The 69,559-nt window shown below is 41.5% G+C and overlaps 2 protein-coding genes across 2 annotated transcripts; both read right to left on the bottom strand.

Moving 5' to 3' along the window:
* Window positions 1-36,871: 36,871 nt before the first annotated feature.
* Window positions 36,872-38,483, bottom strand: LOC147903768 (uncharacterized). Its single transcript, XM_087372713.1, has one exon. It carries the CDS (start codon window positions 38,284-38,286, stop codon window positions 37,219-37,221), a length of 1,068 nt encoding a protein of 355 aa, XP_087228839.1. The 5' UTR covers window positions 38,287-38,483; the 3' UTR covers window positions 36,872-37,218.
* A 13,154-nt stretch (window positions 38,484-51,637) lies between these two features.
* Window positions 51,638-52,063, bottom strand: LOC147903767 (uncharacterized). The gene has a single exon (XM_087372280.1). The coding sequence runs from the start codon at window positions 52,061-52,063 to the stop codon at window positions 51,638-51,640; it is 426 nt and encodes a 141-aa protein (XP_087228406.1).
* Window positions 52,064-69,559: the final 17,496 nt, after the last annotated feature.

The raw sequence follows: 69,559 nt of genomic DNA, 5'->3' as shown, positions 1-69,559 counted from the left end.
AAAATCTTTACCTATGTATACGTCACAAGTATGTGTCTGTGTGTGCGCGTGCGCGTGCAAGCTAATAAATAGACAGTGATCTATAGCACCAACAAAAGATATATTTCCATCCTCGAATGGACACAATACAAAAGATAGATCCAGAGTCCCACCAAACCGTGGTCCTCTGCTCTTACCAAAAGTTGTCCTACTTTCTTCCTTGGCACCTCTAGCTCCCTGAGCCCGCGTGCTCCTTCCTGAGCTTCTGTAGACTGTCACCTGTGCTGACAAACACTCCTCCGAGCTATTCTTTCAGACAGCTACTGGTGAGGCAGTGAATGCCCAGAAGATTTGACCTCGTTGCTGCCCTGATGTGCAGCCAATGGCAACGCCCAAGCTTCTCTTGATCCCTGTACCTTGCTGTCCTGGATGACAGCCAAGGGTGCAACCTTTCCCAAAGCTCCTTGTCTGCAGGTTCTTGCCACTTTCCTCGGTCTTGTGTAAGCCCTTCTGGGTGGCTGTGTACTGCTCCAATTTGCTCCCTGGAAGCTGCCACACTGGATGCCCAAATGGCTCTCCCGACTCCTAGTCTCCTTGCTACCCTGGAGGACAGCCAAGGGTCTTGATCCTCATGAGCTCTTTATCTTCTGCTGCCGATGGCCACCTCCTTTGTCCATGTCCTGGTCCTTGAGGCAGGCTCCCTGCAGCTTCAATCTGCTCCTCAGCTGGACTCCTGGTGAGCGACTTATGAGGCCCCAAAGGCCCCTTTATATAGGGGCTGGGTGCCCCCCAATTTCCAACCACTTGGGGGCTTCTTTCTGGCTGAACAGCAGCCCTCCAGCGACCTGCAAGTTCACCTGGTTGGCTGCCTCTGCCTGGCCTATAAGAAGGCCTTCATGGCCCTGCATGGCCACGTGGCTTGCTGCCACTGGCCCAGGCCTACCTCAGACAGATACCCCTGTATATGAGGCCTTTCCTGGCCCAGATCTGGCATGCCATATCCTGCAGCTTGTTTGCCTTCTTTCCAGGGCATATTCCAGCCCTAAATCTGGTCCATCGTCTGCTCCATAGAGGCGCCTATCTGCCCTGGCCAATGTTCTGACTGTTTCCCTGGCCTTTCCAGCCTCCAAAATCTCTGTACACCCTCTGTAAATAGCCCATACAATACCCGCCTGCCCCGCCCTCTATCTGGACTACTCTCAGTCCTGGATCTGGTCCTTTACCTGCTGCAAATAGTCGCATGCGTCCTGCAATCATTTTGCCTCTGAACTGTGCTGATCCAGTCCTCCAAAGAGCCTTGGAGATGCCAGGTATGTCCTTCATTGTGCGGCCCACATGGCAGCCTGTTTGCTGTGTGGCGGCCTCTTCTCTATGGTTTTCTCTGAGAGCTTGCTGGCCACATTACAGCCTAGGTTGTGCCCATGTGTCAGCCCCCTCTTCACGCTTTTCCTTCTGAGTTCTCTGCCCACATGGCAACCAAAGTGTTGCCCATGTTACAACCCTAACTGTAAGCCCACCTCCCCTATGCACTCCTTGTATGGGGGCTTACAAATGGGAAGGTGACTTCTTTGGCACCCCCTCTCACCAACACTTCTCGTCCCAATCCCGACTCGTCACTGAAGACGCTCCATTGGCTTCCATCTCGAAATCCTCTGGAACAATTTTGTGGCGACCTCGATTCCTGGCTTTTCATCTAGTCAGTCACGTACCCGCCTTCAAACTCCAGAAATCTAGGTACCAACATCCTTCGGAGTCCAACTGCCCCTCTCATGATGAGTGACCAGCGTCAAGCACCATGCCCTCAGAGTCAGTTTTAACTCCTCCATCTAGCAAGATCTGCAACCAAATAACAATTCTCATACACCTATCTGAACCTGAGCCACCCTCTTTCTTGCAAGGGCGCAATCCTTCAGATGCCAAAGTAGATTCCGTTGAGCTTTGAGTTAAGGTCATCCTTGAGCAAGGTCCTTGCCTTCAGGCTCCACTTCCTGTGAACTTCCGATCACGGCTCTAATACCATGTTAGAAATGAACCTATACAGAGGGTATCATGTAGAGCGGAAGATTGGTAGAGCGTCCTAGGAATGCACACGGAAGTGTTTAGCTACAGAATCAAAACTTCTTTACCTATGTAAACTTTACAACCATGTGTGTGTGTGCGCGCGTGTGCGCCAGTAAAATAGTGATCCAAGAGAGATACAGCACCAACAAAAGATACATTTCTGTCCTCGAATGGGCACAATACAAAAGACAGATACAGAGTCCCACCTAACTGTTGTTCTCCGATCTTACCAAAAGTTGTCCTACTATTTTCCTTGGCACCTCGAGATTCCTCAGCCCGCGTGCTCCTTCTCGAGCTTCTATAGACGTAGTCACCTGTGCCAACAAACACGCCTCCGAGCTATCCTTCCAGACAGCTACCTATGAGGTAGTAAATGCCTAGAAGACTTGACCTTCTTGCTGCCCTGATGTGCAGCCAATGGTGAGGCCCAAGCTTCTCTTGATCCCTGTACCTGTTGTCTTGGATGATAGCCAAGGGTGCGACCTTTCACAGAGCTCTTTGTCTACAGGTCCTTGCCACCTTCCTCGGCCTTGCATAAACCCTTCTGGGTGGCTTTGTACTTCTCCAATCTGCTCCCTGGAAGCTGCGAAACTGGATGGCCAAATGGCTCTCTTGACTCCCAGTCTCCTTGCTGCCTTGGAGGACAGCCAAGGGTTTTGATCCCCATGAGTTCTTTGTCTGCTGCTGATGGCCACCTCCTTTGTCCATGTCCTGGTCTTTGAGGCAGGCTCCCTCCAGTTCCAATTGACCCCTCAAATGGACTCTTGGTGAGTGACCTATAAGGCCTCAAAGGCCCCCTTATATAGGGGCTGGGTGCTCCCCAAAATGGCCGACCAGCATGCCTTCCCCACCCACCTTGGGCCTTCTTTCTGGCCGACCAGCAGCCCTAATTGGCCGACCCATGCTGTCCAAATAACCGACCAGCACGGCCCACCAGCCAACCTGCAAGTCGGCCTGGTTGGCTGCCTTTGACTGGCCTATAAGCAAGCCTTTATGGCCCTGCCTGGCCATGTGGCTTGCTGCCACTGGCACAGGCCTACCTCAGTCAAATACCCTTGTATATTAGGCCTTTCCTGGCCCAGATCTGGCGCGCCATATCCTGCATCTTGTTTGCCTTCTTCCAGGGCATATTCCAGCCCTAAATCTGGCCCACCTTCTGCTCCATAGAGGCGCCTATCTGCCCTGGCCAATCCGCAACTGTTCTGACTGTTTCACGGGCCTTTCCAGGCTCCAACAGCTCTCTACACCTTCTGTAGATAGCCTGTACAATACCCGCCTGTTCTGCCCTCCAACAAATCCCTCCATTTGGACTAGTCTCAGTACTAGACGTGGTCCTTTACCTTCTGCAAACATTTGCATGTGTCCTGCAATCATTTCGCATCTGATCCGTTCTAATCCAGTCCGCCAGAGAGCCTCTGACGTGCTAAGTATGCCCTTTATTGTGCTGCCCACATGACTAGTCTCAGTACTAGACGTGGTCCTTTACCTTCTGCAAACATTTGCATGTGTCCTGCAATCATTTCGCCTCTGATCCGTTCTAATCCAGTCCGCCAGAGAGCCTCTGACGTGCTAAGTATGCCCTTTATTGTGCTGCCCACATGGCAGCCTGTTCGCTGCCCCATGTGGCAGCCCCTTCTCTATGGTTTTCTCTGAGAGCTTGCTGCCACATTGCAGCGTAGGTGCTGCCCATGTGGCAGGCCCCTCTTCATGCTTTTCCTTCTGGGTTTGCTGCACACATGGCAACCAAAGTGTTGCCCATGTGACAGCCCTAATCCTAATTCCACTTCCTCCACTCACTCCTCGTATGGGGGCTTACAGATTGGGAGGTGTCTTCTCCAACAGGCCCTCTCACCGTCGCATCTCGTCCTGATCCTGACTCATCCATGAAGACGCTCCATTGGCTTCCATCTCAAAACCCTCTAGAACAATCTAGTGTTAATCTCGATTCTTGGCTTTTCATCTTGTGGCTCCTTCTCTTCCAGGTCCAGTTTCGCATAATCACACGACCTTGGTACACAGATCCATCAAAGGAAGCACCTGATGGGACCACCACCTTCAGTCACATACGTGCCTTCGAACTCAAGCAATCCAGGTACCAGCATCCTCCAACTGTCCCCCTCATGATGGGTGACCAGCCTGAGGTCCTTCCAGGCACCATGCTCTCAAGTTTTGTTTCAAGCCCTCCTCCATCTGGCAAGGTCAGCAACCAAATAACAATTCACATTTACATATCTGAACCTGAGCCACCCTCCTCGCAAGGGCACAATCCTTCAGACGTCGAAGTAGGTTCCCTCGAGCTTTGAATCAAGCTTGTCCTTGAGCAAGATCCTTGCCTTCAGGCTCCAATTCCTGTGAACTTCTGATCATGACTCTGATACCATGTTAGAAATGAACCTATACAAAGGGTATCCCGCAACGGAAGACTAATAGAGCATCCCAAGAATGCACGCGGGAAGTGTTTAACTACAGAATCCACAACTTCTTTACCTGTGTATATGTCACAAGCATGTGTGTGGTTCTCTGATTTTACCAAAAGTTGTCCTACTTCTTCCTTGGCACCTCTAGATCCCTGAGGCCGCGTGCTCCTTTCTAAGCTTCTGTAGACTTAGTCTCCTCCGAGCTATTCTTCTAGACAGCTACCCGTGAGGTAGTGAATGCCCAGAAGAATTGACCTCCTTGCTGCCCTGATGTGCAGCCAATGATGAGGCCCATGCTTCTCTTGATCTTTGGATCTTGCTGTCCTAGATGACAGCCAAGGGTGCAACCTTTCCTAGAGCTCTTTGTCTGCAGGTCCTTGTCACCTTCCTCAGTCTTATGTAAGCCCTTCTGGGTGGCTTGCTGGAAGCTGCCACACTGGATGCCCAAATGGTTCTCCTGACTCCCAGTCTCCTTGCTGCCCCGGAGGACAGCCAAGGGTCTTAATCCTCATGAGCTCTTTGTCTGTTGCTGCCGATGGCCACCTCCTTTGTCCATGTCCTGTAAGGCTCCATGCAGCTCCAATCTGCTAGTCAGCTGGACTCCTGGTGAGTAACTTGTAAGGCCCCAAAGGCCCCCTTATATAGGGGCTGGATGCCCCCCAAAATGGCCGACCAGCATGCCTTCCCCAACCACTTGGGGGCTTCTTTCTCAGCCCTAATGGGCCGCCCCATGCTATCCAAATAACTGACCAGCAGGGTTCCACCAGCCGACCTGCAAGTTGGCTGGACTGGCTGTCTCTGCCTAGCCTATAAGTAGGCCTCCATGGTCCTCTTGCTTGCTGCCACTGGCCCAGGCCTACCTCAGACAGATACCCCTGTAAATGAGGCCTTTCATGGCCCAGATCTGGGACACCACATTCCGCAGCTTGTTCGCCTTCTTCCAGGGCATATTCCAGCCCTAAATCTGGTCCACCTGGTGCCTATCTGGCCTGGCCAAGCTGCCCCTGTTCTGACTGTTTCGGGGGCCTTTCCAGCCTCCAAAAGCTCCGTACACCTTGTGTAGATAGCCCGTACAATACCCGCCTGCCCCACCCTCTATCTGGACTACTCTCAGTCCCGGATCTGGTCATTTACCTGCTGCAAACAGTCGCATGTGTCCTGCAACCATCTCACCTGATCCAGTCCTCCACCAGAGGGCCTCTGACGTGCCATGTATGTTCTTGATTGTGCTGCCCACATGGCAGCCTGTTTTCTGCCCATGTGGCAGCCCCTTCTCTATGGTTTCCTCTGAGATCTTGTTGCCCACATGGCAGCCTAGGTGCTCCCCATGTGGCAGCCCCCTCTTCATGCTTTTCCTTCTGGGTTTGCTACCCAGATGGCAACCAAAGTGTTGCCCGTGTGAAAACCCTAACACTCAGTCCACCTCCCCCATGCACTCCACGTATGGGGGCTTACAGATGGGAGGTTACTTTTTTACACCCTCTCTCACCGAGACATCTCATTCTGATCCCGACTCGTCAAGGAAGATACTTCATTGGCTTTCATCTCGAAACCCTCTGGAACAATCTCGTTTCCTGGCTTTCATCTAGTGGCTCTTCCTCCGCCAGGTCCAGTTCCACATAAGCACACCACCCTGGCACACAGGTCCATCACCTGATGGCACACCACTTAAGCACATACCCACCTTCAAATTCGAGCAATCCAGATGGCATGCTCCCTTGCAGCTCCAGTCTGCTCCTCGTATGGACTCCTAGTGACTCATGAGGCCTTAAAGGCCCCCTTATATGGGGGCTGGGTGCCCCCCAAAGTGGCCGACCAGCATGCCTTATATGGGGGCTTCTTTCTGGCCAACCAGCAGCCCTAAGGAGCCGACGTATGCTGTCCAAAAACCGTGCAGCAGGGCCGCACCAGCTGACCTGCAAGTCGGCCTGGTTGGCTGCCTCTGCCTGGCCTATAAGCAGGCCTTCATGGCCCTGCCTGGCCATGTGGCTTGCTGCCACTGACCCTGGCGTACCACAGTTAGATACCCCTGTATATGAGGCCTTTCCTGGCCCAGATCTGGTGCGCCATATCCTGCAGCTTGTTCGCCTTCTTTGAGGGCATATGCACCCCTAAATCTGGTCCAGCTTCTGCTCCATGGAGGCGTCTATCTGCCCTGGCCAATTCACCCCTGTTCTGACTGTTTCCTGGGCCTTTCCAGCGTCCAACAGCTCTGTACACCTTGTGTAGATAGCCCGCACAATACCTGCCTAGTCCGCCCTCTATCTGGACTACTCTTAGTCTTTACCTGCTGCAAACAGGATAAGGGAGGAAGAGTTTATTGCAAATTGAAGGTCTAGACTTGACCTAGTTATTAAGATGTTTGAGGAAGAGCTAACTATACTCCACCAGCATGAAGAGTGCAACTTTTCTTTGGTTGGTTTGAAGAAATATTTTGAAGAAATGCCACCTACACTAGCGGGTATGTGCACGGGTAGAGGGTATGTGCATTTTGAAGAATTACCACTTACACTAGAGGGTATGTGCATGGGTAGAGGGATCTTAAAAGATTTATCCTTATTTTTGTTCACACAAATTAGAATACCCATTTCCACTTTGTTATCAACCCTATGGAGGGACTTATCAGATTGGATGGAAGGGAGGCTTCCCATAGCAAATAATGGAAAGGAAAACTACAAATCCATCATGCATGAGGGCCCAAGCCTTAAGAGAAGGGTGGAGAAGGATAGCCTATTAAAGATACTAGTGAAAAAACTGACACCATCCTACCCATTTAGTAATTGGGATCAGAAAGTGACAACCATAGTAGATGGCACAGTGGGAGTGAGCTTTATCATTAAGCAATGCTAGAAGAAATGGGGCTAAGGAATCCTAGCTAAACTAGAGGTTGGAACATGCACAAGGTCAATGGGCATCCTCTTGGATGTTAAATAAAGACCTTCCATATGACCTTTAAACGTTCATTTGTGGTGATTGATTTTCAACTACAACCTCTCCTGTCAAGTGATTTGAACACCCATTCATGAGAGCTACCGAGCTTATCCATTATTGGTTCTACAATTGTGACTATCTAAGAAAAGAAGATCAAATCTGGAAAACAGATTTGCACTCTTGGAAAACCATCTGAGCAAAAGGCCTTTATATTGAGGAATCTATGACCACCTATAAGTGAACTTTGGTAAATGTGTGCTAGCCATGCAAAGATCCACCGAGTGAAGATGATGAACCCAAGTATGGTATTGAGCCAAAAGAATCAAAGAATTGGCTGCATGTTTTGGTAAATATAAATATACTAGTCGACCACCGGCCCCAAATTATTGAACATAGATGAAGTTATAAAACTCCCTTTTACATGAAAGGGGTAAGAATTGAAGAGAATGCTGAATCCAACTTGCATTGGATCCAATATAGCAAAACTACACCTACCCAATAGGAGTTCCCTCCTAATTATGACAGGCAAAGGAGTCAATTAATTGCCTCAGGGTTGATGGTGGAGTTAGATGAGGATAAGATTAAAAACCAGGATGTAAGATATCCCCTAGGACAAAACCATTAATAAGCTAGGAGGTTGACACATGAAATGATAGAAGGTAGAACTCATATTTCAAATAATGTTGCTAATGTGGTGGATATAGATAATTATGAGGAATGAGCAATGACCTAATTTTGATTATAGATTGACCTACCACGTGTTCAAAGTGGAAAGTTAGTACCTACCCTCATTGATGCAAGAGCTAATTACAACCTTCTCATGTAAAAAACGTGGAAAGATCTAAAATAGGTACCCTTGAATCCTACGTTTGCACAATGTCAATGGTTGATGAAGAGGTTTGAGTGTGGAAGGTACAATGTACATTAACACTTCAATGGGTAATCAATCTTTGTCATGCAAGTATTATGTAATCCTTGTAATTGCAAGGACCTAACAAATACTACTAGGGAGGCCTTGGATTGAATCAACCCATTGCAAGATTGGTTGGATCGATACAATAGCCACATTGTAGGTTCAATGAATGACAATTCATTTATGATGATTCAACTCTCAAAGGTATGCTCTCAACACAGCATGAGGTGCCCCCCTTACCAGTGGTGCCACCGACCTTCCAATCAAATGAGCCTATTCACATCAATGGATGCATCATGCCTCAATAGTTGCAAATGGATAGCTCAACACCGTCAAGACATCCAAGGAAGCATGGGATATGTTCGCAGCTCTCTACAAGTCCAAGAACACATCCAGGATTCTCACACTGAGAAACCAAATCAACCAGAGTTTTCGCAACAGTAGCCAAACTAGTCATGCTTATATACTCCAGATCAAATACTACAACAATCAAGTCGTAGCAGCAGGAGAGACTATGAATCCAATAGAAATGGTTCAAGTCATCGTGAATGGACTAGGAGAGGGATACAAGAATCTAGTCCAGAGTATTACCATCCAACGGCAAATTCCGACAGTGGAAGAACTTCAGTCAGTCCTACTTGGTGAAGAAGTCAGGACTTAGGCCATTCAAGCACGCAAAGGTCATTCTAATGATCAGGCATTCACAACTTCAGGCAGAAGCAGAGGCAAAGGCAGAGGCAGATCATTCCAGAAAAGTGGTCAGAATCAACATCAACATCATCCTCAGCAACATCAGAATCAGCAAAGAGGAAATCATTCCAATCGAGGAAGATTCCAAGGACGAGGGAATGCATCCACCAACGTGTCAAATATTCGGTGCAACTACTGTCATAAGTTTGGACACTATGAAAGAGATTGTTGCAAGAAGCAGTACGACAAAGGCAGTCAATCCGACAGTAATCGAGGGAATTTTTGTGGAAGAGGACATTATCATATTGAACATTCTAGTCACAATCATTTTGCAAATGAACATGGGAATATGTTTCTTGCAAATGAGGAAATGCAGCATGGTACCCAAATAACCATGCCTTCAACAATCGCTTTCCTGTATGACATATGCTCGAGAATGATGATGATCCACAACATCCACATCATACAAGTGGGTTTGCAAGGACTTACTCCTAGACCAACAACAATCAAGCATATTTTTATATGCTAGAGAAACTTTGCCACCAACACCATTTTCTACCAAGATAACCTCGAGACTCAAAAAGGATGAGGCCATCCAAGGGGCCACTATTATTTTTATATGCTAGAGAAATCTTGCTACCAACAACCCCTCCCACCAAGGTAGCATGGATACTTGGAGGCAATTCAAGGGGCCAATCAAACACGTGGATATGGAAATATTTACTCTAGTACCAAGGATTTCACAACATTTGTATTTGGGTTCCTCAAAATGTCAACATTTCTATAGACACCATTTTTCCTGATGAACGTCCAACACCTACCACACCACCTTAAAGCAAGCTTTGGAGACCAAAACATTTGACCCTAATAGGTCCTCTAGCTCAAGAACTAGAAGACACTCCATGAAAAAAGCCTATAAACGTAGATATACAAGGACTTGCCTTTCAATACCCATCTACTAGGGTCTAGATGGGTTGGTGGACATGGACATCCAATGGAATCATCAACAAATCCCTTGTAGGACTTAAAGCACCCAGATTCACTGAAGGCATCTCACTATCTTGCTCTATTTACATGATTCTGGTGGTCCGACCACCACTCTGCAATCTACCCAAAAATTTTAGTGTGGCTATACCAAGAAAAATATGCAGCATCAAATTGGGCAGCTCGCTTCTTCAGTGAAATAAACATGCTTTCATATCAAAAACTATAGATTGGCAGTCCCATGTTGTGACAAGCATCCTATTGTGTTGCATAGTGGTAGATTTCCCCTCTTGAGTATGGCATAAATGGCAACAATAGTAATTGTATACTAGACCACATAGGAAGATGTATTCTACCCTAAAGACGCCAAGCGAGAGAGAACTAACATGGGTCCCTTGTACATGTAGGCTAATATCCTTAGATGCAAACAAGACCCTACAACACACTAACCATAAGGGCAAGGCCATCCAATAGGGAGCCGAATGGGAAATTCCAAATGCCCAAATCGATCAGTTAATTTCATTTAGATCCAAACAAGATCCCTACGGCACACTATGAGTAAGGGCAAGCCCATCCAATAGGAAAAGGAGGTGGGAAATACAAATGCCCAACCCGAGCAACTATAGAATTGGTTGAGGCCCACACATGTGCCACTAACACCTATGAATACGCGCAACAAGATTTGATAGTCTATAAAGTCAAATCCAATCTATAAGGGAAACAATACACATATCAAATCTATCAAATGCAACAAAAAATGAATGGACAACAACTAGAGATTGCACGACTGATGGCTATGGTTGAGTTTGTTTCTATAGCTCCTAAGCCAGATGAATGACTACAATGTAAGCTCAACCTTGTGATATATGCTAAAGGATTGGATGACCTTTTGATGGCCCCTTTCTCCCCTGTCCAATCTTACTCTTACACCTCAACACCATTTCCATTTCCATGCTCTAGCATGACTTATTACTTTAGCGATCTTTAGGTGCCCCCCCTTTCCTAACCTCCTCAACAAAACTAGTACCTACTCTCACCCCACCATCACCATGACCTTCGTCCACATGAGTCACTCTCCCTCATTGATCTCACCATTAATCTTGACCTACCCATGCACCCGTTAATTTCATAGCAACATTCGATGACTCCTGTAAATTAATTGAATTAGAAAGACCCTAAGATCTAATTGGTTATCATGCCAAACTAGACATCATCATCATAAGTCTTGAGTGGCTACAATATTAGGGGTGGGACAAGGCAAAAAATACAGGGGTGTACTTGCATAGCATTTCCAACATGCAATACTACCCTTCAAGTACCACTTCCATTTGGGATCTAGTATACACATGCATAAAAAGATTAAGCAATATAGGGATCGTCTCCTTCAAAATACAGCATGAGAAATATGGTAGAAGATGACTAGTCTAGTTATGGTTCTCTCCAATAGGTCCAAAACCCACTCGAGCCAAACAATGAGCTAGAAAATTATTATAAGACTTCGCTATTGACATACCTTAGTACCCACTTCAGAAGACTAACTAGCCTAGCACTAGCACCCAACTTCTAGTCTTTTCCAACTTTATTGAACTCCCTCTCCCTCACTCCTCCTTTGAACTTTCGATTTTTCAACCACCCACAAGGCCATTAAGCATTCCAAATCCTTGTAACCCTCATGCTATTTTAAGCCTAGGATGACCACACTATAAGGGATGCCACTGAAGTAGAAAATGAGGAGCTTGTAGCAAGACAACATCTACAAAATATATACCATGTTGATGCTTGAGATCTTGGCAAGCCTTTCAGCATGTTAGATTTTTTGTTGTAGCTCGAGTAGTCCCACTTGCCTTTTGCATGCCCTTTCTAGACCTTTTGCCATCCACCATTGCCAATGTATTAATCCCATGTCACAATTGTGAATAGTCCCACTTGCCTTTTGCATTTAATTTATAGTCTTTTTTCCATCCACCACTTGTGTAATAACTCCACGCCATGCCTTTATTGTAGCTCATTTGGTTTTCTACCATGTGTCCACCCTTTCTATGTGTACCTCAGTCTATGCCTATCTAGCTCTTTGTAGTCTAGTACTAACATTTTTGCTTCAATGCCATGTTAGTTTTATCTCCACCTGCTGCTCATAGGCTATATTGTGTTTGAAGTTTTGCTAATTGGTCCATGCTCTTCACCGCCTTTCAATTCTACTTGCTAATCTACCATGTGCCACTGTGACAATAAATCTTGCATACCTAGGTCTTTTTTTGCTATCATGTGCCTACCCAGGTCTCCTCTGTTACCATGTGGAAGGTATCTCCATCGACTCTTTTTGCCATGCACAATCATAGGGAATCTTTAATATCATGTCAATATTTTTAACATGTGGCATTCAATGGAGGTATTAGAGGTCCTCTCCATCCAAGGCTTATATGCCTTGACATAGGGTTACCACTTTGCATGTGGGATTAAGCCCTAGAAGTAATTGCCACTTGTCATTCTTGCATGAGATTCTAATCAGTCCTCTCCCTTTTTTACATCTTCATGTACTCACTCATGATTGCACACACATTCTACCACTAAGGGACTATATCAAAATTAGGAAGGGGGCATATTAGCTGCATATAAAGGCACTTGGAGAGTATGTTTTCCTTATGAAATTTTGTGAAATAGAACTCTCCTTTAGTATAGGGTGGTGAGCAAATATGAGGAGGGAGAAAAGAAGAGCGAAGATGAGGAGAGAGAGAGAGGAAGTAGCTAGAGAATAAACAAAAAATGACTAGCTATACACTTGATTAGTTGAAAATAATGAATATATACAAACAACTTTAGGGTTTTCAACCCTTTTTCCTTTTTAGCACTCTTTTGTGTTAGTGCTATTCATAGTATGAAACATCATGTTGAGATGAATCCTCATCACCTTCCTTTAAGATTGACATTATGGAATTGTCCTTTCCTTAACTTGATGATTTTGGGGACATGAAGAAGTGTTGAACACCACATTCCATCACATCCCCTTAACAAAAATGTCATTTCTTTGAGTTTCTTGAAAAGCTCTTTCCCAAGTGGTTTGGTAAGTTGCTTGCAACATTATGTTTGATATCACAATGTTGCAATGTAATATCATCAAGTAATACTCTTTCTTTGATTAATTAATCCTTAAAATCAGTGTGCTTTAATGATATCCTAGATTCTCAGCTAAGACTTGAGTCGATTGATTATTAAAGTATATTTTTGTTGGCTTTGTCTCATCAAAATAATATGTTTTTGACAATAGTTTTCTGAGTAATATAGCCTGACATGCACCGATTGTGACTTCTTTATAGTATGCTTCTATTGAAGACAAAGGAACAGTTGGTTGTTTGTTTAACAACCATGATGTAGCACCTTGTTGTCCAGGAAAAAATGCCTATCTTTGTGTGGATCTCTAGGTCTAATGATCTTCAACAGAATTATTGTCACACTATCTATGAAACCTTAGATAGTTGCTTGTGTATTCTATTCCAAATTTCTTGTACCTCGATGTACCTCAAGTCTCTCTTGGCTACATCTCAATGAGACTATTTGAATTTTCCATGAGTTCAATATGTGCTAGTGAATTTATTGCATAGCTAATATCTGACCTTGTGATAGTCATATGTATCAGATTCAATGAGCTATCGATAAAACTTGTCATTTGATAAATGCTTTTTTGGATCTTTCATAAGTTTCAATTTGTGCTCCATGGGAGTGGCCACAATCTTCCAATTTGCGATATGAAACTTCTTTGAGAGACTATTCACATTTTTCTACTGGCTCATAAAGGTGCTATTTGAGTCCCTCCACAACGCAATGCCAAGACAATAATGCACGAGGAAAAAGATTTTTCATATCAAACTTTGCAAAATAAGTCTTGTTTCAACTTGATGATGAAGCTTTCATTGCTTACTATACAATTAGATCATCACATACAAAAGTTAAATTTCTCATGAACTTGTATTAGAGAGTACAATTTGCATTGGACTTGAGGTATTCTAAACCAAGAAAATATTGCTAATTCTATTGCACCAACTTTTTGGTGCTTACTTTAATCCATAGAGACGTTTCTTGAGTTAGCAACCTTGACTCTCTTTGCCTTGTTCAACATACCGTGGTAGTTGTTGCACGTATACTTTTTCATCTAAGTATCCATTGAGAAGGCATTTTTGACATCGAGCCGATACATGTTCCATTTGTCGTGTGTGGTTAGAGATATCAAAATTCTTATGGAGTCCATCTTGGATACTAGTGCATGAGTCTCATCATCATCATGTCCATACTATTTTGTAAAACATTTTGAAAGCAAGTCTTGCTTTGTATATCTCAATGCTACTATCTGGAATATATTTGACTTTGTAAACCCACTTGTTTGCAATTGCCTTCTTTTGTAGTGGCCAGTCAAAGAAATTCCAAGTGTTATTCTTGGGGCCTCCTTTCTTGGTGGTGGTAAGTCACATAAATCCCAAGTTTTATTCTTTATAAAAAATCCATTTCTTCATTCATATTAGTATGTGATTCTCCTTTGTTAATGGCATCTTCAAAGTGCACTGGCTCTTGATGATAGTCATAAGAGCATAATTGGTGCTTTCAACTTGAATTGCTTTGCCTTTTTGAGAATACAACCTAGATGGTGGTGTCCATTCTCTTGTAATCCATTTTGAATCTTTGCTTTTCGAGATGATATTCTGGCAATGCTATCATACAATTTGTATGCTTCGCTCTCATCATTATAGCGAACCATGGTGTATTTTTGTGTGTTTATATCCACCTTTCTGTGATGTTCATCTCATGTATGTGAGCATATGCTATGCATCCAAATATGCAAACATGCCAATGCATGATTAATATCTAGTGAATACTTCATAAGGTGTCATACCTTGATGAACAGGCTTGTTCAAAAGCCAATTAAGTAAGTAATTGGTAGTGTGGATGCTTTTTTCCAATAAGGATTTGAAGATGCTTCTTATTGATCATCACTCTAGCATTATCTACCAAAGTCCTATTCTTTCTTTTAGCTACTACATTCTATTGAGGACTATCGACATATATGAATTTCCTTAAGATTCAATTTTATTCCTACAAAAGGTCATGAATGCGAAAGACATGGATTTACCTCCTTGATGTGATATGCAAACTTTGAACTTTCTACCTATTCGATTCTCTATTGTAACTTTGAACTCTTGAAATCGGTAAAAACTTTGGATTTCTTTTAAGAAATAGACCTGACAATATCTGTTGTACTCATTCTTGATAATAGTTTGATAGTATACTAAAACCATAATTGCTACAAGTTTGTGCATAGCCCTAGACATCTGTATGAATCAAATCTAGAGTATCTCTTTCCCTAGAGGTGCTTCTTCCAAAGTTGACCCTTTATTGTTTACTGAAGCGGCATGCTTCGCAAACATCTCCAAGAAATGAAAGTTTTAGAACACTAATTACCATATTTCGATTTATCAACGGCATTAACTTTTCAATCTGACATTATATCTTTGTGCCATATTGTGAAAAGTGGCATAGGTTGAAATTTTGTTGGCATGGCATTGCATTCTGAATGAAGCTATCTTATTAAATAAGCAACCTTTTTTCACCACTTTTCATGGATTTGTTTTAGGCTATACATTCATCTCCATCAAAGGTGACTTGATAATATATTATAAGCTAGTCTATATCCTCCTAGGAGCATGTGAGTCTAAAATGGCTAAAATATTTATTGAAGAAAAGGACTTATATGAAAAGTTTTGGTGGCTATGAATATATAAGGTTTTTGTTAACACCATGGTTTTGGAGAAAAGGTGATTGGTAACATATAAATTCCAGTGTTTGTTAAAGAAGATAGGCGATGTTGTCGGTTATAGTGACTAACACTCGAATTCATGTTAAAGTATAATGGTAAAGGAGGAAAATAAAATAAAAATACACAAGAGGATTGTCACTATCAATACTACATTAGCATGTGCATCAATGGAAAACTAATTAGAGGGGTTTAGTGGGTGAGGTATGTGTTGTTGTTGAGATATCAATAATCAAGGCTACCACCAAGATTGCAATAATGTATGGCTTCCTCTATCACAATAGAGGGATAGGGTAGAGAGAGAGAGAGAGAGAGAGAGAGAGAGAGAGAGAGAGAGAGAGAGAGAGAGAGAGAGAGAGAAGGGGGGGGCACGTGTTGAGATATGGTGCCATGAGCACATATTAGAGGCTAAGGTATGGTATATGAATGTATTAAAGTAGCCGCCCTAGGATGTGGACTACATGATATGAGGATGTGGATCAAGGATATTAACAAGGAGAGATGTGGATCAGAGGATCCCACAAGTGTTGACTATTCTAAGGGCTCTCTCTATATAAGAGGCCTATCATGTATTGTTGAATATAGAGAAATACACATACACTCAAGATTCTGTTTATGAGTCCAAGCTAATCTATCTTGGAACCTAATTGACTTGAGGTACATTCATGAGCACTCTCTTCATCATGTTTCCACATAGGTTCCATCCACCTTAGAGCACTCCATAGATCTTGAGGCATGCATGTTTTAACATTGTATTAGAGTAGGTTTAGCAAAGCCTAGGGCTGTTTAGTAGTGTTGCTATTTCAATGAGTTGATGAGAGAGATTTTTTTATCCATAGCTTTTTGTTCAATTCATTTCTTGGTGTGATATATTTTGGCAAAGTTTCCACTGTGTGTGAGAGATCTCTTCCATTCGAGTGTTTTGAGAAAGTCAAGGCTTCTTCATCAGCTTCAGACCTATCTAAAAGCAACTACATAGCAAGCGGATGTAAAGGCCAAGGAGGTAGCAGTTGCAAAAGGGGAGCCACCCTTAGCTGAACCCGGTGAATATTCAAGAGGCCAATGTATGCAGAAGAGGTCAAGCGCAATCCGAAAGTTAACGTATATGGCTATCATGGCACGAGGCATGGGATCTCTATTGAAGGCCCTTTAAACTTTCCTCAGCTGATTCCTTCACAACATGATCATCAGAAAGAACATGTTATAACCTTGCCTCTGCTTCATTGTTGGCGGCCGATCCATCTAAATTGCTCCCAAGATGTAGCTTCCACAACCAAGTCCTTCAGCTAAAGGTCGTTCTGGCACCCAGTGAGTCGTCGAGTTGGTGAACGCCAGTAGCGCTCTCCCGACAGCTAAGCTGGATTGCCAACAACTAGTGCTAGACTTCTACGAGGCTCTCGCAGTAGGCGACGATGAGACCATTCAGAGCTTCCACCATTCAAAGCTTAGTGGCTCCCGACCTAGAATGGTGGTTTCATGGTCCTCCCTCTCAACAGCAGTTGATGCGCTCTCTCACAAGTGTTGTAGTGCACAACGACTTTTGTTTTCGAATAGTCCACCTTCATGTTGTGGACAAGAGCGTTTGTGTGGCTGGAAGACTTGGGGAGGAAGCAGATCACATTCTTGGGCAAGAAAAAGAAATGGATGAAGTGGGTCAAGCTAGTTGGAATAGCCCATCATGCACACACAACTAGCTCACCCATTTGAAGGACTTACATGCTTGCTGTCCTGGCAATATGCGATAGAAGCCTGTCGAAAAATAGCTCAAATTCTGCAACAATTCACGAGATACTTGCTCACTTTGAAGCCTGCATGCACCAAAGCCAGTGATAAACCGTCCGTGCCATTCCTTTGATCTGCCCGAATTGCAATCTCCCAGGACTCTTTGTCAAGCCCATCGTCAGAACTCCACATTGTCTTGCTAAGGTTCCAATTGACTGGCACGTGTCAAGATATGATGTGACCATGGTTAGGTTTATTTTACTTTGGGTTAACTCATTTGGGCAAGGAGATTGCCACGTGGCATAGGGCCACATCAGCACTATAACCCCTTGCCAGGTATAGTTTGTAAGCAGCATGCGACTCCCTGTGCCACATCACCAACTGCCCCTCTTCTTCATAAGAACAGTGACAAGCTGTAACTTCCAATCCAGGAAGAATTTGCACACGCTCCAAAGGAAAAGTGATAGTCTTTTTTAGCTCTACGCGCATGTCAGGTCAGAATCATTGTTAGCAATTAGACACTGCCATTGAAGCAAAACTAAGTGCATGGTAAGACCTTTGCAACAAATGGAAAAGAAACACATGAATGCACAAAGCATGCCAAAAGCACAAGTGCATGAGATGACTATATCACGAAACATGGCATCCATATATAAAGCATTACGGCACATGGAAGAACAAAGCATCATGCATCAAGCTACATCAAGCATTGAGAAACAAAAACCTTGCCACTTTTAGCCCACATGTTTGTAAATCAAACTTGACCACCTGAGAGTAGCTGTGAAAGCACTCAGGGGACGTATTGACATGTAAAAGCTACACTAGACTACCTTATGTAGCAAGGTATGCACTAAGGGGAGTTGATGGAATGTAAACTCACATCTGACCACCTTGCGGTAGCCAATGGATCATGGCACCAAGGGGAGGTATTGAGATATGGTGCCATGAGCACATATTAGAGGCTAAGTTATGGTATAGGAATGTATTAAAGTAGCCACCCTAGGATGTGGTGTACATGATATGAGGAGGTGGATTGAGGATATCCACAAGGAGAGATGTGGATTAGAGGATCCCACAAGTGTTGACTATTCTAAGGGCTCTCTCTATATAAGAGGCCTATCATGTATTGTTGAATATAGAGAAATACACATACACTCAAGATTCTGTTTATGAGTCCAAGCTAATCTATCTTGGAACCTAATTGACTTGAGGTACATGCCATGAGCACTCTCTTCATCATGTTTCCACATAGGTTCCATCCACCTTAGAGCACTCCATAGATCCTGAGGCACACATGTTTCACATTGCGCTTGTTATTTTTTTGTAACTAGCACCTCAAAGTACAATTTGAATTTTCTTTGTAATGTTGATATTGATGTGCAAAATAGAAGATATGATTTTTTGGAGATTTAGGAGCCATTACCTTTATCCAATGATGAGTAGATCTCAATGTTCTCCTACTTCAATAAAGTTTAAAAGGTTTTGCCTGTCATCATGGTTTTTCATTATGGTTGGGGGGGATAATTCAGAGTTGTAGAAAGTCGGACCATCATCTAATGGAACCACTATAGGAGGGCTTCTTACCCCTACCTCTTTTATTGGTTTATAAATCTCTTTGTTTATCCCCTTGCTAATTTCCTTTCACATGTCCCTTTTTGAGAATTAAGTGCCCTTCAATTAGGGGGAACAATCATTTTTCTACTTGAGTGCTCAACAATTTCATGCAATGGGCATGTGGACTTGGGTATGAACCCTATTAGGTAGTGCACATTTCCGTTTTGGTTATTTGATTCTTGGGGAAAATGTTCTCACCTTAGTTAATTGGTTTAAATAAATCAAAGCAAGAGTTACTCAAGATAAGGTAAGGAAGAAACACTATATGTGAGGATAGGTATACAAATAGTGAAGAATTTAGTAAGACAAGTTGTTATGGATAATTGTGGGAGTGTATATAAGGGACGGAATTTAAAAATTATGTAATATAAAGTAAAGCTTCAAGTCTGTCGTCAACAAGCACTGGTGGTCTAGTGGTAGAATAGTACCCTGCCACGGTACAGACCCGGGTTCGATTCCCGGCCAGTGCAGTTTTGTCTTTTGCTGACGTGCTTTACCAATAATGCGAAGCCTTTAAACTGGAGCATGCGCATTAAGCGCATTAATTCTTATACCACATCTTCAAAATAGTTTTTCAGTTGTCATGGAATACGTGCGCCTTGAAATGGCTCAAAGGTAACCCCTCTCCACCTCATGTTATCAAGATCCAAATTATGTCCAAGAGCATATTTGGGTGGAGATGGACTGCTTATGCTACTGCAATTAGCAATGAAGGTGGTGATTTTGTGCTGCGTGACGGGAGCGTAATGCGCTCGGTGCTGGCATCATGAAGAGATCAGGTACTTAAAGAAGACATGAGCTTGAAAGTGGGACATTCCGAAAATTTTGATGCTGATCCATTTGCACTATGTACGTGAGATGGGCAGAACTGAGAGTCCTGTAATAACCTCGTAAGCATAGAAGCTCTTCTCTTTTACATGATTCCATGCGATGCCTCTCTCAAATAGCGAAGTCCTTGCCATGTGCGATCAAATTCTCAGTATTCTAAATGCATCAAACAAATCTTGTTGCGACTATACGTTTCGCTTTCTTCCATACGGTAAGCACTTCAATAAAGATGGGCCATCGCAAAAGGCCTCTTGGATGAATGTAGCGAATGTTTTCTGCTTTTATACGCTCAACAAACAAACAATTCTCCCAATAAGTTTGTGAATGCCTGCATTTTCCCCAATTTGCTCATGCATCCTTCCGTCAGTCTGTATGCTGGCTTTCTAAGGTAAGCGTTTGCTGTAATGTATTCTGTACACGGGGCTAACTTCTTAGCACTAATCCAGTTGAATTCAGAATTCAAAATTGAAGCTATCAATATTCATGAGGTAATAATAGGGTTTTTACTTTCCGAAAAATTTGTGGAAGATATTACGCTATGAGAGCCAACGCTTAGCACTAAGACGGTGTTAATCCGAAAAAAGGTGAAAGGCAACTCACTTTTCAATCTTAGGGTCCTTTTTTTTCAAGATTGAATTGAGTGGGAGGAATCGATTATGATGGGATATAAATATTCAAGGCGGCGAAATAATAAGTAGGTTTGATTGTGCTAGACTAATATTCAAGCAATCAACATTTAGTTTAAGATAAGAAAAAGAATGCAAAAGTATAAGTAGGTTTGAGTTTCCGTAGACTATAATCAAGCAATCAACATTTAGTTCAAATAAGGAAAAGAAGGCAAAACTATGAGTAGATTCGAGTTTTGATAGACTATAATTAGAAAGATCACATTAGTACATTAAAATGTAATGCCCTCCAGAGGGTAGACTCAATGTAACACAAAGGATATTAATAAGGGTCAAATAGGAAACAAAGCAAGCATGATCATAGGTAGGTGTCAATACTACTTTCCCATATTTGTAAGCCTCGGTGTAATGAGGAGCATGGCAGGATCATATCTTGGCATTTAATCCTTACCATTTTGATTGTACTTAGTAGTGTGAGATTTCAAATCATCCTTGCATATTAGGACTACCTTTAAGGCAATGATAATGAAAACATTCACTACTACCATTAGCTCTTTTTTCGATGCTTATTAATTAGTTATTTTGGTGCAGAAGACTTCCGTCGATATTACAGCCAAAAAGCCGTTACATTCATATTTTCATCTATATTAGCAGCGATGTTAGCGTTATTATTTCAATACAATGCCTCTTAAAAAACAGCGATGTTAGCGTTATTATTTCAATACAATGCCTCTTAAAAAACACACAACGTTGAAAAAGCATCGATATTCATCCTTCCTAAACCTTGCAAAAATTAAATCAAATTCAAATGTTTTCACATTGCAAAACATATTGGATCAATGTTGTTCTCCGTTCTTTAATCACTTGAAGTGTCACTAGACTCATCATCGTGAGATTGATGCTCATTCTCTCGATCATCTATGGCCAAGTCTCGCACATTTTCAACACGTAGATCGAGGTCGCTAAAATCCATATCTGAGAAACCCTATGAGGAACTCAAACTATATTCACTTTTCGAAACTCTAGTAGAAGGGGTATTGGAAGTGCTAGCTTCCAACCCATGTGTTTCTTGATCTTTCATTTCATTCTCTACTTTAATATTTTGAAATACATGTTGGTTTCTAGATACAACTTGAATCACAAATCGCCAGTGATTGTCCACTTGATCGGGTTGAAAGACCACCTAAAACAAACATCTATGATATGTTCATACAATCTTTAATGAAGTTGAATGGAAAATGATATCCATAAAAGAAAAAGCTTACTTGCTTACAGTGCGTGGGTAGCAATAATGTGTCACTAAGGTCATCCCAAATTTTTATTGAGTCAATGGAAAAAAATCCACTTGGATCCTTCCTGACCGTAGCTTGAGCACCTCTGCAGATGACTTTGAACCATTTCACATCAAATATAAATACTTGGAATTTCCTAAAATTCACTTACAAAATATCTTGTATGGTTCCAACATAATCCATTTTGCTTGTGCTAAAATTTGTATCCCTCGCACTAGCTCTACTCTCTTGTGAAAAATTGGCCATGACTCATCAATCAAATGTGTTGTGTCTTACATCAATTTGCTCTACTTAGTAATGATTACCATATGCCCACATTGCATTGAACAACCGGTATTGCAAAGGTAATGGATTCTTGTTAGTTTATACAAAAGATGAATGTAAATAAAAGCAAAATCAATACATACCTTTAGATCACAACCTCATGCAAATTCCTCCTCCCATTCTGTCACAATCTCCCCTCTTCGACTAGCAGCTTCACCTTCTAACCAATCAATGGTGCATTTAGCTAGCATTTTTGAATTTGGGGTACTTCCTACCTCTATTGGACCTTCATCATGCTTTCCTATCTTGCTTTCTTTTAACTCTTTCTTCTTCATATTGTTTGAGCCATTTCTCCAAACTTGTAAAGACAAAAGGTGTTCACTTTTCTTTTTTTTTTGGGTAGAAAAGTAATGTGTCTTTATTGCTTTATAACATGTATTAAAAAGATATCACTAGAGCTATTTGTTGTGGCTACAACAGCCCTTACATCATGAAGAACCACAAAAGTATAAAATCTTAAGAGTGACTTCTCAAAGATGAAAGGAAAAGTGGGAAGTTTCCTCTTTGGAATCTGAGGCAGCCAGCAGCAGAAGTATCTATGGAGTGTCCATGAGCAGGCATAGTATCTATAGAGTGACCCTGAGCAGTAGCAAGGCCCTAAAAAGGGTCAATGAACATAGAAGACAGTGACATAGGGAGAACCTGAGTGATATCAGCAGAGGCAGGAGAGAGCTGAGCAAAAAATCCAGAACCGGGGAGTTGTGTGTTGGCTCCAGGAGAGTCATCATAAGGCCGGTTTGATGAATCCACAGCCACAGAGGGGGATTTGGTGGAGAGTAGAAGGGACCAGCAGCTGCACAAGAAGCTTGAAGAGCCACCAGGATGATGAGGAGCTGAACCTGGGGAAGAGGATAAGGGAGCCCTAGTTATTGTAGCTTTTCTTTGTAGGAAGGGGGGTAATTTGGCATGATCATCTGAAATAAAACAAGAAGATTTGTGTCTGGAGATATCTGAGCTTAACCTCTAGAGCTCAAGGTTGTATGCACTAATAAAGAAGTCAAGTCTCCTTTTTTCATGTTCCACCATGAAGCAAACATAGCATCAATACAAATATCTTTATGATTAAATTGAAAATTATTTCTAGAGACCAAGATGAACCAGAGAGCATGGGCCTCGATGAGAAACCAAGGCTCATGAGAGAGCATGGGCCTCGATGAGAAACCAAGGCTCATGCCTTATTTTACAAGCATCCCCTAGCAGAATAGCTTTCCAATTAATAGGCTCACCACACTCCTTCTAAATGAATTTCCACACTTTTTTGGCATGAGGGCAAGCAACAAAAAGATGGAAGACATCCTCAAAAGAGTTTAAGCATCTCATACATTTTCCATCACCTTTACCAATGCTGAGCCCTCTTGAGTTAGACCATATTGCCTTATGAAGAATTAGCCAAGCAAGACTGGACATTTTCTTAGGCACATTCCTAATCTAAATTCTGTGGAATCTGAGGTACCATTTGGATATGTCATCATTCAGTTTCCACATGTTGTTGAGAGTTCTAAAAAGATCCTCCATGTCAGTAGTGGGGGTTGGAATAGGTAATAAAGAGGAGCACCCCACCCAGCTAAACTCTTTGTGCATGCATAATACTGAGCCTCCCTTCCAACTCACATCCCTTTGCCATAGTTACAATCTTCCCATAATCTCTGATGTTGATTGGTTAAGGAGAACTCTCTTCTAATTTCAAGCAAAGATTTCCACATCTGATAAGCTCTCTATTCCAAAGCTGACCCCAAGTTTGAAGACCTTTCTTGAATAAGCTAGCTGCAACTGTGAACTGCTCATCTGACAGAGTGGCATATGAATATTGATGACACCCAAATAAAATCAATGGACATAAAGGTGCCTTTGCCTAAGAAAAGGAGGTAAGCTTTTATCTCTTCAAAAGCTCCCCAAATAGACTTCCATAGGGGACTCCCCTTGGATTTACAGGGTTCAGGGTTAAAAAGAGCAGAGATAAAAGGAAAATTTTTCCAGTTAGGGGCCCTGCAAGGTCTAATATATCTAATGTTTCTCAACAGTAGAGCTGTGCCCAATCCTCCTCTGGATGAAGAGCAGCTTTGATAATCTAGGTGGCAGAAAGTTTTTTAACACAGCAGAGGAAATGTCAATCACCCCTAGACCCCCTTCTTGTTTGGGTTTGACACAGTATTCCCATCTTACCTTGGAGATTTTGTTAGAACCTCCCCATAAAAAATATCTACATAATTTGATGAATCTTTCTAAACCTGTTTTAGATGGAGACCAACAAGAGAGATAGAAAATAACAATGGGCTAGAGGCAATGGTTGAGGACCAATTTTCTACCAGCCAGGTTGGCTTGAAAGCTTCTCCATTTGTCCAGCATTTTTTGGAATCTATCCACAATACCCAGTCCCACCTCTATTTCATTGTGACATCAAACCCCATTGGAATCCCCAAAGTCTAAAAACTATCCCTATTTATATCTTAATGCATCCTAATTGTTGGAGAACCCTCTGTTCTTTCCCACTAAAAGTATCATAGCCTATTTTGGAGTGGTTAATACAAGAACCGGAGGCTTGGCATAACACTTCAAGGCAGTCCATTACACAACTAACATCTTGATCAGTGTTTCTAGGAGTCAAAGTGGTGTCATTAGTAAACTGTTAGCATAATAGCTGTTTACCCTCTCCTCTTTTGTAAATAGGCTTGAAGGTAGTGGCTCTATGCTTTTCCTCTTGCACTCTAATTGCTCTCTGGTTCTCGCTCACTTCATGGTTTCTTCACACAAAAACTTTGTCAGACACAGCATTCGAAGTACTCATTCCCACCACCCATGGCTCGTCTTCCATTATACTTCACGTGCCACTCATCATCATTCAAATGGCTTGTTATTGGAAAATACAAATACGTGTAAAATAACTAAAGGGCTGACTTGTATGCATGTTACACCACCTCTTGAAATGTGCTTGCAAGCATAAATAACATAGCACATTCACCTGCTTACACCCATGTGCTATATGGTGCTTTTACATAGTAAACCCCTTGGTTGATATGTAATGGTGAGTAGTGGTGTGTCCAATTTAACCCACCTAGGTAAGGGGAGGTTAGGTCTCCTTGGGACCCACAAGACTCTTTCATTACCATGCTAATCCTCTCCTATTTCATTCCTTAGGAGGCCCTTTTGAGACCCCATTTTTCCTATTGAAAATATGTACTCTACTTTGGCTTATCTTACATAAGGTAGTCTAAACAAACATCAGAGGGGAAAGGATAGGCAAAGGAGAAGGGAGATGCAAGAAATGCCTAGGACGTAAGGAGGGCATATTCCACCATTTCTTAACTTACTCCCATGCAAGAAGCATGGGAAAGTGCTTAAGATAGTTAAAGGAGAACCCATTAGCTGGAATGCTATACTCCTTGGGGATGCAGCTAAGTCAAGGGGCAAGAAAGGTCCTCTTCTTTTGGTTAAAACAATGCCAATTTTATTACGTGGTTGGTCAGACCAGCCATAAAAAAGTAACAAAAAACAAAATTGGGCTAGTAGCTTGTGGCCTACACTTAAACACAATAGGATCATCACACAAATGAGTATATAATGGCTAAGATTGGCCAAAAAAGAACTTATTAGGGAATCCTTATGACTAACAAAGACCTCATATCTCAAAGGAAGTATTTTAGCTCAACCAAAGCATGATTTTCTCAGTTTCCAATATGCAACTCACCATGAAAAACCATCAAATTTTTAACATGGAAAGGAAATTATCATCTTTATAATCAAAGGAGATTACTCAAAACATGGAAAGAAGTAGAAGAAGTGGAAAGAAAGAGTAGAAAGAAGAGAGTAGAATAAAGAATAGATAGTAGAGAAGTAGAAGAGAAGAGGGAAGGAGTAGGATAAGAGGAAGAGGAAAGAGAAGAAGAGGGAAGTGGAAGAGAAGTAGAAGAAGAGAAGAATAGAAGAAGAAGAAGAAGAGGATGAGAAAAAGGAAGGAGAAAAGAGAAGAAGAAGAACAAGAAGAAGAAGAAAATAGAAGACGGAATGGGGAAAAAGAAGAGGGAAGGAGAAAAGAAAGAAGGGGAAGGCAAAGGAAAGAGGGGAAAACAGAGGAAATTTAAAGGAAAGAAGAGGAAAGAGTGGAAGATAATAACAGAGAAAAAGAGGAGAGAGTAAGAGAGAAAAAGAGGAAGGAGAAAGAGAAAGAGAGGCAAGAAAGGGGAAAAGAGGAGAAGAGAATAAGAGAGGGAGAAGAAAGGGGAAGTAAAGAGAGGGAAAGACTAAGCGAGAAGAAAAGAATGAAAAGTAGAAGAAAGAGAGGGGAAAGAGGAGAGGGAAGGAGTAGAATAAGAAGAAGAGGGAAGTAGAAGAGAAATAGAAGAAGAGAAGAAGAAGAAGAACAGAGGGAAAGAGAAGAAGAAAGGGAAAAGAGAGAAGAAGAGAAGAAGAGAAGAAGAAAGGAAAGAGAAAAAAGAGAGGGAAAAGAGAGAGGAAAAAGAGAAAAAAGAGAGGAAAAGAGAGATAAGAAGAAGAGAGGGAAAGAGGAGAAAGAATAAGAGAGGAGAGGAAGAAGAAAGAAGAAAGCATAGAAAGTAGAAAAGTATAAGAGAATAGAAAAGAGGAGTAGAACAGAAGAAGAAAAGAGAAAGAAAGAAGAACGAATATAAGCAGAAAAGTAGAAGAAGTACAAGAAAGAGAAGAGGGAAGCAGTAGAAGCAAAAAGAGAAGCGGGAAGGAAAGAAGAGAAAAGAGAAGCAGAAAGGAGTTTACTCAAAACATGGGAAGAGGAGAGTATAACAGAGGAAGAGAGTATAAGATAGGAAGAGGAGAAATAAAAGAGTAGAAAGAAAGAGGTAAAAGAGGGGAGAAAGAGGCTAGAAAAGTAGAAGGGGAAGAGAGAGTAGAAGAGAGGACAAGAGAGTAGAATAGAGTAGAAGAGAGGATAAAGAGAGTATAAGAGGAGGCGGAGAAGAGGAGAAGAAAAAGGAGGAGAAGAAGGAGAAAAGAGTGAATAGGAGATAAGGGTCAAGAAACAAACACAATCTCGGAGTCTCATACGAAGGTTTTAGGGTTTCTGCCTACAAAAGAGAGCAAAAGTACCATTTTTAGGAAAACTAGTGAGTGAAACCAAGAGTTTGAAGGTGCAACAAAGCAAAGGAACCGAGAGGAGACCAAGGAGAAGCTCCAAACTAAAGGAAAGCAAGAAAACAAGAGGTAAAACATCTCTTTCATGGTTCCTATCTTTCATGGTTTTGAGGAAAAGCAAAGGAAAGGCAGAGGGAAAGGCAGAGGAAAGGCAGAGGGAAACATAAGGGAAAGTGAGAGGAAAACATGAGAGAAGACTAGGGAAGGTAGAGAAACAATATCAAAAGAAAGAGAACTTGAAATAGAGAGATGGAGATGAAAGAATAACTTACTTTGCAGGAAAAGGGAGAGGAGTTGCTGCAACACTTGGAGGTGGAGATGGAGATTGATGGTAGAGAGGATGGAGAGGTGGGAGGGGGGAGGGAGAGTTGCTTATAGGAAGGGAGGGGGGATGGAAAGTGGAAAGCAGGCGGAAAGCAAGGAGGGATCAAGAATAGGAAAGAACGTGAATGGCATCGTAGGAGGGGAGGTCGCATGGCTTTGGCTAGGAAACCATCGGTATAACCAATGGTATTTGCATCAGTAAATTAAAGACAAAAAGTGATGGTATAACTATTGGTAAATACTGACGGCTATACTGACAAAACATGACAATTTGGGGGTTTTAGGAGTTTTAGGAGTTCAGGATTTTGGGTTTTGGGAGTTTGAGCAATTTGTAAAATTTTTGAACTTTGACTTGGCATTTTGATGAGGGTTTAGGATTTAGGGTTTTGGCAGTTTTAGGCAATTTGTGATTTTTTTTGGGCTTTGACCTGGCTTTATGTGATGGTTTTGGATGTGTTCAGGTGGAGAAAAAAAGTGAAAGCGAATCAGACCTGGGAGCATGGAGTGGCTTAATGAGTGATTGCCTTGTCCTTATATGCATCGCAAATGATAGGTTTGTCATCAGTGCTATATCATCATGCACCACTTGTAGGTGTATGGAGAGGCATTGCCAATACCAAATGTTGGTCATCATGCTAGTGGATCATTGATAAGTTAGTGGTATTTGAGTTCGTGATTTATATTACCTGCGTATTGCACACACTACCTTGTATTTGCACCAAATCATTATATAGGATGAGGAGAGCAGCGAGGGAGAACATGCACCACCACCTCACGTGGAGCTAGATGATTCTCTAGATGAGGACGAGGGTTTGACAAACATGATGGATTTTATTTTTGGAGACACGATATCACATTGGGGCATATTGTCTCCATGATGTAGGTTCGTCATCAGTGCTATATCGTCATGCACCACTTGTAGGTGTATGGAGAGGCATCGCCAATACCAAATGTTGGTCATCATGTTAGTGGATCATTGATAAGTTAATGGTATTTGAGTTCGTGATTTATCTTACATGCGTATTGGTATTTGAGTTCATGATTTATATTACGTGCATATTGCACACACTACCTTGTATTTGCACCCAATCATTATACAGGATGCGGAGAGCAACGAGGGAGCACATGCACCACCACCTCACTTGGGGCTAGATGATTCTCTAAATGACGACGAGGGTTTGACGAACATGATAGATTCTATTTTTGGAGACACAACATCATATGGGGGTGTGTTGTCTAAGCGTGAGACCATGATGGAAGATTTGGCATCAACACCCTTGTATGATGGTGCCAGGATGACAAAACTATGAGCTTGCCTCTCGATCTTGAATTTGCAAGTGAAGTATGGCTGGTCATACACAAGTGTCTTAGCCTTGATGAGGTTAGTGCAAATCATGTTTGAAATCTTAAAATTTTTAAAGCTCCTCATTCTTAGTATCTCGTTCCTAATTGTTTTAATTAGTATCTCATTCTTAAGGTTCCTTGGATATGTAAATTGCAATAGGTTGCTTAAGAAGATATTTCCTACCCCAAATACCAGGCCCGATTCCAGAGATGAGCAAGGAAGTTGTTGACAATGGTTGGGATCAATTATGACACCATCCACCATTTCCCTAATGATTATCTTTTGTTTCATCATGACTATGGAGATCTGGTTAATTATCCAAAGTGTCGAGCAGAGCATTATAGATGAGACTTGTTGGGTGAGAAGATCCTAGTAAAGATCTTGAGATAATTTTCCATCATTGTCAGAATATAACACATGCTCAGATGCAAGTCCATAGCACAAGTAATGACATGGCATGCTACACACTGTTCCATCGATAACACTGTGAGGATTTCTGTAGATTGTGCTGCTTGGAAGCACACAGACAACATGTGACAGGACTTTGCAAGGGCCATGCAACTTACATCTTGGGCTCACGATGGACGTCATGAACCCTTTCGGGTTACGCTCAAGGTCTTGGTCAACATGGCCCATAGTCTTGGTGAATTACCATATCCCACCATGGCTAACAATAAATAAGGGACACCTCATGCTTGCCCTACTTGTGCTAGGGAAGTACAAGGACAAGAATATGGACATGTACATGGCATCCTTGATCGAGGAGCTCCACACCGAACATGTGTCTTTGATGTTTCTTGAGCTCTGAGGCATGCCACAAAAATTTCTATTGGGGAATTTTGATGTGGATGATGTATGACTATCTAGAATATGGGGACCTAGGTATGTGCTTGTGCATGCCTAATGATACTTTTTGTGATCTATGCATGTCTAACCTTTTTGTGCATGCATGTAGGACTTAAAATACAAGGGTGCCATGCTTTTGTGGTCCTAGTTTGAATGCATGACACTCCAAACATATGAGGAAAATGGTTTATGAAGGTCATGCTCAATACCTTCTGCTTGACCATCTACACGTGAAGGCTAACTTGATCCACCACTAGCCCATAGGAAGGTAAGTGACTGGATTCGGTCTTAGAGTGAGAATGGAGAGGTTCCTCCTCATGGTATGGATAGGCTATCAATCTTTCATGACCTTCCATATTGGGGTGAGTTACAAATCAATCATCTCTTGGATCCCATGCAGATCTTCAAGAATGTGGGGGCTTCTATTTTGGCACACTTAGTTGGTGACAAAGACATAAGAGGAGTGCAAAAAGACTTGCACGAGATGGGTAGATGCCTCACTTGTGGCATCAAGAGCATGCTCATAGAACCCAAGAGCGTGGTTCTAGAACCCAAGAGGGGTGCGCTCCTAGAATTGTTGTCTTAAAGGCAACATGGATCCTTTCCAAGAGAGAGGAGGCAATGGTCAAGGCTAACATTGCCTCTTTTTGGACACCGACAAGACACATGAGTTGCTTGAGAGGATCGTTTACAAAGGATAATAATCTTAGTGGCCTCAAGTCCCATGATGGGCACAAGGTCTTACATGTATTCTATGTGCTAGCTTGAATGCTTACTAGAACTAAGATTGTGATACTTTAGTGTAACTATGATTGTGATGCATTGTGATAACTCCTTTGTTGCTTGGGTAGTTTATCCTCCCAATTACATTGAAATGATGCTTATCAAAAGATGCTAGAAAAGATATCTACAAGATTAATGCCATTGTGAGGTATGCTTACTATCATATCACCTTGATTATATCTCATTCAATTTTAAATGATCGGTATAAAATTTTGAATCTTACAAGTCCATGTCAAAATAGGTGGATCACTAAAAAAGAGATCTATTTATTGAGCATTGAGGAGGCTAAGGTGGACTCCATCGAAGCTGTGTGCTTGCTTGAGAGGCACTTTCCATCAAGCATTATGATGACTCAAGTGCAATTGCTTGTACATGTCATTGATGAGGTCGCCATTGTAGGAATAATTCATTGTCATTGGATGTTTTTCCTTGAATGGTTTGTGAAAACTTTAAAGAGACTTGTAAGGCAAAGAGGGCTAGATTCAAAGCAAGCATGGAAGACGGATGGCTTGTACAAGAGTCATTAGCATATATCATAGAGTTTCTTACATCCATGGATCCCGATATGACACACGCTTGGAATATCAAGGATGATGATCGTATTGTTGCCAAGCTTCCCCAAGGAAAAGGGTTGAAATAAAGATACGCGAAGAAAAAAGGGTAAAATTCAACAAGTTTTGTTTCCTCAATAGTCCTGAGATGCAAAAATGGATTGAGAGATATGAAGAGGTCAAATCAGAAAGAATGAATGAGAGGAGGAGATGTAGAGTCATGCACATGCGAGCACCAGCATATCCATCGAACCTTGCTCTTCTCTCTAGACACATGTCACGTGATTGGCTACAAGAAGCTCTTTGTAAAGACGAAGATGATGGAGAGATAATAACCGATCAAGAGTGGGAGCTTGCACTCAGTGTAAGTTTCTTACCTTCCTACTTAATGTGGGTATTTATGGTCACAATTGCTACAAAATGCATTCTCATTTTTTCAATGATGTTATTTTGTGATACAAAAATTATAGTGCATTATGGCATATGACGGCATTTTCGTGTGGAACGCATCAACGATTCAAGGAGAGTCACAAATGATACCAATCTTCTCTCCTTGTAGTTAGATTATTGTGGGACCATATGTGACATCTATGAAGTTGATTTTAGAAAATTTAGTATTTTCATTCTTGATGTTAAATGGTTTAGTACTATCTAGAATGGCAAAATACTACAATCAAGAGAGGCAGCAGTGGTTTCTTTGCCATTGACTCCACCAGACCTTGGACCGATGAAAGCGATACTTTTGTTCTTCCCGAGCATTGTGATAGGTATATACTAATGGATTGATTAAAAGCTAATGCCTTTATTTTCAAAGAATTATTAGTAGATGTCATATACATACTTAAGCACAAATTAATATAATTGATGGCATTTCATTTGCATCTTGAACCTAGGTGGTTTTTCATCTGGATCGTTCTAACCCAAGATGATGGTACATGGTCCAAGTTGCTCCTCTAAGCCAACAAATTTTTGAAGATAGGGATGTGGACACGGAGATGCCAGATGAAGATGATGATATGGGCCAGGAAGAAGGTGGCAATAATGACATTGTAATGGAGAAAGGTGGATAACTTAGGATAAAATTAGGGGAAAAAAAGGAAAAAAAAAATAGAATAATAGAGGAAGAAAGGTGGGCTCTATTTTTGTTAATTTCAATGAAAAGTTCACTAACTTGTTCCGTATCACAAAGACATCCTTGTGAAGCCACTTTGGCTATTTTTTATAGACATTTTGACACACTATGATCCTTGTAACAAATTTGATCACTCTTTCGGCACTATAGCCACTATGACCCTTGTAGCAAATTCGATCACTCTTTCGGCACATTTGGCCACATATTTTGGTTAAATTTTAACAATTTTCAAATGTTTTTCAAATTGTATCTTTCTCTCCCAAGAGTTTACAGTGTTTGAAAGATAAAGGCACCATTTGTGGTCTTTTACAATTGTTATGTATTAATATGCAAAGTTCACAATTTGACATAGAATGGTAAATTGGGTGATAATAGCTATGGTAATCACCATTGATAGCAAACAATCAAGAGAGATTCTGTTTCCCACTAATGCAACATAAGTGCCTTCAATTGCTTACTAAATAATAGAATGAGCAGGATGAAAAAACACAATCTTATCTTCAATGTCTAAAACATCATCATTCCAATTATTAGAAACAAGAAGTCAGTCGTGATGCATGGAAAGCTTTAAAGAATTACTTCAATGGAAAGAATATAACTAGAATCATATTCCTTGAAATGGTCACCAGGGCTGCTCAAGGCAATCGACATAGATCGTCTATATATTATGCTAATGAACAGTATGAGGATACTTCACAAGCAAGTCCATCACAAGGTTCTCATTTCTCAGTATGCCATTATAGAAAAACCAATTGATCAAAATCAACCAGATGAAAATAGTTGGTGGTTTGATTGAGGTGCAAGCAATTACATGACTCTTAAACAAGATTGATTTTTAGAATTACTTACGAATACAAATGCCAAAGAGAATGTGATTATGGTTGATAACACACCTCATAAAATTGAAGGAATTTGCAACATAACAGTGTATAGTCATATAGGTATTGTTAGAAGCATTGGAGGTTCTTTCTATGTTCCAAACAAGGCACAAAATCTTCTTTCCATTGAATGGATGACAATGACATGAATTCCATATATAGATGGATGCAAAGTTAAGAAGATTAACAATCCTAGTTCTATCATTACGAAAGGTGCCAAGATTGGCAAATTGTTCAAGCTTTCATTAGTAGCTCTAATTTAGAGAGCAATTGTTGCTCATCATTAGAATCACGATGCATGTTGCAACATAATGTGGCATAAGAGGTTTGGACAACAGGTCCCTTTAATAGCCTAGCTTCATTGAAAAGATCAAACATGGTGCAAGGTCCTCCATGCATTTGTTTTTTGAAAGATGTCTGTGAATCATGCTTGTAGAATAGGCAATCATTTTTTACGTCATGGTCTAGGAGCTCATACATCTTTTAAATTATTCACTCTAACATGTGGGATTATGCTTCTATGTGTCATTGAATAGAACATAATACTTACCTTATTTAGAAACACTGGGATAAATATCTTGAAACAAAAAACAGCTACTCGCAATGCATTCAAAGACATTAAAATCCTCCACAATGATAATGGAGGAGAATACAAGTCAAATTTGATGTTTTTTGGGATTAAAAGACAATTCACATGCAAATACACTCTAAAGCAGAATGGAGTAGCAAAAAGGAAAAACAAAGTCATTGCAAAATCTGTAATATGTATGCTTGATGAAAAGAAAATTTACATGCAAATACACTCTCCAAAGCAAAAGGGCAAAATGGAGTAGCAAAAGGGTAAAACACAGTCATTGCAAAATCAACAAGATGTAGTCTTGATGAAGAGAAAACTAAGACCTGCTAGTTTTCATAAGAATTAAGCTTGAAATTGATCGACATATTTGGCTCTCTAGCTTATGCACATGTTTTAGATGTAAACTTGATGTCAAATCCATCAAGTGTGTCTTCATATATTTGGCTCTCTAGCTTATGCACATGTTTTAGATGTAAACTTGATCAAGTGTGTCTTCACAGGTTATTCATAAGAATCCAAAGCATACAAATTGTATGATCAGTCAAAAGAAGGTTAATACTCTATAGAGATATCATTATTTATGGAACTTCATCATACTTTGATCAATAGTTTTGAGTACCTTCCCATCGACTCTAGTGATTCAAAGAATCACCTTGTCAACACAATCAAATAATGCTCAGACCACAGTGACCAAGCAAAGCAATGGCAGATAGTGGAGGGGAGCCAAGATGTTCTCCAACTTTTCTTTAAGGAGTGGGTACCATCAAATGCAGCTTCATGAATTGGATATCCACAAGGAAGCTTTCCACATAGAGAAAGCTCAATACGAGCTTGTCATCATGCCCTTTAGTTTCACAAGTGCACTAACGCTGTTCTATAAAATTATGGATATTCAAGAACCTCTTTGGCAGAGCAGTATTTGTGTTTGCTTATATCTTGATCTTTTCCGAGCCTGGTGAGTCCAAACTTCTAGACACTTGGTACAAAGTAAAGTTGGAATATCATCCCATTGATTACTAAATTCATGATGGTTGGTTAATCTACAAAGAGTGCCTCTGTGTGCTTTCTTAGTTTCATCCAGCCTTGCTGCATGATTCCTGTCCCCAGTGGTTTTCATGGCACTCTAGAAAAACTTGAAAGATTTTTTCTGGCCACATCTTTGCAGCGATGCCAATGAACATGTCACTCATTTTCAGTAGTGCCAGAAAGTCAAGGTTCCTCATTAGATGTCGCCTGCTGGTTTACTGCATGAGATTCCAAATCGGCCCTTTGAGCAGATTGTCACAGACATTCCACTGCTGTGGGTTGTGCGCCTGACCATTGTGGACAGGTTTAGCAATTTTGTCATATTGATCCCATGCAAAGGCATGAGCAATGCACAGGACACAGCAATGTTGTTTCTCTGTTGGTAGTATCCGATGACTTTTCCAGCAGCTTTCATCCTCAATCCAATGGCCAAACCAACACTTATCACTAGTTGGCCTTCGATGTATTGAAGTGTCATGTTGCACTATGTATAGTCTTGCTGGGAGCAATACCTTTTGTTGGTGCAGGGGATCCTGAACAATAGTGTGGGTAGGACTCCCTCTGAAGCCGCTTCTCACTAGGACATCAAAGAAGGTGTATGAAGCAAATTGCATAATAGAGGCTTATGAGGAGATCATGGAGGCAATCAAAGACCCTCAAACAGATTGGGAAGAACTGTCGGCAACTTTCGCATCACAACTTTGGACCCTTTCAAATAACATAAGTTATCAATGATGTGTCCATGAAGTTGCAGTTACTGAGACACGGACCTAGCATCCAGTTTCCCATGTGTCTTTGCTCAAGCTTATGTGGGCCTGGCATTTCCAGTGGTAGCACATGTGAGGCTGCCCAAGATGTATCCATGAGACAGGTGGTTGGGACCAAGCAGATTTTACGTCATCCGCAAAGAAAGGTATAGGCAATCACAAGCGCTTGTATGAGTAAGCTTCAAGCATTGGGGCTACCACAGAGCACCATGACTTGAAGAGGATTTTCTGTATAATTATTCTGACCTCCTTACAGCCTACAAGAAGGGCTGCCGCATTCCATAGTTTCAGCTTCAACAGAAGGTGTCCTGGGCATCTGAGCCCATAGACATGGCTGTCGACAGGACAGTCACACAGCAACCACAAGGCTGGCTCCAGGACAAGGTAGCAACAAAGGGAGTAGCCACCTCAGCCAGTCTGTGTATATACAGACTCAGCTAGTCTCTGGATTTATAAACTCAGGTAGTCTATGGAAGGATTTTGCCCTAAAACTTATTTCAGGAGCCCTTCCCTCCATTTAAGAAGCCTTAACAGCCCACAGCCTCTGCCAGTTTTAAGGGTTTACAGGCCAGTCTGTCGATATACAGACTCAGCCAGGTTTTGGATTGACAAACTCTACGTGAGGAAGGACTTTGCACTAAAGCCTATACAAGGAGCCCTCCCTCCTACGTTTGAGCATCTCCAGCCTTCTGCCTCAGCAGCCCAAAGCCGCCAGCAGATCCACGAGGACCAGCAGACCTTTGAGCACAGGAAGAAGAGGAGCAGTCTGTCTCTCTCCATCTCCATCCTGCAGGAAGGGACATCCTTTCATTACAGTTGTATCTCAGCCTTTTGCCAACACTAATAGAACAGAAAATACACACCTCGGAGGGGGGGCAGTTGCAACCCAATCCCACATTCCTGACACTCGCTTACAGTTGAAATTCCTGACACTCGCTTACAGTTGAAAGCACATATGGTCCCCTTTCAGACATGCTTCCACATTGATAGATACATAACGGACTAGAGAGAGAAAAAGATAGCTCCCTATTTTGATCCATGTCATACTGCAGGCTTATTAATTAAGGAGCATGCAAAAAAAGAGAAATCATAAATGCAGAACATCTTCAACTAATGGCACAAAAAAGAGGTCCTACAAGCGTAGAAATAGGAAACAAATCCTTGATATCGTGAAACATGAGCTCCACACATGCGCACAACCAAACGCAGGCGCTCAGAAGGCAACCACACAAAAGAGCGACATACAAGAAAACCCATGTAATGGGGGCCCTTATGAACCATGAAGCAGAAAGCCTTTCTAGTGGGAAGGGGAAATTTGCAGAAGTTAGACTCCTACTTCTAACAATTCATTGCCATCCAATAATAAGTTCAGGGATTGCAAATCCTGTCAATAGAATGTTTACAGTTGTCAACATTAATAAAACGCTAAATGTAGCAATCACATGCTCTTCCATGTAGACATTAAAGCAGCAAAGAACATAACTATTAAGGTTGCCCGTCAGCTGGAGTTGAACATGGCAGTGGATAATCGGCCGACTTGTGGACTGGAGAGTATAATAGGGATGGACAGGAAGTAGCGGTCATATATACGACTGGAGAGTATAATAGGAATGGATAGGAAGCAGACTTGTGCACTGGAGAGTATGATAGGGATGGACAGGAAGCAAGAGAGGTCTTTATCACGTTCACAAGTACAACCCTTTGCCTACTTGGAGCTTTCCCCGCTGGATTGCTCCTTGAGAACAATTGCCCATGACAGCTTGGGAGCAATCCCCTTCCCGTCGTCCACAATGCCATAACCCATGTGACCACAAAACATAAGAGTTTTGTATTCCATTCCGTTGTCATCAACTAACACATCCACTGTAAGGTAACCAGGAGCTATGTCACCAGTTTCTATGACCGGAAATTCCAGATTCCTGTTTCCAAGCCTGAAGTTGTCTGCCTGCCAGGTACCTTCCCTATTGAACACACAGAAGACAGAAACCCATCCACTCAAGCATGAACTACCAGATCCAAAGCTACTGTAGTGACAGATTTGGCTCCAGAAGTTGAGGTCAATGTTTCCCTTGCTGGTTTGTAGCAGCTGGGCTGTGATCGTCTTGAGCATGCGAGCCCACTTGGTGCAAACTGTGCCATAATTCTCAAGTTTGTCTATACGGCTATGAATACCTTCCCAATCCCGTGCAGTGCCTGCGAGAGTGACTTGAGGGATCCCACACCGCAAAAGAAACTTATAGCTGAAGTAATTCTTCATTGTTGCCATCATAGCCACGCTGCCAGCGATGGTGTCATCATCGGTGGTGGTGGAGAAATTGGGAAGAATCCAATTACAGATGCTACGATCCTTGACGTTTTTCTTTAGCTCCTCGGTCATTTGCTGTGCCAACTTGCCATAGTCAGCTGACAATAGCGTTGCGATATCGTAAACTACGAGCTCCTTCTTCCCCTCGTGCTCCACAAACATGGACCTCATGACCTCTGCATTTCCGTTCACGTAAAGTCCGAATTGGGTCACTATTGCCAGCCATACATCATCAGGCCGAATCACGAGATTGTGGTGCCCATTGTAGGCAGCCATAATCCCGTTCACAAACCCATTGGCATTTGGGCAAAAGTCGCCATAATTACACTTGCTTTCCTGCAGGACTGTGCCGCATCTTTCTTGTTTGTATTCCTGAAAAGAAGCCAAGAAGTGGGTACTGGGGGCAGCTTCGAGAGTTCTGACGACGGAAGGAAGATGTGCTGCAACCTTAAAAGTAACACCAGACATGGTGTAGGAGATGTGCTTACAGGAAGGGCTGAGGGGAGGAAGAGGAACTATGGCAGCAGATGTCCAAATGACAAAACTATTTTCTGAAGTAATCCCCACGACCCAACATTGCTTCTAGTGCAAGTAATCCAGCATGGAAGTGATCGCCACCTCCTACTGTGCGTTTGTTGCTTTGTTCTATTCTTTTTTATAAAAACGGACCCAGACCCGTCAACGACAAGCTAGAGACCTCCTCCGTTGGGTCTCAAGGTGGGATCTTAGACAAATTCTTTAATTTAAAGAATTAAAATTTCAAGCTTCAAGACCCCCTTATTAAGAGTGAAATTATTAGTATATATACACACACATATATATATACATATAAATATATAGGAAAAAATATAAATGAATAAATAAATATATAAATATATGCTAAAATAAACATTAATATAAATCTTTATTTATGCCCACTCTCTATCTCTAGCCCAAAATCTCTCTCTCTCTCTCTCTCTCTCTCTCTTCTTACACGAGATTATCCATAGCTATTAGGCTATGAGTGCCCACTAGGCAAGGATACGTCTCTCCAAATAATCTCTCTTTCCTTGAATAAGTAGAAGACACATTGTTCACTCCATGTATTTCAAAGAACCTTTTCATTATCTTGGGAGTTGTAATCATAAAATGTTCTTGTTGTTTCTCATCTTGGATTATCAGCTCTTCAAATTGATTTTGAATCTGCACTAGCTTTATAGTGAAGCTTTTTTATTTGTGCAATTCAAGAGCTATAGTTTGCACCAATCTTTTGTTGCTAGCTGAGCCAGTAGTAGCTGAGGAGATTCGGGGTCATTTTTGAATGTATCTAGGTCAAGCTCTTGGACTTGCTTATGAAACTCTCGGTCTGATATGATGACTAAGAATGCCAGGGAAACTGGGGAAGGGGCCAGTAAACTTTGCATTATACCCCAAAGACATCAAGTCTGTATGCCAACCATAACACTTCTTCCATGTGCATTTGTTTTAGTTTAATGATTTATTTATGATTTTTTCAAAAGAATCATTTGACTTACTGACCAATAGAGGATACCTCAATGAACTTTGTAAGCTTTGTGTGTGTTTATAAGACATAGGCAAACCAATTCTTTACACTGTTGAATTTTAATTCAACTTAGCGATTCAATACAAATCAGATTCTAAGCATTACTTTGTATACTAATCCAATGCTTCAAATTGTCATGTGCTATTTCAATTGAACATGGTAAATTTCTTTTTCTAGTATTGTATTTACAAAAATTTCTAAAAATCTACATGTCAATCAAAATACCGTTGTTGATATACATACCCCAGTATAATCATCGAACTTTGTGAAATTTGTCATAATTATTTGACGGAGAGATACTAACGTACCACCATCCAAAATAACCTTTTGTTAGAACAATATATGTTACCCTAGGAAGGAAGGTTTATAATGCATCTCCCCAGTTGTTATTTATGTCACAACTAAGTATACCGAATTTTACAATTACCGATGTTATGTCCAGTGTACATTTGTTTGGTTTTTCTCTTGCCATGTGATCCGACTTTGCAAAGACATATTACTAGATGTGACAAATTCTATGCGTCATCAAATGTACCTTGTCTAATGCCACTTTGTTGTATAGTTTGATGTAGGCGTCATTGTATATGATGTATTTTCCAATATGACAACACACCCCTTATTTAGTATATGTTTTGAATGTCCACTATGTTAATTGCTTAGGTTTCATCATGGCTATGGACTATATTCAATCATTTTTTACTGATCAAAGCACGAAACATTACTTTCTTACTGTGGATAAAGACTCTACCATTTATAAAAACATACAATTAAGAATGAATATATATATATATATATATATATGTATATATATATATAAATCTAGAGCCAACCTTTAGATTAAGGAAGAAAGAAAAATAAAGGAAAATAGCTTATTCTATTATGAGCGAACTTAAAGTCTATATGTTTAAAAATAATAATAATAAATATATATATATATATATACGAGCCTAAGATAAGATGAATGAAAAAACTTCTACATAGTATGTATTTTAAAATTTCATAACATAAATTTGAAAAAAACATTGAAATGATAAATCTAAGTGCTAGGATATATAAAATTTATATAAATAAAAAGAACTATATAGTCTTAAACTATATATATATACATTAACATTCAAAAATAAATAAAGACATTTAAACATAAAACACAAGACTCCCGTAAAGAAGACACTAATAACCTCACTTAGTAGATCAAAATTAAAAGTAAAAATAAAAGTCATAATGTAAAAAATCACAGTCTAAGCTATCATAATAAGACTATTAATTTATATTTGAGATCTTAAGCAAAGACGAGCACATTTTAAAATAACCTCTTTTCCACTAAATTTATAAAAATATACGTAAATACATACATATGTATGTATGTACACACACACACACACACACACACACACACACACACACACACACACACACACATGTATATAAAGAGAACTATAAAAGTCTATCCATAATAATTCATTTAAATGAAAAAATGGAAACATCATGAAAGTAGAAAACAAATGAACTAAAAAATCAATACGTAAAATGTCAATGCTTAGCTACAACTACTCATACCATTGATGAGACTGGCAGAGCTACACTGAAATACCTTTATAACTGGATGAATAGTCATGTTTGAAAACACATCGAGGGGAAACACAATCCCAAGATGAACTCAAAACACCATAGACTGAAAAAACACCGAGAAAACACCATGTACCAATGGATTCTAGTAATTGTTGGAAATACAAAGATCATTGAAATGTATAGAGATCACAACGTCCAAGCAACCATGAAAGTGTAGATAGAACCCCCCGTAGGATCAGATAGAGGTTTGCTTGCCAAAGATCGACTAGATGCCAATGGAGCTTGGATAGAGCCTTGGATCTATAGTAAAGACTACCCCAACAACAAGTTTGTGCTGAGTGCCAAGCTGCCTTCTCTTCCCAACATGCAATATCACATATTTTACGTGCACAGCAATGAACTTCCAACAATTCAAGCACACAAAACTACCAATGATTGAAACTATCTGTTGCCTAACAAAACAAGCATGGTTTTTAAAGAGCCATGACTGATGCATGCGACTGTGTATCCTTCATTGATGCAATCCAGCCACTATCTTGTGAGAAGTATGTATGTAGCTGGTTGATATCATGTAGAGCTATGCCCCCGTATCCCTTTGCAATCCTTGTTGCTGACTTGCTGATTGACAATCACCTTTAGCAACTTGTTTTTGGACCCGCCCCTGTATATGCTCATTGTAAAGGTTGGAACAGCTACTGCCCTTCTCTTTGTACGCTAATGAAGAGCCTTCCCTAAACTATTGCTTCCTAGGTTTGTCCTTCCATTTGCTAGTGTGCATGCTCAGCTTTGAATATGGCAGAAGCTATTATTCCTACAGTGTGAACCCATATGCTGTCGCCAATCTCCTCTACTACTCTCAGTAGAAAAGTATGGAAATTCTAATCATGTAATTTGCCACACAAATCTATAAATTCTTTCATGCGATGATCTACTAGCCACGAATCTATGTATACTTGGATGGCACCGATAGGAGGTCTTGCGCGAGCTGAGCTGTGAGCTTGCCAAAAACTTTGTGACCCTCTTGATGAGTTCCCTTACCAACCACGAGCTACTACAGTCTAGTAGCGTAGTATTAAGCTCCATCAAATGACCAAAGACCTCTAGAAGAGCAAAAATGGCAATTCATTGATCAACCGCCTCCACTAACTCGGTACCACAGCTACTATTGATCGTTGTGCACCATCGTGAGAATCGAGTTCACTACTCCAAAAGCAAGCATGCACTGAGTGGAGCTACTGTTCAGCCACCCTATAACAACGAGAAAACTAAATAAGCTGTCTCAAAAATCATCATTGGCATGAAAAAATCTAGTTGTGGATTGGTGCATTTTCCATCATCAATAGGGACCATCCCTTTAGATATTTTCTTTGTGGCCCACTCGTTCTGTCTGTGGCTGTGCAAAGTGCTCCTTATCTGTAGTCTTTTTAGAAAAGCACCAATCTTTTCAGTGCCTTATAAGTGACCCCTCACTCCATCATCCACTCCATGTGCTAGTGCAAGATCCAAGGCCATCATCCAAGCTCCGATGGCTATCCAATCATCTCATTGGCGACAAGTACAAGCTTCAATATCATAACCAATTCTTAAGAAATGTTGCTTGATGTGAGTAGCACCACCCGTGAAATTGTGTCCATAATATTTACACTACAAGAAAGAGACTGAGGCATGCACTTTCCACATCTCTGTTACATATGGCCAAATCTTGCCGTGCACCATGCTATTGAAGTTGCCTGCAAAAACATAAATGACACACAAAATATTTCATGTGTATGCAAAAGGAACATGATACAAAATATTTCATTGAAAGCAATAAATATACATTCAAACACTTCTAAGAGTCCGAGATTATAGATGCATACATTTAATGACTAGTATAAAAATATTGAGTCTTTCATCCATTCATTCACATACTCTTAAAAGAATATAAAATATTCATTCAAAAGAAATTGTAAGAATGAGTAAATGCAAATTGTATTTCATTCATTTAGTCTCCTCAATGAATATAAAGTTTTTATTCAAAATAATGTGTAAGCATGAGGGAATGTAAATTGCAAATCATTCATTCACATTCTATTGAAGTAATATGAGAGGAATATTCAACATTCATTCAAAAGAAAGTGTACGAATAAGGGAGTGTAAATGTAAATCATTTATTCAAATTCTCCTAAAAGAAAGTGTAAGAATGAGTGAATGTAAAGTACAAATCATTCATTCACATTCTATTGAAAGAATATTAAATATTCATTCAAAAGAAAGTGTAAGAATAAGTGAGTGTAAATGCAAATCATTCATTCACATTCTCCTAAAAGAATATAAAGCATTCTTTCAAAAGAAAGTGTAAGAATGAGTGAATGTAAATAAGAAATCATTCATTTGCAAGAGATTTGCAATCTCTTGAAAAAGTGTAAGAATGAGTGAATGTAAATGCAAAATCATTCATTCATTCACATTCTATAGAAAGAATATTCAATATTCATTCAAAAGAAAGTGTAAGAATGAGTGACTGTAAATGCAAATCATTCATTCACATTCTTTGAAAGAATATAAAATATTCATTCAAAAGAAAGTGTAAGAATGAGTGAATGTAAGTGCAAATCATTCATTCACATTCTCCTAAAACAATATAAATTATTCTTTCAAAAGAAAGTGTAAGAATGAGTGAACGTAAATTACAAATCTATTACCTGGTATTGTATACTCACACTTCTTCTCAAGCTAGTTCATCCATCGTCTATCAGCAAAATAGTCTTGATTAAAGCCTGGTACACTTCCAAAAATTTAGCAAGCACAAGAAAAGATGTGGCAAATCTAGTTTGAGAAAATTGTCGTAGTTGCTTCACTGAGTGCTCTTTAAATACTGCATGCAAGTATTGATGGCTCTTTAAAAAACATACAATCTCATTAGAATCTTGTAGCATTGGTTGCAAAAATGGAAATTGTCCAATATCTTTCAAAAATAAGTTTAGAGTATGAGCACCACAAGGAACCCATGTAATCTTGGGATACTCTGCCGTGATCATCTCACCCGCAAACTTATAGTTTGATGTATTATTTGTTACTAATGTAGTATCATTGTCTCTACCACCAATTCTACAAATTGCTCTTTCATATATTTTAAAAATATATGCTATACTTTTGTCCTTTAGAACATTTTTCCCTTGGGAGTAATGCACACTAGATTTATCAACAATGGACTGGCCTACTTACTAGTCCATCCATATAAAAATTAAGAGTGCACCCATATGTAGGAATAAATCCAATATTTTTTTCTATAGACAATCTGCCACAGTCTTTCTAACTCTATCAAAATGATTTATTCTCATTTTTTAATAATGTGGCATAACAAATCTTGGTCTAGCACATGACTTCAAGGCATGATAGAACGTCTCGTCTCTCATGACATTGTATGATATGCCACTTTTTATAAATGCTTCCATCCATCTCAATTTCTCTTCATGCACTTGTTATCAAACAAAACCATCCTCCATAGATAACTAATCTCCTCGTTTTTCATGCTGAGAAACTCACCTGTGAGCCGTTTGTTTGTAAACCTAGATTCCCATTACATGCTGAGGTATCTCTTACATTTGATGGCTCTTCTAGCTCTTCTCCTTGAATATCTCATTGGCCTCAGTGCTAACATTAGCACTTCTAGCATTCCTTATATCAAAGTTAGATCAACCACTCTTTTCACTTTTTCTAAATATGCTTTGCATAAAGGAATAACATCAGAGTTTGTGTACAAGATTCAACATCATAACCAATGCCTAAGAAATGCTTCTTGATGCACGTAGCACCGCTCGTGAAATTGTGTCCATAATATTTACACTACAAGAAAGAGACTGAGGGATGCACTTTCCGTATCTCTGTCACATATCTTGCTATGCACCATGCTATTGAAGTTGCATGTAAAAAAATAAACGGTACACAAAATACTACTTGTGTATGGAAAAGGAACATGACACAATAAATATTTCAATTGAAACCAAACACTATATTAGAGAATTTGGGAGTTTCCCAAGTCCCATCGTCAGGTAAGGAGTTAAGATTTGACCATGTGGCTAAATCTTAACCCCTTATTTGAAACTGGGCCTTTAAAGGATTCCCTAATATTGTGTTGATGGCGGATTCCACTTTTGACTAAGGGGTTAAGATTTGACCATATGGCCAAATCTTAACCGTATTAGGATTCCCAAACTATTAGGAAATTCCCAAATTCACCAATATAGTGTTACTAATAAATATACATCCAAATTGACTTTCAAGAATACAAGATTACAGATATATACATTCAATGACACTTGACACTTTTTACTCAATGAAAATAAAGTTTTCATTTGAAAGAATGTGTAACCATCATTCAATGTAAATTGCAAATCATTCACTTGACACTTTTTACTCAATGAAAATAAAGTTTTCATTTGAAAGAATGTGTAACCATCATTCAATGTAAATTGCAAATCATTCATTCATATTCTATTGAAAGAATGTTCAATATTCATTCAAAAGAAAGTGTAAGAATAAGTGAGTGTAAATGCAAATCATTTATTCACATTCTCCTAAAAGATATAAAGTATTCTTTTAAAAGAAAGTGTATGAATGAGTGAATGTAAATTACAAATCATTCATTCACATTCTATTGAAAGAATATTCCAAAGAAAGTATAAGAATAAGTGAGTGTAAATGCAAGTCAGTCATTCACATTCTCCTAAAAGAATGTAAATTATTCTTTCCAATAGAAAGTGTAAGAATGAATGAATATAAATTACAAATCATTCATTCATATTCTATTGAAAGACTATTCAATATTCATTCAAAAGGAAGTATAGGAATGAGTAAATGTAAATGCAAATCATTCATTTATATTCTATAGAAAGAATATTAAATATTCATTCAAAAGGTAGTGTAAGAATGAGTGAATCTAAATGCAAATCATTCATTCACATTCTTTGAAAGAATATAAATTATTCTTTCAAAGGAAAGTATAAGAATGAGTGAATGATTTGCATTCACGTTCTATAGAAAGAATATTCAATATTCATTCAAAAGAAAGTGTAAGAATGAGTGAATGTAAGTGCAAATCATTCATTCACATTCTCTAAAAGAATATAAATTATTATTTCAAAAGAAAGTGTAAAACTGAGTGAATGTAAGTGTAAATAATTGATTTACATTCCCCTAAAAGAATATAAATTATTATTTCAAAAGAAAGTGTAAGAATGAGTGAATGTAGATTACAAATCATTCATTCACATTCTATAAAAATAATATTCAATATTCATTTAAAAGGATTGAATGAGTAAATATAAATGCAAATCATTCATTCACATTCTTTGAAGAATATAAAGTATTTTTTCAAAAAAAGTGTAAGAATGAGTGAATGTAAGTGCAAATCATTCATTCACATTCTCCTAAAGGAACATAAAGTATTGTTTTTGAAAAGAAAGTGTAAGAATAGGAAAATGTAAATTATAAACTCTTCATTCACATTATATTCATCCATTGACATTCTATTGAAAGAACATTAAAATTTCATTCAAAAGAAAGTGTAAAAAAAGTGAAAATAGATTGTAAATCATTCATTCACATTTTATTAAAGGAATACTAAATATTCTTTGAAAAGTAATTGTAAGAATGTTGAAATTTTTAATTAATTCAAAAAAAGAAGTAATGGTTTTAATTAAATTAAGACTTATGAGTTTCATTTTCAAGGATGAAACTCTAAGCACTCTTACCAAGTAACAAAAATGAAGCAACAAACAAATCAATAAGACAAACAAATCCACAATCACAATTTAGACAAGAAACCCACAATTACAATTCATACAAAAGACCTAAGGCTCTCAACAAGCAAACAAACCCACAATCACAACTCACACAAGAGATCTTAGGCACTCAACAAAGAGAGCCTCAAACTCACACATACAAAAAAAACCATTTTGGTTGAGACCTTCCAGATTGCTTTTACAACCTCAGAGGGTCTTTCTTCTTTTCTTTTCCTTCTTTGATCTCTTCTGCTTGCTAGAGAACCAAGCATGAGATAAATGTAAAATGGTGTAGTGCAAGATTAAATAGAAGAATAGAAGAAGATATTAATACTAATACATGCTATTCAAACGAATAATAATTATTCATACGAATATGTTTGGATGACGTGTTGTTTTATGGAAAAAACATGACGTGTCAGTGTTTTTTTTCCCTATCGAATCGTTCATTCGATTTTCCCTTATTTTTTGAATCACAAATTTTAATTTTTCTACTTAGGCTATCACATCTCTCACAATTGCCATATTGGCGCAACTGGGGTGAATGTCTTCTCATAATCAATGACATATGTCTGTGCATATCCTTTGGCAACAAGTCTTGCCTTATACCTATTGAATGTATTATAATGCTTTACCTTGTGTATCCATTTATAGCCTATGGGTTTCTTTTCCTCTAGCAATGACATTAGATCCCAAGTATCATTCAAGTCAAGTGCATCCATGTCTTTATCCATGCTGCTAATTCCCATTCAGCATGACCACGAGCCTCTTCATAACCTGTAGGCTCAGCACTCTCTATTGCTTGTGTCATGTATGCATATTGATGTGCTGCATAATTCTCAAATCCAACCAAACCTCTATTGTGGATATGTATACCTTGCTTGATCTACATAGAGTTTGCTCAATTTTAGGCCTCCTTTTTTGCACACTAGGTGTTCTTACTTTTGATACTCCAAACTCATCATCTAAGGACTCTGCACCACTCGAATCATCATCATTCAAAAAGTTGACCAATCCTATTTTTAGGAATTACATGTGCTTCATCAATCTTTGCTAAAAAACATTTGGTAGTGGACTTGGAAAACCTAGCTTTTATCAATGCTTTAGATATAAACTAGTGGGTGGATCATAATCAAAACTTGGAGGATACGTTGTTATTAAACTTAAAAAAAGACCTTGCTAGAAAGAACCTTTCTGGGGCCAATTTATTGTTGACTTTTGGAGCTATTGTTGTTGACACCCAATCTCTTGGCATCGGGTTGTAGAGTGCACACAATTGGTTTGGTCTATGTGGTAAGTGTGTGACTCCTCTTCTGCAGTCTTGCTATTTCTCACAAAGAAAAACCTGTTGAGAATCAAATTGTCTAGAGAGTCTGGACCTATAGAAACTACCACCAAAGATAGAACACCTTTATGCAATGGAGATAAGCAACATAACCTCATGCGCCAAACTCAATCATCAACAAATCATGTGTTCATTTAGACCATTATGTACTCAGTGACTCCTCATCAGATCATCATAAGAGATTTCAGCTTTCTTCTTGCTGAGTCTTCTAGTGCTTGAACTTTCAAGCTCTATAGAATCAACCATCTTTGGGCCAAAGAATTTCGATCTAGTTGTTGCTGGTCTAAGGTAGTATTGAAAGATAGTTCTTTCATGAGATCGCTAAAGTCTTATGGCTTCTTACAACAGTCCAGATAGAAATAGAAACTTGCCACTCCCTCCAAGGAATCCAAAGCTATTGAGACGACGTCTCTCCCATAAGCACTTTGGACTACAATAGTGAACGATATTTCTCATCCTACTCTCCATTTTACTACTCCCCATTGTCTTCCTCAGAATCCTTTGACCAAGACTTCTGCCCACTGTCTCCTAGTGGTTAATCACTTGATGGTGTGGTGCTAGCATTTACTCCCATGCCTCTGGCTCTACAAATTCTACTCATCAGACTTGCATTGCTTTCGAGTTGTCTTCTGTCCATTGCTTCCACAAAAGTAAATGATCGGAAAGGAGGTTGTAGATCTCTGGAATCTCCATCTCCTGAATTTGGAACTCATTAAGGTGATACCAATAGCTAGCGAGATAGGATGTCAAAATTCACTAACCATGTAGCGTTGAACAAATCTCTTGATTCTTCTAATACCCATGCCAAGTCATTCATGGAAAACTACTAAGCTTCCTCCACCCCACCTCAAAGACCCTTTAAAAAAAGATACTTTATTGCCCTCAACGACAGTCATATTGGCTTGTAAGAATATGATATATCAATATATAAACAATACTCTGCTAGTGCATCAATAGTACGTCAACATAGCAAATCATGCTCAATGCTCGACACATACTCTGCATGCAGCTGCTGCGTGGCCTCTAAATGTGCCTCTGCCACTTGAACTCTAGCTTCAAGGATTGACATCCAGTCTTCCAGTTGTCGCACCTGCTCCTATTGACCTCACAAAGACTCATTTTCCATGCGCAAGTGTGTGACTTCTACCTCCAGATTGGTCACCGTAGCAAATTCTCCCCCCGTACCAATTTGGGAAGCTATCCGTGCGAGCAAATGCAAACAAAACTGTAGCTGGACATGCTAGGCTACGACCAAAAATTAAACTCGGTAGAAGACATTGGTGATACACCCACAAACTCTGAGATCGCCATTAACACTTCTTCCGTTGACACCCTCACCACATCAGTTTCTGCCACTGATGTTGTAGTAGTCATCGCAATTGTTGTTGCTGTACTCTACTGAAGCTGCTCCATCCACCACTGCATCAGGGAACCTCCCACCACTAGAGTGCCACCTAGGATCACCATTGCAGTAGACACTGGAGTCGCCATCACCCGCTTTGCCATGACTGGTAACGCCATCGGTGTAGACACAACAATCTGCATCATTGCCACCCCAATAGTGGAAACACCTCCCACAGCACCAGTATGTACCAGAGTTGAAGGTGCAAGGGGAGACACCACCCCCTGGCTAAGGTGAGGCTTCTTCCATCGTTGTTTCATAGCCACTCCACCAGAAGATCCCTCTGCTTCATCCTGTGCAGGCCCCTCAGGTGCACGAGTGAGCACTAAGGCAGTCGATTGTCGAGGCACTATCGACTCCAAATGGATGCTCCAAATGGATGGGAAACAAAATCTCCAGAACTTGCCCAATCTTGGAATTGATTGCCTGCTTCTTATCCACATGAGTTGCCACCCATAAAGCCTCTGCATGAATCCGCTCCTTCAAAATTCGCGCCCATGGCACCGCCCTCTCGTCAGCAACATCTATCATCCCTCGAGTCCGAGGCGTGATGGTATATGTCTTGGCCTGCAAGAACAACAACTCGAGAATCTAGCGATATAGCTCCCTCATCTAAGCATCCGAACACCCACTCAGCTTGTACTTGCCCCTAGTAGGAGCTCCAAACTCCACCTTCATCACCACCGGTGTACATGTTGGTTGCACGACCATCGCGCCATTCGTAGGAAAAAAGAGATGCTGATGAATCAATTGCACAGTCAGCTCCCGATGCTCATCCAAAAGCTCCACAAAAACACCTACTACCAACTGTTGGCAAAGCACTGATGTTGACGGATGAACAACCACCCTCTGCCAATCGATACTGTTGAAACTACGAATCTGTAGCCGCTAAAGACGCTCATCAATTGACTGAGAATCTTTATAAACCAACGGAAGAAGAGGGAGAAATTGAGCATGAGCCATCCCCATGGTGAGGCGAAGGAGAAGAAACGAGATAACAGTGAATGTTGATGAGAATTGGAAGGCGAATGCACTCAAGAGAACTGCAAGTGCAATGATGAGCAAGTAGCAAGCAACTGGTACATGCAAACAATGGATCAAGAGTGGTAATTCATATTGCCAATATCCTACCTTGTGACGATAGTGAGTTGCATGGTGGCTAGACGAGGACCTTGCAGAAGACTGCTAACATCATGTCTCAAACCCTTCTGCCACGTGCCCTCATGCGATGGCTCGGCCGCCTCCACCTCAACCTAGGAAATCTGTGCCTCATTAGAGATGGGGAATGGGCATTGAAGACTGCCGTTATGATGGTATGGACAAAGCCAAAACCCATTAACTGGATGTGGAAGAACGTGCCCTTGCAAATCCACAAGATAAAATGATGTCGATCCACAATCATGGAAGACCTAGAATGGACCCAACCATCGCAATTTCAACTTCCTTGGCATTTTACCAAGGTGAGTGTTGAACAGAAGAACCAGTTGCCCATGCTTAAAAGATTTCTTCTTAGACGCCAAATCCACCCTTTGCTTGTGCCTAGCTTGAACCTCCAAGGTGAGATAATAGCTCTCCAGCTGCAAATCATCCAATTGGTCGAGAACATCCAACCAGAATACCATAGAGTCCTGCGGAAGAAGCCTGTCCTCCACTGCAATCCTCAGACTCAGAACAATATGCTCAATTGGCGTGATTGCTTCTAGCCCAAATGTCAATTTAAAAGGAGTCAACCCTATGGCCACCTTGAATGAAGTGCGGTGGTATGCCCATAGTGCTGCTAGCAACTTTTCATCCCAATCCGTGTAGTGCTCATTCACTAGTAGCGGCATGATCCTCTTGAACATATGATTGGTAGACTCAACCAGTCCATTCGCTTGCGGATAATAGGGAGAAGACTTCTTATGAATCACCATATAAAAAGCATTCATCCGCTTGATGAGTTTGTTGAAAAAATGAGTCCCCCTGTCGCTGATAATCTCAATTGGACACCCAAACTGAGTGAACACATCGTAGTATAAACACTTTGTGACCAATTTTGCGGTGTTGTCCTGCAAGGCCCAAGTGTAGCAATTTCGGGTGCGGGCAGCCGCGGGCTTGAATGGACCCATGAAATCCAGGCCCCATTTCTGAAATGGTTCCAAAGGCAAGATGGGATTAAGTGGCATGCGGTCTCAATCAATGGGTTGTCCCAACCGCTAGCAAAGGTCGCAAATTTTTGCAAACCATCGAGCATCCTTCTGTATGGTCGGCCACCATAACCCTGCCTGTAGAAATTTCTTTGTAGTGACTTCGCTCGCAAAATGGCCACCTGAAAGCCCACAATGAGCTTCCATTAACATTGCTTCTTGATCATGAGGTGGAACACACCACAGTAGTGCCTTTGTCAAATGTCGTCGGTACAACTGTCCTAGGACTACTTCAAAGGAACAGCTCCGCAATGCCAAACGTTTCCTATGATCTTGATTCATGTATTTGGGCATGATGCCGGTAGATAGGAATGAGAGCATCTCATCATACCATGACCATGGTCCTTCTGGGATGACTTCGACCTCTGCCGCAATCGGATCCGCCCGAAAAATCGCTGCTAGCTCTACATCAGGGAATTCGTCCTCCACTCCCATTGGTAGCTCCCAAGACTCCAGTCAGGAAAGATAATCTACAACCACGTGTTGTGAGCCCAGGCGATGAATGACATCAAAGTCGTATTCTTGCAAGAGCAACACCCATCATGCCAATCGACCTGTAAGACTTTGCTGCTTCACCAAATATAATAATGCGACATGGAAGATAAACAGTCGGCCCAACAAATAATGCCGGAATTTCTTGACAGAATAGATCATGCCCAGTCCTTCCCACTCTGTGACAGAATAATTCTTTTCGGCCATTGAGAGCCGTCAGCTTGTGTAGTAGATTGGGCGATACCACTTATTTGCATCTTCCTACATCAAGACACTCCCAATAGCTCTATCTGAGGCATCCAACAAACACATGAAAATTCTTCTCCCAATTTAGCAACAGTAGCACCAGTTTCTAGAAAGCTGAATCTTCAGCTATTGGTATGCTTGGTCGCACTCTACAGTCCACACAAATGCCTTCGATTCCACATGTGCCAATGCATTCAAGGGAATCGCCATGTGAGCCAGGAGCTGCAGATGTCTGCGATGCCATCAAATTTGGCCCAAGAACCACAAGGATTCCTTAGGCGTCGTTGGTGCCGAGGCTTGCATAATTATTTCCTTTATCCGGATCCACCGCAATTCCTTCCATCGAGATCACATGCCCTAAGAGTCGGCCGCTACGGACTACAAATGCACATTTCATCGGGTTTAGACTGTGAAGGAGACTTCCCTGCATCGTTGGAAACATTTCCGCAAGTGCTCTAGGTGCTCATCGAAAGTGTCGAACACACTAAGATCATCCATGAAAATCCTCATGAAATTTGTCAAATAGGACCCGAAGACCGAAGATCTCTTGCATTGCCCTCTAAAAATTCGAGGGAGCATTCCGCAATCCAAACCACATAACTATGCAAACATAGACCTCCTAGGATGTGATAAAATTTTGTTTTGGGCTAGTCTTCTGGAGCCATTCGGATTTGGTTGTACCCGCTATATCCATCCAAGAAGGAGTAGACCTCGCGCCGTGCCACTTCATCGAGCATCGAATCCATATAGGGCAAGGGAAATGGATTAGGAACTATGGCTACATTCAGCTTGTGGTGGTCGACACAAATTCGCAATTTCTTCTTTTCTTTAGCACAATGATAATCAGGGAAATCCACTCTGGTTTATCAATCGGTGCGATGAATCCCACCCACAACAAGTGCTCCAGTTCTTCATGCACTTGCTTGGCCATGTGTAGATTCATACAATACCTCTGTATCTTGGTCGGAGTGACATCTGGTTTGAGGTTAACCGGGTGTTGGTAAAACTTTAGATCCAGACCCTTCATATCTGCATAGTCCCAAGCAAACACATCGAAAAATTCTCGCAACAGGGCAATCAATTCATTGTAGCATTCAGTTGTCAACAAAGTGCTGACTTTGACTGGTTTAGATGCGCCATCCACTCCAAGAAAAACCATATCAAGAGCATCCTCCTAAATGCGTGTGACTCTACTCATTTGTTCTTTGAATTCCCTCTCCTGCTATAGGAGATCCCATATATCCAATTCTACTGCTACTTGCTGGGGCTTGGACTCCTCCTCCAGGACAAGGCTGACCACGTTCGCCAGACAACTGTGATGCACGTAGGTGTCTGCAATGCCTTCCACATCAATGGTGAAGATAGGAACCAACTTTGGATTTGCCTTGAGAAAGGCTTCCTCCTCATCATCCTCCAATCTTTCCGCCATGTTCACTATCTCAGGCCAACATAGGTTGGACCACATCTGCCAATGGTGCTGCCACTCCCATTGTGACCCACACTTTCTTCTTTCCTCTCCGCATTGAAACAACGTTCTGCTCATAATTTTGCTTGACTTTCACTTGCCGCAACCAAGGCCTACCCAAAAGGATGCTATACTCTGGTGTTGCGGCTTCCATGTTGAGCACCACAATAGATACTCCGAATGATATGCCCACCACCTCTAGAACAATGGCCCACAAGATTCTAAGTGGTCGAACCCAGCATTGATCAACCATGCAGACTAAGAATGGTGCCGGCTCCCAAGACATCTAGCCCATTTCTTGGCAGGTCTTCAAAGTGACAATATTGACCCCCAAACCGCCATCTACCAGCACCTGAGCAAAAGTCCGACCTTGTGCATTTGTGGAAATCACTGGAATTCTCATGTCGGTCAGAGGAAATGTTAGAACTGGGCATGAATCAGCTTGACATAGCTCCACCTCTTCTGATTCTGACTCCGTGTGCAAGGAGTGCAATAATTGTCGGTGGAATCTTGGAACCAGATTAAGCAATTGGCCCAATGAAATTCGGATAGGAGCCTCCAAAATGCACTCCACCAACCCCAGCTCGCTTTGCGAAAAATTTGCCCGCCTCTTAGCTTGGTTAGCAACCAACAACGGAGTTGCTTTGATCGCCGTCGAACCATTTCTTGGTAAGTGTAATTTGAATTTGGCTTGAGTCTCTGCCTCTAATTGAACAACTAGTTCTGCAAACTACACCTTTCACACTTCACTAGGCGTCGCTGTGGACGTTGGCATAGACATCAATGGTGGCTCCTTCGTCACTAACTCACAGACTTGGGGACGCAGTTTTCCTGAGCTGACCAATCCAACATCTTGTTGCCGTTCTTGGGAGTCGATCCTCGTAGCTTAGTACCAGCACTGGTGATTATGCTAATCTCCGGGCACACCAGCGGATCATCATCAACAATGTGTACCATCGAAGTGCTGGGCATTTTCTCGGCCATCTTTTGCTGCTCTGCGTGTTGTCGATCCCATTCCTGAGCCTCCAGGAATTTGTTTCGCCAATGGCCTTCACCCAAACAAAATAGACAGGTCTTCAGATGATTCTGACCACGACCCTCACCTCCACATTCGCATTTGCGGCCACCGTCGCCTCCGCCTCGTTGGAATGTCTGTTGTTGTGGCTGGAACGCTTGCTGTGCTACGGCTCTTCTTGTACAAAAGACGTAGCTGAATCTTGCTACTGACCAACTACTCTCTGGCCATGCCCATTGTAATGGCATGCCACCATGTTGTGTATATTAGTCAAGCAAATCATACGCCAATTCGCGTTAATCGACTGCGGAGTGACTAGGATTGCGACAGTGAGTACACCATATCCCCTTCAAGCCTTTAGGTACGGATCCTTCTCCAAAAGCCACTAGCATGCCCTTACCTCCTTTAGAGGCTCTTGGGGCCTTCGTCTCTGCTTCTGAGTCAAAATCCTCCAAACTGGTACCTTCAGACCTTCCGTTTGAACTGGTCGCATCCGAATCATCCTCACTGTCATCCGACTTCTTGGATTTGGCCATTTTCTTTTTAGATTTGCTCTTCCCGGATTTGCAATTTTTGGATGTCCTCCCATGTAGCGATTCCCTCGCTCGCACTGCTTGCACCATGACCGCCACAAGTGTATATGTCCGACCCAATGTGGCCAATGCCATCCGCAGATCTAGCCTCTAAATGAAGTAGTCATTGAGTACCTCCTGAGCAGGCCCGTAGGTACACCTTGCAAGAGTAAATTGAATTTGGATGCATAACCTTCCACATCCTAATTGCCTTGCTCCAAGCTACGCAATCTCTCTAGAGTTTGCTCTATTTTGCAAATCTTTCTAAAACATTGCATTCATGTACAAACATGCCTTGGAGGGAGGGTGGTTTTGGATTAAGATTTAATGTTTAGGAGGTTGTTTGTGGGTAGTAAACAAATATGAATTAGTATAATAAGGAACAAAGTTAAAAAGTGATATTGGATACTAAATTCAAAGACAAAACAACTCATAGGAAAAGCAAAGGAAGCCTCCAATGTGAGTGGAAATAGAGATTTTAAAGAGTTTACAATGGAAAATGAAGTAATGTTTGAGCACTTGGTAGAAAGATTCATTCTAGCCCCAAAAGTGTTTGATTTGCAATGCTTTTTGTAGAAACGAAGTGCTTTTGGAGTAACCAAGAGGAGAGTTCATTCTAACCCCATCTTGAATAGAAATGAGGGATTTTTATAAGATATCAAAGAGGAAATGAAGTGTCTTTGGAGCAAATAGTAAGAGGATTCAAAAAACAACACAAACCTTCAATTGTTAGATATCAATGCTCCACTCTCATGTAACTACACGGGAACTAGCTAACTCTACTTGTAAGCCCCCCATATGAGGAGAAGGCATTTGAGTAGCTCGGTTATCTGCTAGGTCCTGGTTTGGACACCAGATGGGGGCCATGTGTGGCCTGATGGCTGGACGGCTTCAGATAGAGTTGGCACACCGCCAACTAGGCTACATGCAAGTGCGGGAAGGCATCCCTTGACTGTATCAAAGCTTGAACTCTAGCAAGAAGATTTGGTAGTGTGTTTCTGTTTGCAAGCAGATTGTGAGAGATGGCCCAGCCGGCAAGACTGCGAATCCCACCGTTCGGCGAAAGCGGAAAGTTGAACGGCTCTAACTATCCAGTCTGGAAGTTCAAGATGAAGACCATCCTAAGCGCATATGAGCTTTGGGACACTGCTATTGGGATGGACGTGAGGCCGGTTGCGAGACTGGATCCAGCCAATGCAGGACAACAGATAGTACCAATTGCAGATGAGATTCTCGCGTGGACAAGAAGAAATGCAGATGCGCTGTGTTCTATTGTATGCAGTGTTAGTGATTCTGTCATGGCATTAATTCAACATGTCACCACAGAGGAGGAGGCATGGATGGTGTTGAAAAATCAGTACGAGACCACGAATCCGACACGAATTCAGAATCTAGAGACTCAACTCGCGAATGAGAAGTTGTCTGAGTCTGAAGCAGTAGAGAATTTCATCACTAGGGTGAAGAATCTGCGCGATCAGATGATTGCGATTGGCATCACCGTCACCAACGAGAATCTAGCATGAAGGTGCATATGGATTCTCCCATCAAAGTACGATGGTCTTGTTACGGCACTAAATACATAGAACAGAAATCTGCCCCTCAACTTTGAGGATTTCAGCGTGATGCTTCTGGAGGAGATGCGTGAAAAGATGAGGACTAGAGAAGATTCGGCTTTCTGGACCGGATCAAAGAAAGATAAGGGTAAGGACTCTGGTAACCCATCTTCTTCTGATGATAAAAAGAGAAAGAAGAAGATCAATTGCTTCTATTGCAACAAGGCAGTGCACAAGCAGAATGAGTGCCGAAAGAAGATTGCAGATGAGAAGAACGGAGTAAAGAAAGAGTCCAGCAATAGCGCATAGGCAGTACCAATAGAGCTATTTATCGTAATTGAGGAGATTTGCACGGAGGCAATTCATATACCTGTAGATGAACTGTGGATCATTGACAGTGGTGCATCGCGCCACATGACCAGTCGGAAGGATTGGTATACCTCTCTACAGCCGGTAGGGAATGACATCCTGGTAGCAGTCGGCAATGATGCAAAATGTCTAGCAAAAGGAAAAGGTACGATTGCTTTCAAATCAGATGGAGTTGTAAAACAGTTGTCCGATGTTCTTTATGTGCCAGATATCAAGAGGAACTTGTTGTCCGTTTCTGCGATCACGGATCGGAACCTCAAAGTCCAATTCGATAAGAATGGTGCACAGATCCTGGATCTTCAAGGAAAGGTCGTTGGTAAAGGTACACGATGCAACAACGTTGACTAACTCTTAGCTTTCAGTGCTCGAGCAGATGTGAAGAACACTAAGCTGTGGCATGAGAGGTTTGGTCATCTAAACCTTAGTTCTTTGAAGGAGATGCATAAAAGTGGAATGATTGCAGACCTACCAAAAATTTCATATCTGCCCGATGTATGTGAAGCTTGCATGATGGGCAAGCAGCATCGGCAGCCCTTTCCTAAAGAGGCGAATAGGGCAAAGGCTCCTCTAGAGCTCGTTCACACGGACCTCTATGGAAAGATGGAGACAAAAGCTTTGGGTGGTTCCTACTACTTCATGACGCTGATCGACGACTACGGTAGAAGGATATGGATATACTTCTTGAAGACTAAAGATGAGGCTTTCAGTAGGTTCAAGGAATGGCATGTAATGGTTGAGAAAGAATCGGGGAGGAAGGTGAAGAAGTTGAGATCAGATAGAGGTGGAGAGTTCACATCAACTGAATTCGAAAGTTACTGCAAAAGTCATGGAATCAAGAGGCAGAAACCCCCGCCACATACATCACAGGAAAATGGAGCAGCAGCACGCAAGATGCGCGCCATCTGCGAAATGGGCCGGAGTATGATGAAAGGGAAAGATTTGCCAAAGGCTTTCTAGGCTGAAGCACGTAACACTACAGTTTACATCCAAAATCGTAGCTACACGAAGGCTGTGAACGGGATGACTCCACTGCAAGCCTTTTCTGGTAAGAAACCTTCAGCTGCACATTTCAGAGTTTTTGGATGTGACTATTTTGTGCATGTCCCTGATGCTACCAGGACCAAATGGGAACTGAAGAGTCAGAAGTGTATTTTCTTAGGCTACAGTGAAGAGGCAAAGGGTTACTATCTCTATAACCCTGTTACCAAGAAGATAATTGTAGGTCGTGATGTGGTCTTCTTAGAACAGCTGCATCAATTGGAGGAGGATGCTTCCTTCCCAGACAACCAGGACCAGGATATCCATCCAGTACTGCCACCAACAAGAGACCGAACTCCCCCAATGGTGCTTGGGAGGATTCAAGACAAAGAAGATGAAGAAGAGCCTACAAAGACACAATGGCAATGGCCATTCCCAAAGTGGGTAAAGTAGCTTTTGGACGGTAGAGAACCTCCAACCATTGAGGAGGAACCATCCGAACACCGTCGGTCCAAGAGATTAGAGGAGCAAAGAAGGACGCAGGAGCACTTGGTCAACTATGCTTTGATGATAGAAGTGATCCGTGCTGATGAACCCAAGTGTCTTGGATGGAGGCTATGCAATCGGAGTATGGCTCCATAATGCAGAACAACACTTGGGACCTTGTGGATCGACCACCAAAACGCAAGGTAATCGGAACCAAGTGGGTGTACAAGACCAAGTATAAGTCCGATGGCACGTTGGATAAGTACAAGGCTCTCGGCTCATGGCAAAAGGATTTGCATAGGTACATGGTTTTGATTATCAAGATACTTTTGCTCCCATAGCTCGACTAACCACAATTCGCAGTGTTTTGGCTTTAGCTGCCCAGGGAAGTTGGCCCGTGTTTCACATGGATGTGAAATCCACCTTTCTGAATGGAGATCTCAAGGAGGAGGTATATGTGGAACAACCACTAGGTTTTGAGATCCGCAGTTCAGAAGGTAGTCTGCAAACTGAAGAAGGCACTTTACGGGCTAAAACAGGCCCCACGAGCATGGTACCAGTGAATTGATGCCTACTTTTTGCAAAACGGGTTCAGGAGGAGCCCATCTGATGCAAATTTGTATATCTTCAGAGAAGGAGGCAGGTGTATGATCGTGGTCCTTTATGTGGACGACCTTGTCATAACAGGGAACCATGAAGAGAAGATCTTGTAGACGAAGCATTTGCTAGGAAGAGAGTTTGAAATGACAGACCTCGGACTGATGCATTTCTATTTTGGGATCGAAGTTTGGCAGGAGCCGAAACAGATCTTTATTTCACAGCTGAAGTACACTGGAGAGATACTGAAGGCATTTGGCATGGCTGAGTGCAAGACAGCTGATACCCTTATGGAGGTTGACGTGAAGCTCTCAAACAAGGATTCATCACCACTGGTGGACGAAGCGAAGTACAGAAGGCTTGTGTGCAGCTTGATTTACCTATGCAACACACGGCCGGACATCAATTTTGCAACTGGTGTACTAAGCAGGTTTTCCAATAAGCCCCGGGAGAACCATTGGAGGGCAGGGATGCGAGTGCTGAAATACATTAAAGGCACACTTGATTATGGCATCACCTATACCAAGGGCAACATCTTGACTGGATTCTGTGACTCGGATTTGGGCAGGAGACATGGATAGCAGGAGATCAGTGACAGGGTACTATTTCTCACTTGGATCTGGAGTTGTGTCATGGGTCACCAAGAAGAAACCCACAGTTGCTCTTTCTTCTACCGAGGCTAAGTACAAATCTGCATGCTTTGCTTCTTGTGAGGCAATGTGGTTGAGGAGGATTTTGGGGGACATGGGTGCAGTGCAGAACAAGCCTGCAGAACAAGCCTACACAGTTATCATGTGACAATCAGAGTTGCATGGTGATTGCAAAGAACCCGGTGTTCCATGCTCGCACAAAACACATTGAGATTCAATATCACTTTGTACGTGAGCTCATCATGGATGGAGAGGTCGACTTGGTGTACTGTCCGACTACAGAGAATGCTGCGGACATCTTCACGAAGGTTCTTGGAAGAGACTTGCTAGAGAGGCATCTTCATTGACTTGGCATTAGGCCGAAAAAGTAAGTTCACTTGTAGGTGAACATTGAGGGGGGGTGTTAGATATCAATGCTCCACTCTCATATAACTACACGGGAACCAACTAACTCTACTTGTAGGCCCCCCATATGAGGAGAAGGCATTTGAGTAGCTTGGTTATCCGGTAGGTCCTGGTTTGGACACCAGATGGGGGCCATGTGTGGCCTGATGGCTGGACGGCTTCAGATAGAGTTGGCACATCGCCAACTAGGCTACATGCAAGTGCGGGAAGGCATCCCTTGACTGACTGCGTTGAGGGTAGATGGAGCATTTCCTAGGGCAGCCCACTCTTGGGTTGCGGAGCCCGTTTGGAGTCTCAGATGATCCCAGATGGCTCTGGGCTGAATGGAGACCATAGGTTAGTTGCTCTGTTTTTTGCGCACCGGTTCTATCATATGGTCGGTGGCCTCGACCCCAGTCGACCGTTTTGGGCGGACTGGGTCGGTCACCCAATTGAGCCTAACCGACTACGACTGGTGGCTATATAAGAGCAAGCCCGTGAAGCCCATTTTATCACTGGCTTCAGCAACCCTGATTCCTTAGCATCCAGCCTCCATCTTCTACTGTTTCCAGCATGCCATCGAAGCTTCTTTCGCAGGAGGTGGGTCGGGAGGGAGAGAGGAAGGAGCTTTGAGGGATGAGGGGAAATATGAAGAGTAGGAGGGGAAGAATGGAAAAGGGCAGGGAATGAAATGGAGAGGGAGGATGCCAATAGAGACAGGAGGGAACTAAGTGGACAAAGAGAGGCGGGGGAGGGATGTGAAGGAGGGGGGTGCAAATGAAGAGAAGGAGGTGGAGTAGGGGGAAGGGAGAGAGAGAGAGAGAGAGAGAGAGAGAGAGAGAAGAAGGGTAGCATTGTTGGATACTAGGCTCCCATACCTCACACACTAGGGTTGCCTTGGTATTCACCATGGTATTTGTGCACTTGGCATAGTCTTGGTATTCTACATGTCATAGTCTTGCTATTCCATTTGGCATAGTCTTGGTATTCCACTTGGCATAGTCTTGGCATATTTGTGCACTTGGCATGTCTTGGTATTCTACTTGGCATAGTCTTAGGGATAACTAGGTCAGATGCCATAGAGCTTATCAACTTAACCTACTTTGGAGGTTTTATACTCAAGTGCTAGGTGCTTTGAGGATACTCGAGTGAACCCAAGCAATAAGATTTTTTTTATTGATGTGGTTGGTATATTCACCTTGAAGAAATAGGATCACTTGGCCTCTAGTAACCACCTTTATGACATTTGTGATTTTTGCTTGGTCAAGCATAGATGCTCAGCTTCTGTACTTGAGTGCTTGTGACTCAGCATAAGGTTGGGCACTTCAACATAAGAGAATTGAGACTGAATATAGAAATCAAGAATTTTATACAATTGCATGAGATCATTTATGCACTATGCATCACATGGAAGCACATGTGCATAGTAGGCTAGTGGATAGATTTGGAGACTAGTTGAAGAGATTATTTGGTCAAGAGATCACTCAAGCATATAAGCTAGGTTACTCGATCATGAAAATGTTTTGAAATCTATAAAAAATTTAGGTACACTCCAATCCTATGGATTGGGTTGCCCATTTCCAACTCTCATACTCATCATACATGAACATAGGTTACAATTTTTAGTAATTCATGCACCTAGGTAGGTTGGTTTACCCTCATGCAATATTATTTCACAAAATGCAACCAATTATGCACAAATCTATAATCAAGTCCCTAGGACTTGAGCGAAGAAAAATATCAAAACTGAAGTCTTCCAAAATTTCTGAGATTTTTTACAATAAAAGAGTTCTCATAGGATTTGATTTTTGCTTATAAACATTGATATAAGTGAAGACATAAAATTTCATTGTTGTTTTATTAACATTGTATTGTAAGTTCAAACTATCATTGCATCTCTACTTTTGATTTGGGTATAATCTTGCAAGTAGTGATTGCCCTTGGGTTTCCCCTTCTTGATGTAGTAAAAAGTTTTTTTTTTAAAGCCCTTCACTCTCTTTTGGTACTCTTATCTGCTTGTTCTTCTATTCTACCATAGCAAACCATTGGAAGATTACGAGTTCAAGGATTTTGGCAATAAGTGAACAATAGGACACTTTGGTGGAGACTAACACTCTTATGCAATTTGGTTGGTTATTAAAAAACATTTTTATGAGTTTTAAGGCATCGATGTTCAAAATAAATATAGGAAAATTTTTCTTTTTGTTACATTTGATCTAAAATGGTACAAATCTCTATGCCAAGTCTAGATTTATCTTGGATGCACAAAAATCATTAAACCTTGCAAGTTTGGCAATTTATGCCCTTTTTAACCTATAGGCTACTCATCGGCACCATTTCACAAATGCCATTATGTCAAAATGATGCTAGGTTATGACTTTGTAGCAATATAAAGACTTGATATAGAGTAGAATTGAAGTTGGCTATTAAAGTTGAAGTCAACAAAAACACAAAAAATAACCCAAAAATTAGTGGACTTCAATTTTCATTGGAAAACATAAAATTTCTCAAAGATACATGAATTCTTTATTTGATAGTGCATAACATCTGGAGTGTGCTGGTGAAGATAGATCTTACAAAGGAAATGAGAGTGCTTCAAGAACTATGATGTATTGAATGGAAAAGGGATTTATGGGATGTGTAGATTGGAATTTTGGAGCTAGGGTATATGAAGGGGCTACTCATAGTTATTGACATGAAATTCATGGGACTCCCAATATCATCATCACATATGCTGGGCCATGTACTTTGGGGTTACGTGCCTAGATTTGTCCATAATAGTCATGACTTTATGCTCTTTCTACGCGCATTTAATGCACCAATGCTTGCACACACTTGTATAAGGTGTCGCATATGCATTGTTTCCCATACTTCTCCTTCTTTGAATGAGTCTCTGTTACACTTCTTTTGGCCTAATATTTTGCCTTCCATGCCTCTCTCTAATACATTAGGGAAGCAACCTCCCTTTTTGAGTCCTATGTCTTGTACATATGGACCTGCATGGGTACATGCAATAAAAGTGAGTTTCTCATAAATTTTGGGTCCACTTTAATAAAAAGTTAGTGGATTAGAGTGAATAAAATGAGATCTTTGTGTCTAAATACAAGTCTCTTCTATTCCACCTTATGTAGTCCCTTAAAAATATGTATCACCCACAAATGACATTAAGTGAACACTACCTCATCTGTTTACTTGCACTTTGGGGAAAGAGGGAAGGCTTTAACTTGGATTCTACCACATTTATAGGGCCCACTTCCATTGAATGTGAGAAGCATAGGCGTGTGTAGGATCATGTCTTACGTGCTTGCACTCACAAATTTGTCAATGGTCATATTGGACAATGCAATGCATTGAATGGAAGCATGACAAGACATTGGGGAGAATTGGGGTCTCCAAAGGGCCCCCAATTAGTGTTTCCTAATTTCAAGGGATTAGTGAGGTATTTAAGGTGTACCAATGGGAGTGCTCCTTTTTGTGGGGCAATGCCATGTTGAGGCGGAGGGTGGGCAGACCTACAAACAGCCCCTATTGGCTACTCCTCTTACATCGGGGACCACTCAAACCATCCCCCCCCCTCAACCCATGCTTAACCCTTCTCCCATATGCACCTCCCCCAAACAAACCTACAAGCCATTCAAGAGGTGGTGGGCCCTTCTGGGTGAATTTTTCCCCCCTCTCAGCTTGTTACAGGCCTGCCCCCTCCTCTTCTCTGGTCCAGCTCCATTCTCCCTCCATTTTTCAAACGTGGGAACTCATTTGGCATCTTCTTTGCCCCCTCCTGCTCTAGGTCCACTATGTTTCTCCCTCTCCAGCACCTCCTGTAGTAGCTGCTCATTCTCTCTCTACTATTCCTAGCTATAGCACTCCTACAGCAGCAACTGCTCATCCCCCTCTACTCTTTCTTCCTCCATTCCTAGCTACAGTACCTCCTATAGTGGCTGCTCATCCCCCTCTGCTCTTTCTCCCTCCATTCCTAGCTACAACACCTCCTGGATAGCTGCTCATCCCCCTCTACTCTTTCTCCCTCCATTCCTAGCTATAGCACCTCTTGGAGCTTCTCTCAACCTTCAGTTGCACCCTCTATACCTTCTCCCTCTCTCTCCCTCTATCAGAGCTGTTCTCTCCCTCCAAGCTGCACTTTCTAGTCCACTATTGCTGTTGTGACCTCTATACAAGCATGGTGAGGAAACCATACATGTACTCTATGTCCACAGGAGCAAAAATGCACTAGGTGAATGGGTGCCTTGCACCTACAGCTTGAATGATTGGATAGTCATGAGAGGATCTGCCAAGGGTCCACATAAGCTTCCCAAGAGCAAAAGAGCTGATCTTTTGCATGAATGGAAGGGCCACATCATGAACTTCAAGCTTGGGAAGAAAGGATTGCTTGCAAAGGTGCAACACATCTACATGGGGAAGGACATGCGCCTTCCTCTGTCAAGCAATCAATCGACAATACCATCACATTGTAAGTCTACATTTTGTGTAATATTTTGAAGTATAATGAGTCAGCTTGAAATTGTATTTTGAAATAGAACTAGTGTAATGAGTCACTTTGAAATTGTATTTTGAAATAGCACTTGTGCATAGCAGATGTATTTCCTTTAGACTTTGAGGAGTGGGAACCAGTCGAGTGCTTCTTAGGTAAGTTTACTGCCATTCATGAGGATTTAGGAAGGCAATCGCATGCTAGAGAGAGGTCCTCTACTTTGAAACAGAGAAATATCTATCGGTATAATGCCAAGTACATTACTCCAAGGATGGCATCAGGCTATGGCCATCTTCAATGCATTGCAACACCACAACCTGAAGACATGGATTGCAGCATAGTGGACACAAGAACAATGCAATCATACAAGGAAAAGATTGCAAAGGATGTGGGCATGGCCAAGAAGTTTACATTTGGCTCTAAATGGGTAAGGTTGTCTTGGTTTATGCCTCTACACATTTTTGCTTCTTGTTTTCATAATATCCAGATGCACAAAACAAAAACCATGTGGTCATGCAAGTGCCTACATGAGAATGCCCTTGAGGAATTGCTTGGGGTGAATTGGGGAAGCAGGTCAGGTGAACAAAAGGGTGATCTGTTTCAATGCCATGTATGTAAGGACAATGTGGTTGTCAAGTACCACATCTCCTGCCAAATGTTATATTTTGCTTTCCAATATAGGTGCTGGAAGAAAACAGGTGGCAATTGGCTCCCCCTTGACTCTAACGATGATGATAATATAGGGGTAAGTTTATGTATAGGTTCTCATTTAGGAGATGTCAAGAATGTGACTCTCACATCACAATGGACTCTCAGGGACGTGCGGGAACACCTATTGGTCATGGAGGATGGCATGTCTGAGTCCTTTCACTTTACCTTAAATGGTAAAAAGGTAGGAAAGTGTGCAGAGAAGCTTGTGCATAGTGCCACTTTTATCCCTCCTACAATATTGAAGATTGTCTAGAAAATGTGGGGTGGAACAATTGTGGATTTTAACATTTTCCAATTAATAGTGGTGCAATTAATTTTGACGTTTTGAATGGTTTTGTTTCATGTCAATGTTAAGTTTTTCCCCAATTTTTCATAATTCTTTTTATTTTTTATATTTAGAACATTTGGGTATATATAGGTTATGAAGTTACTTTAGTTTCAAAGTTTCACTATCATAGCCATAGTTCTCCCAGCTATAAAACTACCATGGATTCTGCTAGGTCTGCCTTTCACGATTTCATCTCCCATACTCCATTAATTGATAGAGAGGAGGAGTTATTTCCAGTCTTTGATAAGAGCATAGATGTCCTAGGCACCTACTTGGGAGCCCAAGACGATTTTGAAGACCTCATCAAGTACATGCAAGACTACATCGCGAGTTTTGCATATCAACTTGATGAGTCTACAAAAAGATGGGTCCCAATTGATTATTTGCAATACTTGTTCAATCAAGAACCCAGGATCATGAAGCGTTTAGATTGCTTTCGACCCAGCTCACATCCCTAGGGTTTAGGGAGGTGGACACTAATGACCTCCTAGCATGTGAGTCATCAGAAACACAGGAAATAGGTTCCTATCCTAGGAAATGACCTTTATTTTCCTTCTCTAGGAGGGACAAATGGAAGAGGAGGCCTTGACCTCAAGCCCTGACCCTACCCCTGCCCTTTTCGATCCTCTTATTTCTGTAGATGAGCCCAACATCTACAATGAAGAGCCCATAGATGAAGAAGCTGAGGAGCGGGAAGCTGCATTGGCCCTAGAAGTGCTCCAGCGACCTCCTAAACCCCATTCTACTTCTCAAATTCCATCCACCTCATGCACCACCTCTGTTGACCCCGCAACAATGATATGGTTTCTTGCTCCCCTTCTTGTCAATGGAGAACAATACCTCTTTCTCCATGACATAGAGGTTATGTTTGGTCTCCGGGAGGATGAAGCTCTTGGTATCCTGTGTGGATACGAGGTGGACACGACTATGCAAGAACCTGGGTTTTTGGGAGCAGATGATTCAATAGAAGAGGTTCTTACTTTAACACTGGCCCAAATCAAAGATGCAGAGACATCAATCTACTCTGATCTACCTGATGTTCCAGAAGAAGCCTCCACATCTCACTCCAAACAGCAGGAGGCCTCTGGATCCATCCTCATTGACAAAGAGGAAGGGATTGAGCATGATGACTCCATAGTGGTAAGAAACTATGAGCTTTGAATTTCTTCTCTCTTGATATACTTTTGCTTTAATGGAATTCTAATGTAATGTTACACTGTTGCAAGAGGCATTTGAGGTCGACCTATTCTCATCTCGACAACGCCTTGTTCGCAGTAGCTTCGGCCGAGATCACTCACTAGCACATTACCTTGGCCAAGCAAAAGGGCGCTTTGTGGTTATCCACAAAAAGTTTTATCCACATGGCACTGATGACCTCCTGAAGTGCAAGGCCTTGTCAAGAGTGATTGGTCATGCTGACATCAATCGCAATGCTGACAAGGTCATTTTAGTGAACCGCACAGCTGCCCTCAATGCCTTTGGAACCAATTTTCAAGGTATGGCATTGACAGCAGCAGCCATATTCCTGGCCAGCAACGACAACAGCGTTGACTCTCTATCGACTAGGTTTAGAGCTAGGAGTGTATTTGGGAATTCAAAGCCCGATGTTCTCAGTGTTTTAGAGAAGAGAGAAAGGCTCTGAAGCCTTATTGTATAGAAAATTTATTTTATATGAATACAACTATACTTTTTATACAGTGCCCCATTTTGTGTTCTTTTACAAAATTTATTTTATAGTGTCATTGTATTTTGTAACTTTAATTGTTGTTGGCATTGATATTTTCATTTACTATTCTATTCAAAAGCATGCAATCAGATAAATATTTGCGCTATAATGGTCATTTCTTAGCAATCTAGTAAGAATCTCATCGCACGGCAGAAGGCAAATGTGTTCGGCATCGCACAAGGAGCCCATAGCGGGTTTTACCATTTTTGGGCTCCCTCCGTGATGCCGAACACATTTGCCTTCTGTCGCACGATGAAAAAACATCATTTGACCACTCAAATTCACATTGAACTTGCATAAACTGATGGAAAGCATCACGTAACATGTATAATAACATGGGAACAGTAATAGACATAAAGATATCTTTTATTCATTGGCCTCAAAGGGCAGAGATTTACAAAATGATTCAGGTTACACCAAATGAACCTAAACAACATCTAGGGCCTAAGGGAGGGATCGGAGCGGATGCGCTTGGCGAGAGTGCAAGGTCCTTGTCCATCACTATTACTCTTTTGGCATAAATAGCATATAAGTTCACGTCTTCAAAAAGACCTACTGTCATTTGCTCTGTTGCCTCCTGAATTGCTCCCATAGTGCCTGAAGTGAAACACACATCACTTTTGTAATGATGTGCTATTTCACGTGCAACACGCTGGAAGGGTGCACGGGGAATGAGATTGTCCATAGTGGTTTGGAACTTGCGGATCTCCTGAAGTGCCTTCACGCCTAAATGGAGCAGTGAGAGGGAGAGAGTAGCAAGGAAGATGGAGGAGGAGAAGCAGATGAGGGCAAGAGGAAGAGGAGGAGAAGAGTAGGGCGACAGGTGTAGAAGGGAGGGAAGGAGTTGTTGTAGAAGGGAGGAGGAGGGGAGAGATGCTACAGGAGGGAGGAGGAGGGGAGAGATTTTGCAGGAGGGAGGAGCAGAGGAGAGGGATCCTGGGCGGCTGGAGAAGGAGGGGAGAGGAAGGAGGGAGGAGGAGCCAGAAGGAGGAGGAGGAGGGGAGAGGGAGGAGGGAGGAGGAGGAGCAAGACGGAGGAGGGGAGAGGAGGAGGGAGGGGGAGGGAGGGAGAGGGAGAGGGAGGAGGAGGAGGGAGGGAGGGAGGGAGGTAGGGAGGGAGAGAGAGGGAGGGAGATAGGGAGAGAGAGAGAGAGGGAGGGAGGGAGATTCGAAATTTGAAATCCAAATTTCAAAAAGTGGCCCCCTCCCCTCATTGATGGGGGAGAGGTGGGCTCAAATGTGGGCTTAACCCACCTAGGTTGGGCTAGTTAGGCCTCTCTGGGACCCTCCAAGCCCCTGCAAGCATTACTTATAGATGTATATCTAGCACATCTTCATATTGACTTTGGGTGTGGGTACAGCGTGGAATGGGACTGAGGCCAACCAAAATTTTAACCTCATTGAGAGGATTCTAGAAAGATGTGTCTTTTCTTAATATCATGGCTCAAATGTGCTATAGTCAAAGTTAAATATGGCTAGCACTTTGAATAACTAGAAATGAAGGGATTAGCTATCTATATAGAATGGGGGGACATAGTCACTCAACTTTATGCTATTCCTATTTGGTTTGGACCATGGAGACTAATTAACTTATTTGGGTTTAGGGTGAATTAATTTATTTTGAACTATGTCTAAGAGGAGTGCACATTATTCAATGTGAAGATAGTGGGAGAGAGGGAAGGAGTCTCACATGCGGCTTTCTCACATGAACAATTGGGGGAATACACACAAAGGTGGAGGCTGAAAACAGTTTTCCTCTTCTTAGTTGTGAAAGCCAAAAAAACTCTAGTACAAAGAAAATAGAAGAACCCTATATGTGGGTCTCAAACCAAACTCAACTAACTAGGGTGGCATACTAACTGAGCCACAAA

This window comes from Dipteris shenzhenensis, chromosome 3 (assembly GCF_047967505.1).
Source record: "Dipteris shenzhenensis isolate YYH24624 ecotype China chromosome 3, Dip_SZ_1.0, whole genome shotgun sequence".
NCBI lineage: Eukaryota > Viridiplantae > Streptophyta > Polypodiopsida > Gleicheniales > Dipteridaceae > Dipteris > Dipteris shenzhenensis.
This window is presented reverse-complemented; position numbering and strand designations above follow the sequence as displayed.

What these genes read in the sequence shown, in the direction of transcription:
- LOC147903768 (XM_087372713.1), bottom strand. Translation starts at nt 38,286, where the DNA reads ATGTCTGGTGTTACTTTTAAGGTTGCAGCACATCTTCCTTCCGTCGTC.
- LOC147903767 (XM_087372280.1), bottom strand. Translation starts at nt 52,063, where the DNA reads ATGGGAGTGGAGGACGAATTCCCTGATGTAGAGCTAGCAGCGATTTTT.